The 60,948-nt window shown below is 38.2% G+C and overlaps 2 protein-coding genes across 2 annotated transcripts; one reads left to right on the top strand and one right to left on the bottom strand.

Moving 5' to 3' along the window:
* Nucleotides 1-2,095: 2,095 nt before the first annotated feature.
* dmbx1b (diencephalon/mesencephalon homeobox 1b) lies at nucleotides 2,096-14,026 on the top strand. The gene is made up of 4 exons (XM_066666542.1): nucleotides 2,096-2,249; nucleotides 9,095-9,273; nucleotides 9,570-9,948; nucleotides 12,975-14,026. The coding sequence occupies exons 1-4, from the start codon at nucleotides 2,096-2,098 to the stop codon at nucleotides 13,388-13,390; spliced, it is 1,128 nt and encodes a 375-aa protein (XP_066522639.1). The 3' UTR covers nucleotides 13,391-14,026.
* A 23,343-nt stretch (nucleotides 14,027-37,369) lies between these two features.
* Nucleotides 37,370-60,244, bottom strand: faah (fatty acid amide hydrolase). Its single transcript, XM_066665641.1, has 15 exons — nucleotides 59,981-60,244; nucleotides 54,336-54,449; nucleotides 52,437-52,577; nucleotides 49,018-49,151; nucleotides 48,465-48,671; nucleotides 46,517-46,557; nucleotides 45,985-46,109; nucleotides 44,858-44,983; nucleotides 43,885-43,982; nucleotides 43,703-43,802; nucleotides 43,462-43,505; nucleotides 42,316-42,355; nucleotides 41,868-41,976; nucleotides 39,504-39,649; nucleotides 37,370-37,956 (listed from the first exon to the last, which is right to left on the bottom strand). Exons 1-15 carry the CDS (start codon nucleotides 60,158-60,160, stop codon nucleotides 37,819-37,821), a joined length of 1,743 nt encoding a protein of 580 aa, XP_066521738.1. The 5' UTR covers nucleotides 60,161-60,244; the 3' UTR covers nucleotides 37,370-37,818.
* Between the last annotated feature and the right edge of the window lie 704 nt (nucleotides 60,245-60,948).

The raw sequence follows: 60,948 nt of genomic DNA on the forward strand, positions 1-60,948 counted from the left end.
CAAGTGAATGATTAAATCAGGTTTACCCAACTCAGATTGCAGTGTTCGGACGTCAACTAGCTAAAGTCATTATATTAAATTAACATATTAATATTATATTTTGTATTATTATTATAAAAATTTATATTATAATTATTTGTATTAGTAGTATTACTATTAACATAATGCTACTAATAATATTACCCTCAGAATAAAATCGCTATATTTGTACCCTCAAAATTACGTCTTCAGTACCTTATAGGGAAATTATTGCATCATATTCTACTTGTAGATTTAAGTGGCACTGAGTTTATATTTTCCATTTAAACTCCAGAGTTTGTAGTTAGTTTGTCTATTTAACATTTCTGTCATGCAGTGTTAAATGTTTAACTACTTTCATGAAAAGAGAATGTAATGTACCTGTTTGTACATTTAGGTATCCAGAAAAACCTCTACAGTACTGACTTACTGACTACGTTCTTTTTTTTTTTTTTTTTTGACAGGGTAGTAATCTCGTGTTTGATCCCATGCGCTGTGTGTGTTTGTGTTCTGATTTGATGATTGATGTTTTCGTAAAATGAGCAGTTTCTTATACGTCACGAATTAACGTTTTAGGAAAAAACATAATCAGCGAATGGGTTTTACGTGACATTTTAAAAGACAGATAAAATAATGACACGCTTGTTAACGGCTGTGAAATTTAAACAGATGAAACAAATCAGTTATCAGTAAGACTGCCGTCCTCGGTCTGCTTTTTCTTTACTCATCGCGCGATTTCTCTTACGTCTGGATTAAAATATAACAGCACTCACACACACTTACACACCTTACAATTACAGGTAAGAGTGGACACTTTAAAAACCGACAATTTAAAGGAGTCATAGCCCTCACTTATTCTTATTAACGGAAATATGAATAATTAATATTTTATCTAAAGATGTATTTTCCCATTCGTCGGGACAAAACCTTCATATACCCATTTTTGTTTATATTTCCCGTTTTCCTCTTTTCGGGCATAGAAACAGTCCAAATGATAGAAAGAACAATTCCTGCTCCAATAACTCGTTTATAAGCTTTTTTCCCCGTCTACTGTGACTTTATTTGCCTGATGGCAATGTTATTCAGTCACACTTTAAGAAATATGTGAAAATGAAGGAAAAACTATTATTTTCACGCAGTTTGCCATGCATTCAATTATGTTTTGTGAGGACTGTTATAAAATCTATAAGGGTAAAACAGTAAAAAAAATGCGCAAAACCAGTTAAAGACTGTGTTATTCCTACAATACAGTACAGGGATTCGTAAAGTAACTAATTACATTTACACGCACTAAACTAAAATAATGACGGAATTATTGTATTTTAAAATACCCATGTTTTAAAAAAAGTAAATTACTGAAATATACTTTTTTTTAAATGTAGTTATTAGTATTTAGGGTTTTTTGTTTGTTTGTTTTGCTTTGTTTTGTTTATGTTTTTTGTTTTTTTGTAAGTGACAGTACTTACAAAATCAACTAGACTGAGGTGATTCTATCCATCTCTGAACAAATTAAACACCTAAGGTGTTGACTTAATATTCTTTTAAATATATCCAAATAAAAATAAATATTTCTAAAATATTCTAAAAGCTAATGGCCAGGACTATTTGCTTTGTACCATAATGCTTACTGAACTAAAAAGCCAGGGTAAGAACCCTCTAATAGTTAATATAACAAAACAACATCAGTATTCCCTTTGAGAATTTCAGAATGATTCATTATTTAGTTGTTAAATATATTACTCAGAAAAACAGGACATATTCAGCAACAGGACATATTCACTATCAAATATTAGCACAAATGAACCTGTAATCATTCAAAAAAAATAAAAATATTAGCCACTATCAATTACTTAATAACTACTAAATTTTAAGTAAGTATCATGAATTATTTTAAAAGTACAAAGAAATGTTCAGCTGAGTGTTCAACTGTAGAAAAATTATTTGGGGAGTGGGATATTCATTTTCTGTGTTATATGTGTTCATGTTTGTCTTAGATCCCCAACACAAAATTACACTTTAACCTGGTTTGTTTACAGCTTTATAACTTTTCTCTCTCTGTCCTTAGCTGACATCCACCATGCAGCATTATGGAGTGAATGGTTACTCTCTTCATGCTATGAACTCTCTCAGTGCCATGTACAACCTTCACCAGCAGGCCGCCCAGCAGGCTCAGCAGGCTCCAGACTACAGGCCCTCTGTCCATGCACTCACCCTGGCTGAGAGACTGGCCGGTAAGAGTGCTTCTGCTTCAACAAGAAGCCTGAAGTTAGTTCAGAATATCTGCAGACAATAAAGTTATAGTTTGACAAGCTGTCACATATAAATCTTTTTTCTCTCTTACTCTACAAAGATCAGAAAAGTCTGAAATACGGTTCTTTAATTTTGCACTGGAGCAACTAACTCTGCCTTAGTTTTTAATATATCTTAGTAATGAGGTTTCTAACACTGTAAGACAAACTATATTTGAGATGATCAAATATGCAATATGGAATTTTACCATGAATATATCATAAAAAATATTTATGAAAAAAAAAACTTATCCATTTTTAAATAAAGGGCATCTGATTCAACTTGAATTCCTTGATTGTTTCTGTTGTGGACACCACCACACTAATTTATGTAAGAATATAACTGAAACTAGCTTAGTTCCCCTCGATTAAGCCTGAATTATATCATCATCAAATCAAAATCCAATCAAATCAAATTCATTTGTATAGCTCTTTTTATTGTCACAAAGCAGCTTCACGGAATTCCGCTAAGACAAAGTTTTGACATGAAATGTAAAAATGTAAAGAATACAAAAAATCGTCAGGTGAGCAAGCCAGGGGAGAAAAACTCCCTCAGCTGAGGAAGAAACCTTGGGAAGAACCAAGGCTCACAAGGGGTGACCTGTCCTCTGGTCAAATCTATCATATCTCTAGTGCAAAAATAAAGAAGCAAACTTTAGACACCAATCAGGGGTACGTTTCCCAAAAGCATAGTTTCTAAATTACATTAGTTTAATAATGCAGTTGTGATGCCAGTTTAACACTGTCGACATATATATATATATATATATATATATATATATATATATATATATATATATATATATATATAGATACAGATTTCCCACCTGCTCTAAACTGTTTAATTACTACAGGACTCACTCAGGGGTAAAAACTTTAAACAAAGCATGAAAAAACAGGGTATAACTGGCATTTTAATGTACCATTTGTGTGTGTGTGTGTGTGTGTATAAAAAGATGTAATCAAGTTGGTATATACTACTAATATATATTAGAAGAGGCCACATAGAATACTTTACAGTACTTTATTCATTCATTCATTCATTCATTGTCTGTAAACACCGATTCAGGGAGGGGTCGATGGGTCGGGATACAGTACTTTAGAGAATCAAATTTTTATCAATGAGAGCTTCAGTTGTGATTATAAAAATGATACAGTAAACACACATGGGTCTCGAACCCACCTGTGTGCGATACAGAAAGGTGGAGTTTCTAAGTTCTCAAATATATATATGTTTTTACAACGTTCATTGTTATTTATTTATTATATATATATATATATATATATATATATATATATATATATATATATATATATATATATATATATACACAAACCGGATTCCAAAAAAGTTGGGACACTAAACAAATGGTGAATAAAAACTGAATGCAATTATGTGGAGGTGTCTTTCAAAATTTCATGGCGTCAACAAATCCCAAAAAGTTGGGACAAGGCCATTTTTTAACACTGTGTGGCATCCCCCCTTCTTCTTACAACACTCAACAGACGTCTGGGGACAGAGGAGACCAGTTTCTCAAATTTAGAAATAGGAATGCTCTCGCATTGATGTCTAATACAGGCCTCTAACTGTTCAATCGTCTTGGGCCTTTTTGTCGCACCTTCCTCATATGATGTGCCAAATGTTCTCTATAGGTGAAAGATCTGGACTGCAGGCTGGCCATTTCAGTACCCGGATCCTACTCCTACGTAGCCATGATGTTGTGATTGCTGCAGAATCTGGCATTATCTTGTTGAAAAATGCAGGGTCTTCACTGAAAGAGATGACGTCTAGATGGGAGCATAAGTTGTTCTAGAACCTGAACATAGTTCTCTGCATTAATGGTGCTTTTCCAGACATGCAAGCTGCCCAAGCAACAAGCACTCATGCAACCCCATACCATCAGTGATGCAGGCTTCTGAACGGAGCGTTGATAACAACTTGGGTTATCCTTGTCCTCTCTGGTCCGGATGACATGGAGTCTCAGTGTTCCATAAAGAACTTCAAATCATGACTCATCTGACCACAGAACAGTCTTCCATTTTGCCACACTCCATTTTAAAAAACCCTGGCCCCGGGCAAACGTCTGAGCTTGTGGAGCTTGCTTAGAAATGGCTTCCTCTTTGCACTGTAGAGTTTCAGCTGGCAACGGCGGATGGTACGGTGGATTGTGTTCACTGACGATGTTTTCTGGAAGTATTCCTGAGCCCATTGTGTTATTTCCTTGACAGTGCCATTCCTGTTTGAGGTGCAGTGACGTTTAAGGGTCCGGAGATCACGAGCATCCAGTAGGGTTTTACGTCTTGACCCTTACGCACAGCAATTGTTCCAGATTCTCTGAATCTTTTGATGATGGTATGCACGGTTGGTGATGATAACTTAAAAGTCTTTGCTATTTTATGCTGGGTAACACCATTCTGGTATTGCTGCACTATCTTTCTGCGCAACAATGGTGGAATTGGTGATCCTCTTACAATCTTGGCTTCAGAGAAACACTGACACTCCGAGAAGCTCTTTTTATACCCAATCATGTTGTCAATTGACCTAATTAGTGTTAATTGGTCTTCCAGCTGCTCGTTATATGCTCAATTTCCTTTTTCCAGCCACTTATTGCTATCTGTCCCAACTTTTTGGGGATTTGTTGACACTGTGAAATTTTGAATCAACATATTTTTCCTTTAAAATGTTAAATGTACTCAGATTAAACTTTTGATCTGTCATCTATGTTCTATTACGAATAAAATATTGACATTTGCCATCTCCACATCATTGCATTCAGTTTTTATTCACAATTTGTTTAGTATCCCAACTTTTTTGGAATCCGGTTTGTATATATATATATATGATGAACATTGTAAAAACAATGAATTTTTTTGTTACAAAGTATTCTTTGCATATTGTTACTATCCATCTATCCATTATCTGTAAGCGCTTATCCAGTTCAGGGTCACTGTGGGTCCAGAGCCTACCTGGAATCATTGGGCACAAGGTGGGAAAACACCCTGGAGGTGGCGCCAGTCCTTCACAGGGCAACACACACACCGTGCCGCATTGTTACTACTATTAATTTATTTTTATTTTATTCTTACATATGCATTTATTTTTAATTCAAGTAACATTATTCGAGAGGCATTAATAACATGAAATGGCATTGCCATCTTACGTTCGGGGGACAGTGGCATCAATATCTTACGTACGGCTGACCAGGTGCATGATTAGGCCCTTGATACGGGGCTATAGCACCAGGTCTTTTCTCACAGCTTTGTATTATGAAGCGGAATCTGGCCTAATTATCGTTCTAATCCAGCCCACCAAAATATTCTAAAGAAAAATTTTGGTCAGGAGTCTGAGCCTTCCCAAGTTAGACCAGTCAGCCAGAGCAAATTCCCTGCAAGTGCGTGTTCACGTTCTCGGACACACTCTTCTTTCGGACTGTTTCGCACAAACTCACATCTCCGCGACTCAGATTCAGAGCTGGGCCGCAACGGAACATGATTAGGGGCCAACCGCCCGGTATATGAAGAATAAAAACCGTGTTCTGTTTGAAACCCATAGATATGGGAGGCGTTTCAATCTGTAATTCTGATATGAAACGGTTAAAACAAAGCTCCACAGCTCTTCTTCAACCAGAGGGAGTGGATAATACTCCATAGAACATGCTTCTCATTGGTCGTCACTTATTTAGCCAATCAGCAGCCAGAGTTAGCTGTCCATAATTTAGTGCTGCTTCCAATGGAGTCCAAGTCCCTCCTAGATAAACTGCACTGAAAAACAGTTTTAATCTTATTTTAGCCCATTTAATCCCAGATTTTTTCCAGGCATATACATATTCAATTCACATGTCATTATTAACCTTTTGAATTCATCAGTATTTTTTTTTACATTTTCAAGTAAGCACGGTGGCGCAGCAGGTAGTGTCGCAGTCACACAGCTCCAGGGGCCTGGAGGTTGTGGGTTCGATTCCCGTTCTGGGTGACTGTCTGTGAAGAGTTTGGTGTGTTCTCCCCGTGTCAGCGTGGGTTTCCTCCGGGTGCTCTGGTTCCTCCCACAGTCCAAACACCCGTTGGTAGGTGGATTGGCTACTCAAAAGTGTCCGTAGGTGTGAGTGAATGTCTGTGTTGCCCTGTGAAGGACTTGGCGCCCCCTCCAGGATGTATTCCCGCCTTGCGCCCAATGATTCCAGGTAGGCTCTGGACCCACCGCGACCCTGAATTGGATAAGCAGATAATGAATGAATGAATGAATTGTGACTGGTGGGACAATATGGTGCACATGCATTTAACATATTTGTCCTATGCAGTCATGTTCATTCTTGTATATCCTAGCCTAGTTCATATCCCATTTAAAAATTTGTGATGAGCAGACACCAGAATTTTTACAAGAATGCTCTATTATGATCTAGTATGACTATTTTAAACATCGAAAAAACCCTTATGAATACAGAAAGCAAAGATAATAGAACATCAAACATCAAAATTGTGTTATCCCACTGGTAACTATTGTTGCCATCAGCATGTTGACTCCTTCCATGACCACACTAAGCAAAGTTGAGTAAATGAAAATGCATATATCCACACTAGACACCTTAAAGATTTTATGTTTCAAAAATAATTGTCCCCTCTTTACGTTAACACACTTTATTAACATTTTCTTTGAGAGATTCGATGCAGCCATCCTCTTGTGGTGCAGCAAGGACATAAACAGTTCTGATCATGTGACAGTTCACTCTAAACATGTGACACTGCACATATTTCACTGAGACACTTTCTTTTTTATATATTTGCTCGAAAAACATTGATTTTCCACGAACATATTTAGAGCTACAAAATAAAATCAATTTTTACTGTCACTATTTTCACCGATGGGATTAACCGATGTTCTGTCAGAGATAGTCCGTTTGTTAAATATTAAACAATATTTGTTATAATGAATTGCACATGTTTATCTATTTTGTATGTTGAAATTGTTAAATCAGCATGCACCCTGTGGATAAATTGAAAAATTTAAGAGGAATTGCTGATATGTTACTGATTAAAGCTTTTGTGGTCCAGCCCACCTGACATTGAACTGAGTGTAATGTGGCCCTTTACCGACTGAGTTTGACACCCCTGGTTTAACTCAAAGTTAATTTACATGTGCAATCAACATATTCATTTATGCTGTTTTAGTAGAATTGTACTATTAAACCAAATCCCCTCATAGTAAGATCTAAATTCTTGCAGGGTTTGACCTTACAAACATCTGTTAAAGATTTCATAGAGCATTTATTCTTGGGGCTAAGCCATATATTCCATGCCACTTGTTTGGTTTTAAGGTTCGTTTTCTAGCACTTAAGACACCTAGGTTTCACAAGCACTTGGATGTTTATATAGGTACCTATCTAAAAGTAGGTGCCAATCATAAATGCTAGTAACGGACCTTAAAACTAAACAAGTGGCATGTTACAAAAATAGCTTACCATATTTGGACATAGCCCAATGTCACCGTATTCACAGTCCACTGAACTACACAGCAAATTCACCATTAGTGTAAAAATGTAACCTTGTCAACACTCTCTGTTAATTTAACACTAATAGTGTTGTGACATACATCACAGCCTTTACCTCTTCCCCAGGAGAAAATGGCAAATGTGCATTTGAATAGTTTTAAAATGCATGTTTTCTGTAAATAAAAGCCAAATATTATGATCAAATAAGTCAAAAACTGTTTAGATGTTATTTAATGATAAATCAATTTTTGAGGATATATATATACACAATAATATAACATTTACCTAAGACTTAACAAAAAAATAAGTGTAGTTTTAAATCAGATGAGGCAACATGGTATACTTTACAGTACTTTAGTGAATTAATTTTTCATCAATGAGAGTTTCAGTTGTCATTACAAAAACGATACAGTAAATACACTTGGGTCTCAAACCAACCACTGTGCAATACCGGGTTTTCACTTTTAACCCCACTGCGCCACCGAGGAATATATTTTATATTAATAATAAATGCGATGATTTTTTTTTGTTACAAAGTAATCTTTACCTATTATTACTGATATTTATTTTATTTCATTTTTAAATATGCATTTATTTTTAATTCAAGTATCGTTATTCTTTTTGCTGCTGGTTATATATTATTAAAATATGAATAATTAAAAAAAAAAATAAATTACCAACAAAAATCTAAATTATGTCATGTCATTAGGCCTAAATGTAAATTACTTGGTAACATAGGTACATTTATATTTGATTAGACAATATTTGTGTCATCATCTCTGTCTGTTATGTGATTTGCTTTCATACTGCATTGTCAAACCAGGAACAGGTAAATCTACTTAACAAAGTAAGCGACATTTTGGCCTAGCTATCAAAGCTGAAGTATTGTTCTTTAAATATATATTACAGAAAACTGACACTAACATCTAGTGTCCCAGATAAGAACATGTATGGGTTTCTTTTGCTTTACCAACAACCTTATGTGACTAACAAGATATTTTCAAATTTCTAATAGAAAGGATATAAGGCTAAAAGTTTTTGCATATATAAGAAAACTCTTGTCTCGAACCATTATGTCACAGAATTTCCCGCCATGAAAAACCCTTTGTGTGATGGGGCCAAGAATAAAACCAAATAAGATTTTTTAATAGACTTTTTCAGTTTAGCCTAAAGGGGTATACGTTTATAATTTAGTTAATTAAGTATTTTTAATTCTTAGTTAATGTTTTTATATTTACCCAGACAAATGTACAGTATATTTAGGAGTCTGTGTGTTCTGTCCTAACGGCTGGACATTTTCAGACATCATCCTGGAGGCTCGGTACGGTTCCCAGCACAGGAAACAGCGCCGCAGCCGCACAGCCTTCACAGCTCAGCAGCTGGAGGCTCTGGAGAAAACCTTCCAGAAAACACATTACCCTGATGTAGTGATGAGAGAGAGACTTGCTATGTGCACCAACCTGCCTGAGGCTCGAGTACAGGTATGCACACACACACACACACACACACACACACACACACACACACACACATACACACACACACACACACTATTACAGTTTCATCATCTTATATTTGTGATCTATCATTAAGAGTTTTGGCTTTAATCTTTGGCTTAAGTACTTTAACTCAGGCAGGAAATCAAACCTTACTCTTCTACCTGGAAAGGATCTATATTACCCTTTACACTACTCCAACAATATAACAGATGAGCAATGTTATTTTGATGACACAACCATGATGAAATATACAAATATATAATTTCTTCCTCTGCTAGGTGTGGTTTAAGAACAGAAGAGCAAAGTTCCGTAAGAAGCAGCGCAGTCTGCAAAAAGAACAGTTCCATAGACAGAAGGAGGCAGGGACTGATGCAAGCCAAGAGGCAGAGAAAGGAGAAGCTCCACCCACAACCACATCAGAAACCACATCTTCTTCCTTGGCAGAAGGAAGTCGATCCTCACTTCCTCCACCAGGTGACCTCATCGAGGAAGTGAATGTCACCTCACCTGAACAGTCAGGAGTAGAGTCAGGAGCAGAGGATCTAACTGACAGAGAGGATGAACCACCATGTTTTGGAGGGGGAGATGTCAAACCAGCAGGACCAGAGTTACCTGGAGAGATTTCACCTACTTGCAAGCCACTCAGTCCAAAATCAGGTATGTTTTTCAAAATTTCAACTGGTCTATATCACCAACATTTTAATACTTTTAAAACCAATATATTTTTACCAAAATGTATTATATATTAGGTGGCACAGTGGCACAACAGGTAGTGTTGCTGTCACACAGCTCCATGGTCCTGGAGATGTGGGTTCGAGCCCTGCTCCGGAAGACTGTCTGTGAGGAGATTGGCGTGTTCTTCCCTTGTCTGTGTGGGTTTCCCCAGGTGCTCGGGTTTCCTCCGGGTGCTCTGGTTTCCTGCAATGGTCCAAAACATACGTTGGTAGGTGGATCGGCTGCAAATTGGTCCAGCTTGATGAAGCCAACAAGACCACCTCATCCACAAAAAAGCAGCTATAGAAACCAGACTCCTGCTCTGTTTAGGGACTGGATAGCTTGTAGCAAAGAGCCCAGTACCCCATACTCCCAAGCCCTCTCTGGGGTCCCAAATTCTGCTTCCTTTGAGGATCTTCTCAATCCCACCAAAAAGTCTTCTACAAAGTATTCCTTCCACTGCCTAATGATGTCCCCAATCAAGATCAAAAACTCCCCACACCCACCATATACAGTGTTGGTGGAAAACTGCTTTCACCTCCTGAGTTGCCTGACAATTTGCCAGAATCTTCTCAGAGCTAACTGAAAGTTGCTTTCCATGTCCTCACTGAACCCGTGTTTTTGCCTCGGCAATAGCAGAAGCCACAATCCACTTGGTCCTTTGATTGGTGCCCATCAGCTGGCTCCGTAGTCCTTTGAGCCTGCCAGGCTCGATAGGACTCTTTCTTGAGCTTGACAGCCTCCCTCACCTGGGATTGCCACCACGACAGGCACCGACAACCATGCAGCCACAGGTCCATTTAAGCCCAATTTATACTTCTGCTCTGACTCGACACAGAGCCTACATTGTAGGCTACACAAGAGCCCTACACCGTTGCAAGCATTTATACTTCTGCATTGGTGTCTGCGACACTCTGCAATTACACAGCCACAAAAACAGTGCTGAATCTCAAACATCTTCCTTTACTCTATATGATTCACATGTTTTGGTGTAGTAGTATTAGTTTCATAAATCTGTAAAGTGCACTATTTAGGGAGTAGGTCATTCTTTGGGACAGAGCAGGGTTTACATGAGGTACCAGGAAAGAATCAAATACAATGCTGTCACGTTTTTCCCACATGATGCCGCTTTCTTATTGTGGTATTTTTTTTATCAGAGATGTCTGTATTTTTTCATACTTTTTATTCATCCCTGATGTCCAAGTCTGAGGAAATCTTTCGCTATGAATTTGCTGCTGCCAGTGTCTCTGTGCGTGGAGGAGACGAGTTCGTGCTTCTGTACTTTGGTTCAAACAATGTCAGTCTGACCACTGACTAATCACAGTCCTTGCAGTCTATGTCGACGTGACGTGTAGTTATATTTGTAGAGAGGTGTGCATTATGCTTTGCCATAGGCTACAGGGTAGGTTTCGTGTCGGCACGTTGCCTACAGTGTAGGGTAGATGCTGAAGTATAAATTGGGCTCAACCATGGAGGTCTGGAACATGGCTCATTCAGATTCAGATGTCACTAGACTCCCCCTGGATACAGTCAAAGCTCAGCCAGATGTGGCAGTTAAAGGTCTTTCTGACAGGTTGCTCTGCCAAACTTTACCAGTAAAGCCTCAGCACACATTTGGGCCTGCGAGGCCTGTCCGGGATTCTCCCCTGCCATCTGATCCAACTCACTACTTGGTGGTGATCAGTTGACAGCTCAGCACCACTCTTCACCAGAGTGCACAGAGCACTTTGCAGGTACAATGATACAAAGATATTAAGTCAATCATCGAAATGTGGCCTAGGGTATCCTGATGTACTTATGGACAACCTTGTGCTCGAACATGGATAAACTGTGACTGGCACAGAAATCCAATAACTGAACACCACTCGGGTTCAGATCAGGGGGGCCGTTTCTCCCAATCAAGCCCCCCAGGTCTCACTGTCATTACTCACGTGAACATTGAAGTCCCCCAGCAGGACAATAGACTACACAGCAGTTCAGAATACTTTCCAGCACCCCTCTAGGGTCCCCAAGAAAGCCATGTACTCTGAACTGCTGTTCAGTGCATTAGCACAAACAACAGTGAAAGCCTTTTCCCTCACCCGAAAATGCAGGGAAATTACCCTCTCTCCAACTGGGGTAAACCCCAATATACAGGCGTTGAGCCCGGGGGCTGTGTATAAGTCCACTCCAGAGTGAAATAGCATCCAGCCCCTCTCGCAGAGAATGGTTCCAGAGCCCATACTGTGTGTCAAGATGAGTCCAGCTACTTTCCCACAAGAGAGGTTACATTCCATGTTCCAAGAGCCAGTTTCAGTATCCGAGGATCAGAATGTCAGGGTCCTTCCCCTTGAACTGGGGCAAAAAATCAGCCCTGGCATTTTGGACCAGACCACCACATTCGATAAAGCACAACATTTCGGTCTCTTGAATGTGTATACCAACAGTGCAACTCTTTAAAACCACGTTGTTAAGTGGTGGCCTTACAAATACGCCTAGAATTGTTGGATTCTCTTGTAAAGAGGCACACAGTGGCATTGGCATAACATAAGCATAATGAAAACCTACATAAAAACTGCCTAACATTTTTCCAGCGCCAAAACATAGCTTAGACTTGGCCAAGCCTACTACTCACCCCACAAACAATAATTGTATAATAAGGCCTGCTGACTATTTAGTTCAGGATAGAAGACATATAAGTGTCACTGTCAGAACTATATACAGTATTTGCACATTATTGAAGTTTGAAGGATTTTTCAAATTTTGTCAAAATGCAAAACATATAAAAGAAGACATATATGAATTATTTGACATTTTTCCTCAGGTTTTAGATATGTAGCAGCTTTTCTGAGATTGTGATTATCTGAAATCACATGGCCATCAAGAATTGTCAGATTGAACTGAACTAATATGTAATAATGTTGAAAATCATTCCAAATGTGATTTTATACTGATTGTATCATTCCTTCTGTCTTCCCTCTTCCTTCTAGACTCCCCCATCAGCTCACCATCTCTGCCATCCTCCAGTGGGGTCACCAGCAGTGGTTTGAGTCAGAGTAACTCATATGCCTCGTCTCCACTCAGTCTGTTCCGTTTGCAGGAGCAGTTTCGACAGCATATGGCTGCCACCAACAACTTGGTCCACTACCCATCTTTTGACATGGCCTCACCCTCCTCCCTACCCTACCTGGGCATGAGTGTGAATATGACAGCTCCACTCGGGTCACTACAGTGTCAGTCCTATTATCAATCTTTGTCCCAGGCCCAGCAGATGTGGAGTGGCCCTTTACTCCAGGCCACAGGAACAATACCCAGCATCAACAGCAAAACCACCAGCATTGAAAACCTGCGCATGAGAGCCAAACAGCATGCAGCTTCACTGGGCCTGGACACTTTACCTAACTGACCACACAGTTTACAGACACTGAGACAACAGTGTACAGGAATCAAATGCTGCTTGACTGAAAGAAAGACTGGTTTCTGAGCTGCTGTGTTTTGAAACAAACCTCTAATCCTGGATATGCTCCTCCAGAGAATCTTTAAGATGCCAAACCTAGTAAATCATATCAGTACCAGAATTGAGTGAAGTACTGGCTTCTATAGTTGTTGCCACACTGGACGTTTGCTACTGGTTTCAGTCGGGTTGAGCAAAATTCAGGTGATTATGGGCAATCCTTATGTACTTTTGAAGAGAGCATGTAGTTCACTGAGCACAAAATGTTAGCTAGCTAGCTTGTTTTTTGTTTTTGTTTTTTTTGCCATTAGGAGCAACAGGCAACATTGTAGTCAGCAAGAACTCTTTCCACATAATGTTTTAAAATTAAAGTTCACTTAGCTGAATTCAGGACTAAGAAACATGGCTTCTGAAATTAGCATTTTTGTTTTTGTCAGTGTTAATGTTCTCTGTTTTTGTCCTCAAAGCAGTCTCACGCACTTTTGTAAACCAAATTGTTCTTTACCCTTTTTCATCTTGCAAGGACATTATAAAGTCACAATAAGTGAGAAAATATGATGCCTTGAACTTACTGGCTATCTCACAAATATATACCATGCAAACAAGCATGTTTTGTTAAATTTGTCAATTTAGTTTGAGTAGCTGTTTTATTAGTCATTTTGAAACTGTATTTATTAGACATACTTTCTTGAACATCATTTCAGTTAGCAAGTGTTAACTTACTTGTAGCATTACTTATATGTATGATAAATGGTGTAACAACCTTGTAATTCAGAGAATAAATTCAAACTTGGAAGACAACATATGCGGAACAATAGGTTTGGGAAAATTTAGTGTACCATTGGACACAATTTTTGCACAATATATTTTTCCCATAGACAACAGTCAGCATAGGCACACCATTGACTGTATGTTGCAGAACTTCAGAGGTCTGTTAAATGCTATCAGAAGCCTGTGTTTTGCATTTCAGGGTCATTTTTCTTTCAAGGCAAAGCAAATAATTTGTTGCATTAATATGTGTTTATTTTTGTTTGTTTGTTTGTTTGTTTGTTTTTATTTTTTATAATTTGCATTGTCTCACCTTAAATGCTCTAACTAACTGAGTCCGGAACAGCTAATAGATGCAAAAAGTTGGAAAGCCTCTTTTTAGCACTGAATCTGAATGCTTCTTAAGTGTAGGATTGCTTCCTGCAGCCTGAAATCAACTTGTCCTGACATTCTCAGTAAAATATGTTTAAAGCAGCCCAGCTAAATACATACATTAGTTCAGTGCTAATAAAAGGGATTTTTGAACAAAAACCAAGAAATGCACTTCCTCTTGGACTGAATAATACACTGATTATTTCATAACTGCATTTTCCCCATACAGATATGTTGAAGACTGTTAAAACGTCTGAAACACCACAATCTAAATAACTATTCAAGTTCCTGTGTAAATATGCCACAGTGTTATATAAGCCAAGGGTTTAGCGGGCGCATCACTTGTTCTTTAATTTTGTCACTTTGTAGATGTACATGATGTAAGTGACAAACAGAAACGTATCATTGACAGAGAAACCAAGATGTATCTTGGTGGTTGGTGTGGTACAGCGGTAACACCATTGGCTCCCAGGTGAGAGACCTGGGATTGATTCCAGGTTTGGGCAACCAGTCTGTGCTACACCAATAAGAGTCCTTGGGCAAGACTCCTAACACTGCATTGGCCTACCTGTAATACCAGTAACCTTGCAAGTCGCTCTGTAAGAGCGTCTGCCAAATGCCATAAATGTAAAATGTAAATGTAATGTATCTGAGTCTAAAGGAATAGACTCTGGACTAAAGGGACAGTGTATGATAAATCCAGTCATTCTTCTATCATGTTATGTACATATTGCCATTTCAAACGTTTCTCTGAATTATTTACTTAAATGTGAATAACTTATCTGTGAAATGCAAGGTAATAAACCACATATATAAAATGCAATGTTAAGAAGTTCAACTCTATATTTTAATTTGTTTCATGGGTCATCTAAAAAAAATATATATATATATATATATATATATATATATATATATATATATATATATATATATATATATATATATATATATATATATAAAATAATGGGATCTCCTGAGTGACAAAAACCGTCATCAGATCACATTTGATTGCTGTGGATGCCACAGCCATTCGTGGATTGGTGTCCAAGGATCATATGCAGAATCTCTCTGGGTGGGTAGGATGGTACTCCCCTCATCATTCAAATGAATGCCTCTGTTAAATGGAACATGCAAAAGGTTTTTCAAAGGTTCAATTACTTGTTCTTTATGTACATTTTATTTAATTATTTTTTTTTTTTTGCATTTATTTATTTATTTTACATTTTAAAATGTATTTTAAGTTTATTTAATTAATTTATTTCCTACATGGGGTGGCACGGTGGCGCAGCAGGTAGTGTTGCAGTCACACAGCTCCAGGGGCCTGGAGGTTGTGGGTTCGATTCCCGCTCCAGGTGACTGTCTGTGAGGAGTTGGTGTGTTCTCCCCGTGTCCGCGTGGGTTTCCTCCGGGTGCTCCGGTTTCCTCCCACGATCCAAAAACACACGTTGGAGTGGCGACTCAAAAGTGTCCGTGAGTGAATGTGTGTGTGTCTGTGTTGCCCTGTGAAGGACTGGCGCCCCCTTCAGGGTGTATTCACGCCTTGCGCCAACTGATTCCAGGTAGGCTCTGGACCCACCGCGCCTAAATTGGATAAGCATACTTAGATGCATTGTGTTATCCCACCAGATACTATCGTTGCCATGAACATGTTTACTCCTTCCATTACCATGACCACACTAAACAAAGTTGAGCAAATGAAAATGCATATATCCACACTAGACACTTTAAAGATTTTATGTTTCAAAAATAATTATTCCCTCTTTACGTTAATATACTTTATTCACTTTTCTTTGAGAGCTTTGATGCCTTCTTGTAGAACTTAGACAGTTCTGGTCATGTGACAGTTCACTCTAAACATGTGACACTGCATATATTTCACTGAGACACTTTCTTACTTATGTGTTTGCTGGAAATGCATTGATATATTTCCCAGAAAAATATTTAGAGCTACAAAAAAGAAAAAAAAATATGGTCACTACTGTTACAGATGGGATTAATTTGTTTAACTTATATTAACATATATCAATATTTCTGAATATTTTTCTTCACCTTTCCTGAAGTTATTATTTTGGAAATGTTAATTTTTGATCTGACATCTGACAATGACAATTCATCATTGTGGAAAATTCACAAGGCTATGGGTTTATGAGGATGCTCCAATGAAATCAAATAAACTCTATGCTTTATACATTACTGTAATAGCAAGACAGGTTACCTCAAAATACATTTTAAGCAGCTTTTACTGGTGTAAAATTGGTGTGAAGTGTACATTACAGTATTCCTATTTTCACCTAGGTTTGCTCAAGGACATTCTAGGATAACACAGTAATGAGACAAAAAGTATAGTAATTGAGATATTTTTCTTTACAAAGTGGTGAAATATATATATTTATTCAAAGGCTAATATAGCTCAGATACAGAGTTGCATATTTGGGCAGGTCATAAACGAGATAATAACTAGTGTCTTTCAGTGAGTATTTTATGTGATTTTTTATGTGTATTTTCAGTGAGTTTTTATCTTGCTTTACATGCTTTAACCATAGCATATTTTCCTACATATGGTCCTTGGCCACTCAACTTACAAACATTGCAATTTAAACATAGTACTAGAGATGCCATTACATTCCTTAAAAAGCAGCCTGAGACGGTGTGGTATTATATTCATGAGCATGCTGACTATAACACAGCTCGTTTGTACCATATGGTAAGGCTACTGAGTGATGTCCATTACAATATCCATACAAACATGATCATGCAGCACACACAATACTCCCTGTTCAGCCCTAATAACTGCTCTCTCTCTCTCTTTCTCTCACTTTCACTCACTCACTCTCTCTCTCTCACACACACACACAGAGAGAGAGCGAGAGAGAGAGAACCTGCCATCGCACAATAACTAATCCAGACTGAAGTGAATGAAGCACAATGACAGAAACATAGCAACCAAACACACCCTCACACCAAAACCACACACACACACACACCAGCTCTGCATGTCTAAGGTTTGGCAGCCCTGGGAGCGAAGGCTCTGGCATAAGGAGATTACTGTGGCTCCAGATACTGATGGATTAAGTAGAGAAGAAAGAGTGAATGGGGTTAGACACTGAAAAGGTCTTTGCAGTCACCAAAGTTCAGACACTTGTTACATCCCCCTAACTCCAATTCCGTCCTTCGTCCACTCTCTCATGCACACCACACCATTCGCTCTGACTTACTCCAATAATACTCCATGTATTAGAAAACTAGGTTCATTAATTCATTACAGTTCCAAATACTTTGGTATTAGTATTTAGAAACAAACATCAGTAACAATAAAAAAAGGAATGCACCATAATTCTGTTCAATCTGTTACATAATGGGCACATATCATATCCCCTTTTCCAAGTTAACATGGTCCTTTGGGGTCTTAATAAAACATCGGTAAAAACTTTGTTCAACATACCACTAGGATCATACATCACAGTTCACAACCCTGTTCAGAATGACCAGATTCAGCTCCTTTTGAAAATGAACCTATTGATCGGACTTCAAATGTTGGTTAGTTTAACGATGCATCGTACCATGTTAGTTCAATACTAGGCTTTGGCTATGGCTAACTGAGAAGTCATGCTTTGTTGAATACCCTTGGATTAGGATTTTGGACATAGAGATTGATAACTGCATTTTTCATCAAACCTTGTTTTCAGAAAAACATAAATCAGCAATTTGTTAATTCTGCTGAACCTTTAGTGAACAGGCAAAAGTAAAAACATTTGCAACTAGTGCTATGGGAGCCTAGCACTAAGGTACATGGAGTATTGTTCTCTATACTAATTTTCTGTAAAATCAAACTGTATATGCATTTCTCTGCAGGCATTGTGTTTGTTTTTGCTATATTTAACCTCTTCAATTGTGTTCTCAAATCAACACAGGTCCAGTGTTGTGACTGCAGAGACTCAGACCACGAGACCAGAAAACTCTGAGGTGACAATCACAAAATCAAAATGACCCTAATAGCATAATGAGTCTGGAATGCACACAAAAAATGAAAATATATAAAACATTGAGTCACCAAATGGTTTCTGATGAGTTATCTGTATCCAGATAAGCTCAAGCTCTTGCTTTTCTAACAGGAAAATAACCAAGGGGCTTTTGGCAAATTTGGGCTCAAGCTATCTGGGATGTGTTTCCCAATAATATAGTTGCTAACTACATTAACAGCTTTCATAGTTTGAACAATGAAGATACGATTCAAGCATTTCTCAAAACTGTCATTGGAACTATTGAGGTAAGTATGTTGGTAACTTGCATAGTCAGAACCATCGTTAAACGACACAGGTGTTTCGCAAACAGACCTGTGGTATGAAGCTTAGTTCCTGGTGACTATGTCATCAATGGGTAGTTAAATATATATATATATATATATAAACAATGAATAACACCCAAAATTTAAAATGAAATATTGCAAACCACATGTAGCCTATATAAAAATCAAATGTTAATATTATTGATGTTTATCTTTAAATTTATTTACATTGCAATCATACAAATTTTTGAATAAAATTTTTACATTGCAATCATACAAATTTTTGGTAAAAAGTCCAAACAAAGCATGAAAGAATACTGGCACTTTATATGTACCATTTATGTGTGTGTGTGTGTGTGTGTGTGTGTAAAAACATGTAATCAATTTGGTATATACTACAAATATATATCAGAAGAGGCAACATAGAATACTTTACAGTTCTTCAGTGAATCAGTGTTTCATCACTGAGAGCTTCAGTTGCCATTATAAATACAATATAGTGAACATACACAAGTCTTGAACCCTCCTCTGTGCAATACAAGTTTTTCAAACACTGCGCCACTGAAGAACACTACTGGAACTCCGTGGCCATCATATTTATAAACTTTTCAAATATATTTAATATACATTATTTATAATAAAATATGCACTGATTTTTTTTTTTTTACAAAATAATCTTTGCCTTTTATTGCTATTATTTAATTTCTTTTTAAATAGGCATTTATTTTTAATTCAAGTAACATTATTCTTTTTGCTGCTGATTATATTACAATATGAATAAATTTAGTCACAACTCTCATATTTTCGCATAATTTTACAAAATGTGTGACTTTTTGCAAGTTTCCCGCTGTGAAAGTCAGACCAAACACACCTAGAACTATTGTAGTTGTATGATGGTTGTGGGAAATGATCGGACTTCAGATGTTGGTTAGTTTAACGTTGCATCATACCATGTTAGTTCAATACTAGGCTCTGTCGTTGCACCCCTGGCTAACGGAGAAGTGCTAACATGCTTTGTTGAATACCCTTGGATTAGGATTTTGGACATAGAGATTGATAACTGCATTTTTCATCAAACCATGTTTTCAGAAAAACCAAAATCAGCAATTTGTTAATTCTACTGAATCTTTAGTGAACAGGCAAACGTAAAAACATTTTTGCCACTTACCAAACTGCCTGTATGTTGTAAACTGAAAAAAATTTGAATTTTCTTGCCTGAAACACACTAAAATTTGGGACAGAGACACCAATTTCTATTTGAATTACACTTTTTACATTTTGGGAACTGATTTCAGTTGAATACGATTGGAAATTGCATTCTACATTTACATTTTGTCTCATTATCTTGTTATAATGTATAATGTTTCATATGTATATGTGCACTTAAGTATCTGAATTCAATAATGTGTGTGTGTGTGTGTGTGTAGTGTTAAGCTGCTGAGGTCTTGAGGCGCTCTTTGATGTGTATCAGGCTTGTGTGTTTTTAAAGGGATTTTGCCAGTTGACAGCTGGGTGAATATGTGGAGGAATTGTGATGGCAGCGAGGATGAAGAATGCTGGGAACAGGATTAGGATCATATTCTGCCACTGGCTGCTGTCACTTCATCAATGGGCTCAGGTTCCTCAGAGACAGCTCCCCTTTACTGCACAGCTAAAACCTTCAGTGGCTCCATAAAAATGGGGAAGAAGGGTTTGTGTGTGTTTGTGTGTGTGTGTGTGTGTGTCTGAGGGGAGTGGGGCAGAGGCTATGATTATTGTTCTAGATTTGCAGGGAAATTGTTATTTGAGGGAGGAGGTCAGAACATGCTGAAAAGATCTGGCACTCTGAATTTTGATCAGGAACATATATGATGTCTCAGAGAGCTTAATTCATACTGTAAACACAAGTCTTATAAGTGTATGACATGGGACCAAAGGCATGATTGGACCTGGAAATGACAAAAACGTCACGTGGCCTCACAGTTAGCAAGCAAATATCATCACATCACTTTTTATAAAACTCTGGGGAGAATTCCTCAACATTTGCAAACTCTCCCATGTGTTTGGATGGTCAAAACTGGTCTAATGAGTTTATGTAGCCCTAGTGTCTTTAAATGGGTTTTAAAAAAACAAAACAAGACAAAGAGTCTCGGTCCAGTATGCTCTGCTGACAGCAGAGAAACAGCATCTGGAGGTTTTTAGATAACGAATAGAACTCCTCCAAATATTGAAAAGCATGAACTGAGATGAGGATACTGCTCTGTTGCTGCTCCATAGGTGGGTAATACTGACTTATATTTACTGAAGAAACAATGATACCTGGCAACCAATTTGTCCATCGCTGTACCTGTTGGATGAGTTTGTTTGGAAGAAGCTGTTTTTGCTTGCCCTGGTATTTCTCTTCACCTGTTATTTTTGTTCTTACCACATATTACTGTCCACAGATGTCTTCACAGGATTATTTATGACAAAGGCACTACAGCTGCTGCCTACTTCTGCAGAGGTTTCTGGTGTTCCAAAATTATCCAAAAGCGGTAAGTACCTGCAATATCATGTACTGGGAGCCAGAACACTTGACATTAGTGGCAACCTTAGACTGTTAGCTAATAGGAGATATGTAGTGGCCAATGATAGTCATGGTTTCGGAAAATCAAGTGGACTTTATAGATATTGGTTACATTTTGAGGGCAAACCTGGTCTTATAGGTAGGGATGGTGTCCACCCCACGCGGGAGGGTGCTGCCTTACTTTCTTGCAGCATAGCACATAGTCTTTTAGTTAGTCAGCAGAGTAGTGTAAACAGCTGCTGACAATCCAGAGCTGGGACCAGGCTGCAGAGTGACAGGCAAAACTGACTGTCTGCAAACTGCCTTGAGGTGTCACCTAGGTTCAACTGTATTAAGTGTCTATGAACTGAATTAAATCTAAATGTAGAAAACCTCAATCAGCCGATTTCAATCAATAATCAATAATTAAATCATATTCAGATGATAGCAGCAACACCTCAGATCTAATGTTTGGGTTATTCAGTGAGGATCACTAGCAGGTAGTATTGCAGTCACATAGCTCCAGGGACCTGGAGGTTGTGGGTTCTAGTACCACTCCTGGTGAGTTCTTTTGAAGAGTTTGGTGTGTTCTCCCTGTGTCCATGTGGGTTTCCGCCCATGGTCCAAAAGCACACATTGCTCTCCGGTTTCCTCCCATAGTTCAAAAACAGACATTAGTAGCATTAGCATTTGCAACTCAAAAAGTGTCCATAAGTGTGAGTGTGTGTGTGTGCGTGTGTGTTTGTGTGTGTCACCCTGTGAAGGATTGGCTCCCCCTCCAAGGTGTGTTCCTGCCTTGTGCCCAGTGATTCTGGGTAAGCTCTGGACCCACTGCAACCCTGAACTGTATAAGCAGTTACAGACAATAAATAAATTAATATTAGATTACTAAACTCAAAAGCAGTCACCATAATTTAAATTATAAGTGATCATAAATTTGAAGTTTTCTGTCTCATGGAAACATGGGTTAGACCAGATGAATATTCAGCACTAAATGAAGCCACCCTTGTAGGCTATAATAATGTACACAGCCCAAGAACAGGCAAAGGAGGTGGAGTATTTGTAATCTACCAAAATACCCTAGATATCACCCAGAAGCAATATGACACCTTCACTGCTTTCAAGGTTCTTTCCATCATCATTAAAACATAGACACGCTTAATATCTTACCATAAACCTCAGTAAATTCTGACCATTACCTAATTTCATATGAGCAACATCCCTTACTATTCTACAAAGTGTACAATAAAACCATCTACCGCCCTACAATTTATAGAAAACCTGCCAGAACTATCAACCCCAGTTCCCATTCCATGGTACCTAATTGACCTAGATGTACTAACAGACTATTTAGAAAATACCTGTCTATCTATTTTAGATAATGTGGTGCCACTTAAAAGAAAAAGAATTAGACTCACTCCATGGTATATTGATAAAACCCATACCTTAAAACAATCAGTGCAGAAACTAGCAATCAAACACTCTGCCTGGAAGGACAGTCTTATAGTGTATAGAAATGCCCTTACTGAAGCTCACTCAGCATATCTGGCTTTGCTGATCTATAATAATCTATAATAATATAATCCTAGAGTACTGTTAACTGTGATTTGCAGAATTACAAAAAAATCAGGCAGGTACTAAAACACAAATTCTCACTCTGAAAGATTTATGGACTTTTTAAATAATAAAATTGAAAATATTAGACAACAATTTCAACCCACAGTATTAAATCCAACTTGGCTGTCATCTGATATGACTGAAAGACTGGAAACTTTTTACCTGCTCCCACAGCTAGAACTAGTGAAGATTATCTCCTCTGCAAATTATACTTGCACACTTGATGCAATTCCCTCAAAACTACTCAAAGTTGTACTACCATTTATTATCAATCCTCTTAACTATAGTAAACTTTTTCCTTAGCCTGGGCCACGTACCCAAAGCCTTTAAACTAGCAGTTTTTAAACCTCTGATCAAGAAACCAAATCTTGATGCTAAAATATTTTCTAATGGTGCTATTCCACTCCATAGAACCTACACGACTCTATTCGACTCGGCAAGGCTCTTTTGCTTTTCTACTGACCAAATTTGGTACCTGGTCCCTGGAAGGTAGGTTTTCTGTCCCAGCTCCCCCGGGATTCCAACCGTGCCGAGTAGGTGCTAAATCCTGAGGTGTAAACTGGAGCTGACTGGACAGAGCCATGTCAAACATCATGAAATGCAGGGCTCATTCAAATCCAGCACAAACTTGATGCCTTAAAAATCTCTTAAATTACAGCAGCTTTCACATTTATTTTTATCTGATTCACAACGGCAGCTCGTAACTTTACCTAGAGGTGTTTTGAAGAGGTTTATATGCTCCTTGGGTCAGTGGCTGATGAATATTTTCAGTGAAAGTCAAACATGCAACAAGTAAAACTGATCTGTGAGAACTGGGGCGCAGACCTGTGTTCACTCCAAAAAACAACAAAAATAACACATGAATACGTGACGAGTAAAAAGCACCTAACTTTTCCGCTGCCGTTGTTGTGGTTTTTGAAAAGCCAATGATTCCTGTTTGAGACCCATGCGGTGGAAAACTGAAATAATTTACAAGCCATTCTAACCTGCCATTTACATCCAAGACCTTAGAAAAAGCTGTACCCCAACAACTTGGTTCTTAACTACATAAGTATTATATATATGAATATTTCCAGTCTGTATTCAGGCCACATCATAGCACTGAGATAGCACTAGTCAAGAAAACAAATTATCTCCTTGCCTCAGATCAAGGCATCCCTGTTGGTGGTACTTGACCTCTGTTTATCTATTGATACTATAGACCACAGTTTTCTTCTAGAAAGGTTAGAAAACATGGTTGGAATCACAGGGAGAGCCTTATCATGATTCAAATCTTACTTAACAGAACATTATCAGTTCATAAACATAAACGATTTGCCTTCCAATTATTCTAAAGTAAGATTTGGAATTCCACAAGGCTCTATTTTAGGACCATTACTATTTACATTATACATGTTAAAGTTAGGCACAGATATAAGAAACCATAACATTAACTTCCATTGTTATGCAGATGACACGCAATTGTACAATCAGTCAAGCCCGAAAACAAAGACAGATTAAAGAAAATAGAGGACTGTGTAAAAGAGTGAAAGGCTGGATGTTGCGTAGCTTTCTACTAAACAGTAACAAAACAGAGGTTCTGCTTTTCTTCCAAAAGTGGCAAGAAATATATTATCAGATTTAATTTTAAATCTTGCTGACTTTCCAGTTATACCTGGTCCAGCAGCAAAAAAAAATCTTGCTGTCATAATTGATTCAGATTTATCATTTGATCAACACATAGGGATTGCCTTTAATACTTCAAGTTTAGACTATTGTAAACGCACTACCGTCAGGATGCACTAGCAGAAAATTAAGTAAACTTCAACTAGTTCGAAATGCTGCAGACAGGTTCCTGAATAAAACTAGAAAACATATAATCCCAGTTCTATCATCATTTCATTGGCTGCTTATTAAACGTTATCTTATTACGCTGAAAGATGTCTCTTCGCTCAGAGACATCCCCTAGCCAAACCAAGCCAGATCGGAATTTGAGATAACACCCAGAGACAAGTCATAAAAACCTCACTCCAGGACGGTTTATGACCCAAGGCCACACAGGATCAAGAGAAGAATCTTTCAGAATGCAGAGACACACAGACCCACCTTTATTAAATGTCCTCTCACACGTCTTGAGAGATTGTTAAAACCAAAAGAAACACATATTCCTTAATTCCTAAGTTTACCTGGTGAACAAGTTGTATATGGATACAACTGGGTGAAATTAATTCCATTTGGACAATCAAAATGGGTGGAATTAATTTACATGTGTTTAAAATCACTTTTTATATGAACTTATGTAGAACCAAGGTAGCCACATACTCTGTGTGTTATCTGGTTAGGAATTATGTAAAACATGGTTTGTCTGAATGATATTACTTTGTGTTAACATATAATCAAACTAATGCAAAAATATGATTCAAAATCTTGGGGTAGTCATTCAACAGGGATCGTCTTCAAGTCTTTGTCTTGTCAAGCATCATAAATTTTATGTGATGTCACTACTAAGGTACAGGAAACAGCCAATCAGGAGCAAGAGATGCTTCCAGCATGCAATGCTTCTCAGTTAGGGTAGTCAGAATGGGAGAGCCCTGGCTCTCTCTAGAGGTCTCCAGCTCTCTGTAGGCATCTCTCAGGCATCATACTCTCTTATGGCTATCTCTTAAATAGTCTTGGGCCCCTCAAGCAGGGTCCAGATAGAACAAACCCAGAACTTCCAACCAGAAGTTTTATTTTAATTTTACTTCTAGTAGAAAACTATAGTTAAAAGAACTGTAGCTTATTCCAGCAAAGCTCAATGCCACACCCAAAGCATTGAAGGAGACCTCAGACCTCTGACCCTCAAAATGATGACAAGTTTCAGGATCAACAACGGAGAAGGCCACACACAACCTCAGAATGACCTTCTGAGAAAAAGGCTCAGGAGAGACCTGCATGGACATGTCTCTCACAAGGAGGCAGATCAGCGATTATGGAGAATTCCCACAGAGACCTTCAGAACGTCACCAGCGCCGACAGAGTGATCGCCAGATCTGCAGTGCTACAAGGTCCCGTGCCGGAAAGCACCGTGCATCACTGACATATTCCCAGCTATTTCCAGGGATACGTAAGGTCACAGGGTTTCATTTCTTTCATAACTCAGGAGTGGTGCTGAACTCTTGCTGGGATAAGCTATAGTGCTTTTAGAATTTAGGGTAATTATTATAGAGAAATTCCCTCATATATTAATATCCCTGTTCCCTCATGTATCACTGTAATCCATTATATTATATGAATGTATAACCAATATTCATTATTTTATATTATAATTAATAAACCAGTTGTGTGATAAAACCAGTCCTTGGTTATTTGTTTGTGTGTGTGTACCTTTCTTGTACGTAATTATTACTTTTAGTTCAAATTCAATTTCGGAGCCAAGAACCTACAGCGGGTCAATGAACATAATTCATTAATAATAATTAATTCTAGCTAATTCTGCTATATAATATGTAAAGTCATCCTGCATGATGACCTACATGTCCAAGCTAAAATTGGACAGGTAAAGAAACTACATATTATTTAATGGCTCCCAAACATGGAGCTTAACAATATGAATTAAATATTTAATTATTAATAAAATAATAATTAATTATCATTGACGTCTGTAACATTTATGTAGCATTTATGCCGCCACAACATGGGGCATAATTATTCCACTACACCTTCAAGATATTATTTCTTTTTAATTGTTCCCGGAATTCAGAAGGCCTCAGCTGGGGGATGAGCTTTTCCTTACAAAGCTCCCCAACTCTGGAATGATCTTCAAAATGTTTGGGACTCAGACACAGTCGCAATCTTCAAACCTAGGCTGAAAATTCATTTGTTCAATTTAGTATTTGGTAGTTAATGTTCCCCCTTAGATTTTCCTTGCAACTGCCGCACCTGGCTTCCTCAACTTCCTAACTTTTTTTTACATTTCATGTTAAAACTTCTAGGGTGGCACGGTGGCGCAGCAGGTAGTGTTGCAGTCACACAGCTCCAGGGGTCTGGAGGTTGTGGGTTCGATTCCCGCTCCGGGTGACTGTCTGTGAGGAGTTGGTGTGTTCTCCCTGTGTCCGCATGGGTTTCCTCCGGGTGCTCCGGTTTCCTCCCACAGTCCAAAAACACACGTTGCAGGTGGATTGGCGACTCGAAAGTGTCCGTAGGTGTGAGTGAATGTGTGTGTGTCTGTGTTGCCCTGTGAAGGACTGGCGTCCCCTCCAGGGTGTATTCCCGCCCAATGATTCCAGGTAGGCTCTGGACCCCCCGCGACCCTAAATTGGATAAGCGGTTACAGATAATGGATGGATGGATGTTAAAACTTCTGTCTTTACTGTAATTCTGTGAAGTTGCTTTGTAGCATAATCAGTTAAATGAATAGTAAATGTGAATGCATAACTTTTTCTCTAGAGTTGTCCATCCACAAATCTGCCAGGTTTAAAGCTTTGGAAAAAAGTTTAAAGATGAATCTTCATCTCAGTTCATGCTTTTCACCGGTCTCTCTTTGCTGTTTACACCTCCAGAAGCCATGAACAGAGAGAGAGAGAGAGATAGAGAGAGAGAGAGAGAGAGAGAGCTATATTGTATAGTATCAGACTGAGACCCTTTTTTTACCCATTTAAAGACACTTGTGCTTCATAAAATATTAGACAGGTTTCCAGCTCGCAAGCAGATTGGAGAGCAGCAGATGGTAAGGAAACATCCTCAGTATTTTTTTTTAATTATTAAAATTGTGAATGTCACCTTTAAATATTGATAATATGTCTAATACTTATCATTGTGAAGTTGTGGCGAATATATTACTAGTTATTTATGTTTAACCCATAACAATTCTCTGGCTTTCCTTGTTTTATGTCATTTTATCTGGTCTTAATTCATCAGTAATTTGTTTAGCTTGTTTCAAGCATTATTTCATGAAACATGTCAGTTCAACTGCCAGTGGACCCAGGTTGCCCTATACCAAGGGTCGGCAACCTTTACCACTCAAAGACCCATTTGGACACATTTCACACAGTAAAGAAAACACTGGGAGCCACAAAACCCTTTTGAAATTTTAAATGAAATAACACTGCGCATAACAGGGTTTATTGCCTTTGTGCTATGTATAAACAAACTATACTGTGTTACATTTATGAAATCAATGAACGACTGCAGAGAAAATTAAATAACATTTCTGCATGCAACAAAACATTTTTAACTCCGAAAAAAGACGTTGTGTTGACGGTTAAGTAAAATACTCAATGTCTATTTGAGTCCTTGTAGTAATGGAAAAAAAACGGCTAACTTAAATTATCCACTGGCAGCAAACAAAAACGCTGTGCTCTCTCTGCGTGCCGTCATTATTTTACTGGCGCCGTGCAGTCAGCGGTCAAATAGTTCAAGAAACCGCACACTGACGGGTGTCCTACATTGGAAGTTGTGACGTATATTAAGAGCGACAAAAATATTATAAATATTAAAATATTTTAAATGTTACAAGATCGCCTTAATCTTCATAGAATTACATTTCGAAAATGAACGAACCAAAATAAAATACATTTTAATTAAGTACTAATTATTTTTAATTAATTATTTTCAAAAGCTGAGCCGCATCAGGGAGGTCGCGGGTTGCCGACCCATGCCCTATAAGGTCATACATAGTTCATTTCTCCAGTGTCAACATGTCCGATGTTTGATTATGCAAACTGGGCCATTGTGGAAACTTATTTTCTCTTTTTGACTGATTGAGTGACTGACCAAAAACAGACATTCGCTGAAATATCATCTGAATATTTGTTTAACATTTTTTTTATTATACACTCGTGATGAAGTCCCAGTTATGGCCGCTAAGGAGCACCGCTATAAAAATATAATGAGAATTTGGGACATACTAAAGCCACATGGTCCTAAAGGCAGAATAATGGACTTTAGGAGCACCTGTGAAAAATTTTGAACGGGACTACGGAAAATCTCTCGACCAATCACACTGACAGGATAGAACTGACTTTGATGACCCAAAACTATTCTAACTGTAAACTAATAAGGAGTATTGGATATATTTAGTACATTCGAAGTGATCTCTTTTGCCGAAAATTCCCTGTGTGTGTGCCCTCAACTCCTGCAAAACAATACTTCCACCAGGCTCTGACTGTTTGGCATGGAGTTACATAATTCCAGGAATTAGTGACAGCCACTTGGAGGCTAAATCCTTCCTCACTTCTTCCTGAGGAGTGGATGAAACGGCCTCTATCTGAGTACTTCCTCTCAGTGAAATCGGTGCTAATCCTGACACGCACTGTCTGCGTTTTCTCTTTTTTTCTTCCTCCCTTCTCCCTACTCTCTTTACTGTACGTGTTTAAGCGCATTTGCAGAGCATTTATCTCCCCAGTGTAAACCAATTTGGCTATAAGGGCCACAGGGCTGGAGAACGGCGAGAAAGGAGAGAAAGGAAAAAGCTCAACGTAGCAAAAGCTCAGTGAGGGAAGACATGCAGCCGCTACCGAAAAAGAGCGGAACAGCGACGGGCAGAAAGGAGTAAACATGTCCGAGGGGCTCTGATTTTGCTTTGGGGGTGTTTTCTTTCTTTCCTCCTTCATTCCGCTGAGGATCAGGAGTGTGAAAGCGCCCCACTGAATTGTCGAGTCACAGAATCTTCCACAATCATCATTATCGCCTAATCCTGCTGTAGAGGCCTAGCAGATGTTCTTTTCCACTCGGTGTAGTGTAATAGAGGACGTGTGTGCGCGCGCATGTGTGTAAGAATGAAAGCCAGACTGCATTCACACACTTCTAAACACTTCACAGACTTGCCTAAAACTCGCGGCTAATCTCTGAACTCCACTTTTGCTTCACCTTTTCCCCATTAAAGAGGCCAAGCCGCGTGGAAGGTACACAGATGATGTAGCCCACTAAAGACAGTGTGTGTATGTTTTTATCTCCGCGGATGCAGAAGCCTTACTGTGACGAATGTTATTACCCCCCACAGGCTCGCGGACACACCAGGACCTCGCCGCTCACGAGGCATTTTCAATGGCACATTAGAACGGAAAGATCCTAGTTTAGGTGAAGGGATATCGCATTTAAAGTGTGTGCATTCTCATCCTGCCACTAAATGGCTCTGGGACTGTGTTATAAGGTTGTTTCTCGCCTCCCGGCAAGCTCTGAATGAGGTGTTCCCAACGCCAATGAGTCGTGAAATGCTGTTTTTGTCTGAGCTATAAGTGAGTCTTTTTTTCCGCCTTTTTTTGGATTTTTTTTTGGCTGATGCAGCAGGTGCTGGCTCTGATGTCAGGTGGACTGGAGAACCTCTCTCTCTCTCTCTCTCTCTCTCTCTCTCTCTCTCTCTCTCTCACACACACACACACACACACACACACACACAGAGAGAGAGAGAGAGAGAGAATGCTGGCCAACAAATGTCTGAGAATTTTAGGGATTATTAAGTATTTGCTTTAGACATGCAAATTTTAATATGATTCTATACATATTCCCGCAACACTGAGTGACCCAATTTTTGTTCCTCTATAGGTCTCGAAAAAACATACATTTGCCACAGGTGTATAAAATATAGCACCCAGTCATGCAGTACATATAATTGTGAAACAATGGGTCATTAAAACGAGTTCACTGAATTTGAGTGTGGTGCTATTAGGATGCCATTGTTCATAAACAAATCAGTTCATGAAATGTTTTTCCTCAGATATTCTACAATCAAATATGAGTGGAATTATTGAGAATTGGAAGTGTTTAGGAACCACAGCAACTCAGACAATTTCACAGGGTGCGTTAAAGTCACCAGCGTTCTGCTGAGATTCACACGTGTTCTGACAAATGAAATTAAGTTCATCTGAAATAAAATGGAAAAGGAGGGGGCAATGTGCATTTATTTTCCTATTTTCCTTTTATAATGTAACATGACATATTTGTTCTGCATTTAACCCATCCAGGGCAGTGAACACACACACACTCTAGCGCATTAAGGGCAGTGAATACACACCTGGGGCCTCATTTATAAAGGGTGCAATACTTTGTGGAAAAATGAGCGCATATTTAGGCAAGGTTTGACCCATGCATATCCATAAATCTTTGCGGAGAGAGCGCGAATTGGTGACATCGTGTGGTTAAATAGAACATTGCAATTAAATGTGCAAACGTCATCACACGTTTCAGTCTAAAATACATAATGATTAATAAACGAAGATTAAAGGACTAAGGAAGATTAACAACCACTTCAGTTAAAATAACTTTAAAGATGCAGAATATTAAACAATAAAGTTACATAGCTTGCTGTATCTGATACATTATTTGAAGTATTGATTTACTCGAGCTTGTTTTATTTCACTCTATTTTATTCAGATTTTTTCATGTTAAACATTTTAGTCTATTTTGTTTTATCTCACTGTAATAAATTAATCTGCAAAGCACTTCTTAAATTCTTTTTTTGAAAAGTGCTATATAAGTTCATTATTATTGTAATTATTGTTATGAGAATTTAAACTCCATAATAAATAGACAGTAAATTGTTATTGGCTGGTTGCAGATAATAGTTAATAATATAATAGTTGCAGATATTTACAAGCCTAAACAGCTGTAACTTATATAATAACATGTCTATAAATAGGCAAGAGGCAGTGTCTGTGATAATGGCACTACTAAAACCTAACTAACTCACAAATAATGGTAGGTGTTTTCAGAGATCATGATTTTTTTCTTCTTTTGCTAAAATGAAGATTGCTTAATGAGCTGATTTAACACCGTTTACTGCTGCAGCCACATGCTGCCACTTGTGTTTGTTAGTAATGACACTATATTCTGGCCTTTGTGCACATGCACACTTTCACTCCAGAATTCACACAAAGTTTTATAAATGAGGCCCCATGGAGTGGTGGGCAGCCGTCCACAACATCCAGGGAGAAATTGGAGGTTGGGTGCCTTGCTCGAGGGCACCTCAGTTGTGGATTGAGTAAAAAACAGCTCCATTCCTTCAATCCCCTACCCCCGATTTTCCTGCTGGTTGTGGGGATCAAACCGGCAACCTTCTAGTCCCAAGCCTGCTTCTCTAAACAATACACCGCTGACCCAAATTTCTAAAAGGTAGAACCACACTCATAAACACAAGGTATTTTTTGCCTGGAGCTTCATGATGTGGGTTTCCATTGCTGAGAAGCTAAATGCAAGCCTTACATCACCAAATACAATGTCAAGCACTGGATGGAGTGATAAAAAGCAGTGCATAAATTATGTGGAATCAGGTTTCTCTTTGTAGCAGTCTGATGGATGATTCTGGATTTGGCATATGCCAGGGGAATGGTACTTGCCTGACTGCATTTTGTCAACTGTAAATTTTGGTGGTGGAGGAGGGCTAATGCTTGTTTTTCAGTGGTCGCATGTTTCTGCGAATGAAGATATTTTGAACAATTGTAAGCATCGAAATTTGTGGGAAGACTTTGGTGAGGCCTGTTTCTGTTTCAGCATCACTGTGATCCAGTGCACAAAAAAAGATCCATAAAGACATGGTTGAGTGAATTAGACATGAAAGAACTTGACTGGCCTTCACAGAGCCCTGACCTCAAACCCACAGACAGCCTGTCTGATTAACTAGAACAGAAATTGCAAGCCAGGCTTTCTTGTCCAAAACAGTGTCTAACCTCACAAATTCTTATGAATGCATGGTAAAAAGTGCCACAAACACACACTAAAATCTTAAAGGAAGCCTTCCCAGAAGAGTGAAAACTCTTATATCTGCCAGCAGAGACGCTGTATTAATGCACATGGATTTGGAATGGGTTCTTGTATAAAGTTCTGTAGGTGTAATGTGCAGGTGTCCCTATAATTTTGTCCATATAATGTATGTGTGATTTGTTTATCTGCTATAAAGTTAAAAAGTTGGGTGGAAGTATCCTTAAGTGTTGCGATTTCATGATTTATGACACGGGTATTGTATTTTTGTTGCTGGTCAAAAATAAGTATATTCCAAATGACCAGATAAAGCAGCACCATCTGGCTGGAATGAACTTTAAATTTTGCCACGTCTGTTTTATTCAAGAGTTATATATTTAATAAGTAATGAAAGCTGGGTGAAAATGGAAACAACATACAATATTCAGAATTCATGATGTCATTCTTTTGTCCATTTTGTGTTATACAGTGCCAGAAAAAAACATAATCGTGTCTGTTTGAAATTATTTAATTTTCAGTATATTGAGGCAAATGTGGGATTATTTATGTGTGCAGTTCACAAGATGCTAATTGTTGTATAATTGTATAGTTTCCTTTATTCACTAGCAATATTTGCCTCATATTTCGAGTTCAGACAGAAGAAGCAATCCACATATGGGGTAAAGAGAAGTTACTGTGTATATCAAATATTTTCATATTTCGTATGGTATACCTCACACTTTCAAAATGTAGATGATCTCCAACCCATTTTCAAAATAGAATGCAGAGAGAATGAGATGGAAGCAGGTAAAGATGAAAAAAATTAAATGTATGTAAAGACCAACACAAACACGTATTTTCATTATGAGCAACATTTCAAATGAAAATTCCATGTGTCATTAAGTTCATCTTCACAGCCTCTAAATGTTCTTCTGAAGTAAATGATCTATATCCACACGTCTGAAATAATAGCAGAAGAGGTAGAGAGAAAAAAACATGAATATATGAGTGTTTGCCTCTTCCTCTTACAACGACAATTTTCCAGTGAACTGGTAAAGTGGAGGCTTGGTGTCATTGGGTTTAATGACATATTTTGAATGCTACTGCATATTTTAACATTACTGCACTGCAAATATTCATGCAACATTAGACTACCATAGCAAATGACAGATTCCATAGAATATAACATTCATACTCTGCTTTCTCACTATTTGTGATAGTGAGCTATAATAAGCAATAATGACTACTGAATTTTCATTCATTCATTATCTGTAACCGCTTATCCAGTTCAGGGTCGCGGTGGGTCCAGAGCCCACCTGGAATCACTGGGCGCAAGGCGGGAACACACCCTGGAGTGGGTGCCAGTCCTTCACAGGGCAACACAGACACACACATACATTCACTCACACACTCACACCTATGGACACCTTTGAGTGGCCAATCCACCTACAAACATGTGTTTTTGGACTGTGGGAGGAAACCGGAGCACCCGGAGGAAACCCACACGGACACGGGGAGAACACACCAACTCCTCACAGACAGTCACCCGGAGCGGGAATCGAGCCCACAACCTCTAGGTCCCTTAGCTGTGTGACTGCGACACTACCTGCTGTGCCGCCCTCTACTGAATTTTATTGGAATTAATTCTCTATCAGTGCTTACTGCAGAAATTTTACTGCTTACTGAGAAATTTTGTTTAAATGGAGATTCTACACTCTCAAAACTATGCCAGATTTGTGTTTGTAAGTAGAATGAGCTATTTTATTATTAATTTAAAAATGTTAAGTTATGTACAATCCTGTTTGTATTAAGTAATATTATACAGTTTGGTCATACAAATGAACAGAAGCGTGTTAAAATCTTCACTGTTGGAACTAAATTTTGTATCTTCAAATTCTTTATATTATTGAACATGTTCTCATACATTGAACGTGCTTTTCTTCTTCATAAATGGTTTATTGGTTCTTGAAAGTTTCTGGATCCTTTAGAATTTTCCATGTCTGTGTATAAATACAACCTAAAAACATCCAGTTGTCACACATTTTAAAAGTAGATAAATAGAAACCTGAATAAGCAAATGCTATATCATTTTGCTTTTCTCCAAACCTTCCATGCACATAAAAGTTGCTCAATGCTCTTCTGATGACAAACTCTCTTAATCACTGTGACAGAAGTCTTCACTACTTACTTTGTTTTCCTTTGTGATGTTCTGGACTATTATACATGTTCCTCTTGGAGAGACCTTAGCTGATATTTTGGACTGTGGATTGATGGATTTCAAACATTTTGGAGATGTTTTCAACCTTATGTGCAACTTTTCTTCTGGTGTCTTCAAAAATATTAATTTTGTGCCATGGTACATTTTAAAATGTGTCTTCAGAGGATCAGACTTTAATATATCCTTCTTCCTTAAATAAATTAATTAATTTATTCATTCATTGTCTTTAACCACAGTTTAAGATCCCGGTGGGCCCGGAGCCTACCCGGAATCACTGGGCGCAAGGCAACACACACATTCACTCACGCACTCACACCTATGGACACTTTTTTGAGTCGCAAATCCACCTACCAACGTGTGTTTTTGAAAACCAGAGCACCCAGTGAAAACCAGAGCACCCAGAGGAAACCCACATGGACACATGCCAAAAAATGTAAAAGTCAAAATACAAAATTATTGTCACACAGTCATAAACATGTCCCTACTTTTTGGACAATGTTACAGACATCCAGTTCTAAATGTTTTTATATGTACAAAATACAAAATTATGTTGGTGAAAAAATAAAAAAATCAATTGTTTGCACTTGATTTGCTAGCAACCACCTAGCAACACCTTAGTAACCAACACCTATACCATAGCAGCATATTTTAGTGAGCAGAGTTGCGAACACTCACAGTTTCTGCAGTAACTGTTCTCTAGTTTTTTACTATTAATAATAAAAACAATATTGTCATTCTTAAGTTTGTAATATTGGTGTGTTGCAGTGAGAATTTAAATGTATTAGTAAATTTATTCCACCTGATTTTTGGAAGTGGTTTTCCCCATGTTTAAAAATTTTATCACCATTCCAGCAACACATCCTGGTCTAAAATATTGTACTTGTATATCGCTTTTTGGAAATTCATTCCATCCATTCTCCTGCTAGACCCTACTTTTCTCCTGTTTTCCCTATACATTTTGTATTTCAACTTTCAGTTTTCAAGATGCACCCACCAAAATTCACTTTATCAGACCTGGGTGCAGCATTTCATGTGTATGGTTTTCATGCAACATTCTGTCAAATCTGATATGGTTTCCCACAGGAAAAGCCTCATTTAAATGTATCTCTCATACAGTCACACACAGACTGACACACATACAAATTTACCATCATGATATAGATGCCTTAGAAACCACTGTGAATACAGAATTGTCTATTCCACACTAAAGGCTGCGGTATCTGTGTCAGTCTGTTTTTGAAGAGTGTCTCTGCCACAATTCTTTTAGCTACAGCAAGACAGTCATACTTTCTAGCACTTATTTCTAGTCTTACTTTTAGCACTTGAGTAAAATTTGGATACATTTTTTTACATCAAATTCATGTAGAAAATAGTTCACAAACTTTAAAGTAACAATTAATAAGCTTTTTCTTTGTACTTTTCATTGATGTCAATGAAAAGTAAAATTTGTACATGTAAAATTTGTAAGTAATTATGTTTTAATTGTAGAAATGCATAGTAAATTGCAAATTCCACTATGTCATGGAAGACAAGAAATTAGAATAATCAGAATCATTTGATAAAAATAAATCTAAAATGTTTCATGGATTAAAAATAATTGCATAATAGAATAAATATACAGAATGTCACCTTTCTGTTTTGGACTATTTCTAAATGGAGAGGCTTTATCATTTTGGTAAAAAATGAAAAAAAATTGTGACAAAGTCATTTTAATTTAAGAATTAAAGAATGCATACAATGTATTTCCTCTAATCACAATGAAAAAACTTTAATTTCTGAAATATATATACTTTGATTTTCATGTCAGCTAAGTTAAAGCTAACTAAACAAAACTTATTTGTTTAACCAGAAAGAATTTGCCAGAAAGTGATACATAAGGTATGGTAAGCTATCATAAGGTACCTACAAAATTACCATTGTTGATAAAGTAGTTCATTGGTTAATGGACTGCATTTGCAGATATCTGCAATAAGTTTGATAATAGAATAAAAAATTTACAACAGTTTTGTTAAAAGTTAGTAAAATATTTAATTATCTACAAATTACAACAGAATATGTAAAATGTTGAAAAATAATTTCAGCAACTATAATATTCAATTACATGAGTTCTTATTCATTCATTCATTCATTCTTTATCTGTAACCGCTTATCCAGTTCAGGGTCGCGGTGGGTCCAGAGCCTACCCGGAATAATTGGGCGCAAGGTGGGAATACACCCTGGAGGGGGCGCCAGTCCTTCACAGGGCAACACACACACCTACAGACACTTTTGAGTCGCCAATCCACCTACCAACGTGTGTTTTTGGACCGTGGGAGGAAACCGGAGCACCCGGAGGAAACCCACATGGCCACGGGGAGAACACACCAACTCCTCACAGACAGTCACCCGAAGCGGGAATCGATCCCACAACCTCCATGTCCCTTAGCTATGTGACTGCGACACTACCTGCTGTGCCACCGTGCCGCCTCATGAGTTTTTAGCTTTAGTGGAAAAAAAAAAATACACATTTTATTCTAACAATTTTTCTACTAACAGAAATACTCCAAAATTACTCTGAAGCCTATTTAAACTATATTTGATATACATATTTTTTTTCCTGGTAATTTGCCATCATGAAGATCCTATAAGGTCCTATAATTTGAAAAAATAATCACTAAAATATGAATCATATATATGAAGGCTTGTTTTCGTCATAAAAAAAACGTTGTTACTAATATTTAAGTATCTCAACATTTTTATTTTTCTCAATAATTTGAGATACTATCTCTGTATATTGACTTGGTATCTCAAAATGAAGATTAAAATGTGTCTCTAAGGAATGAAACACTATTCTATTCTTCCAAAAAAAAAAAAAAAAAAAAAAAAAGAATCCTTAGTACTTTATAACATCTTAAAGAGCATAGCAGGATCAATAGATTACATCATATTGTACGTATCAGCAAGTGTATTTGTTCAAACATATGTTAGTGTGTGTTGTTAGAGAGTTTGTTGTTGGCACAAACTCTCTCCACTTCTCTCATGAAGCGCAGGCACAACTCCTCCTGCCATGGTAGAGCCACACATTGCACCGCAACAGGCAAACCCACACTGCCTTGAATGGCCTGTAACAATAAAACACACACAATCAGAATTTTGTCAGTCTGCTTAATAGCCCAAGTTCAAAACTGTGAAGTAAAACTATTCAGAACAAACACATTTATCTGTATACTTACAACTAGTATCAGATTCATCCAACACTAACCTATGCAAGCACTTCATTTACTTTAAGGGGCTTGTGTAAATGAGAAATGCTGCCCCCATGTGGCAAATTAAACGTTTTATTTTACTGACCGTAAAATTGCTGCAATGCCACTGTTCACAATACATCAGACTACAGAACATTAGATAAAGGCCCCATCTTCAGTAAAGTCAATAATTATATATAGAATCATAGGCCTTAAAACACTATAACAATTCACGTTTATTACAACCTTGGACATGAACATAAACAAAATATAAACCCCATTCGTAACAAAGGTGGTATACTGTGTAAAATGCAATCAAAACAAACATTAGTAATTTGTTAAATCTCCTGAACAATGATCTAGCAGACAAAAGTACAAAGGAAAAACGTTTAGTGTTTTTACAGATGAATATGACTGTATTTTTTTCTGCCACGGAAATTACAACCTGAAATTCTATTATGCAAGAAGAAAACATACATCAATTTTATGCAGAAACACTACTGATTTCTCTGAGCCTGACCTCATCCTATATGGTCTGAATAACACAAAATGTGTGCAGAGGTCAAAGGAGATTCAGCATGTTTTCAGATCGGAAAAAAAAACACACACATTAAATTTTCAAAGTGACAGAACTTGGTTGACAGCACATGTGCTTGTCTACAAATTCACACAGCTGTTGCACATGCAGAACTGCATTTTCTGCATATCATGGAGAGAAGAATCAGACAAGAGCAACCATGGACTGCTGAGCTGCTGGATCCTTGTTTTAGTAAGAGTGGGCAAAAATAATTTTTTCCTAAATGACTAAAACGTGTAATTAAATGGAAAAGTCACAAATAACACAGGGAGTTGTAAAAATGTCTCTGGCCCTAAAAAACACAATTAAGTTGGCCTGCAAAAACATTAGCCATCTTTTCTTCGTTCTTTTGTCATTTAAATAAAAAATACAAAAGAAACAAAAAAGGCACTGTATACGATTCTGGAGAATGAATATGGAGGTTTGAACACAGCAGCAGAACAAACTTTTTTTTTGTTTGCCCTTCCTTGTTTTGTGCTGTTTCTCTGTCACTTTATTTGTTTCACATTTGCAAAGCAAGGGCTTTTTTTTTTTTTTACCAAATTTTACCAAAAAGTATAGATATATTGGATTGAAAATGATTCCAACACTTTCACAGATTCTTGTTTTTACTGGATGTTATATGTCACTACCTTTTAAAAGCAAATCTCTCTCTTATCAGTTTTCATCAAAACAGGTACAACTGAATATTAATGCCTAATCCATCAAAACGCTGATCTGAATCCCAGCGCACAAAGGAGTATATCAAAACTGAAAATCATTTACTCTGTCACCTAAAATCACATCACTGCTGCTTGCTCTGTTTAACTTGTGGAATATAAGACAAACTCAGCATTGTTGTATTAACCTTAACAAACAGCTTGTCCCAGATATCTCCAAAATTCCCTTTGTAATCTTTCAGCTGAGCTTCATCTTCCGCTGTTACTGTTGTTACAGGCACGACCCCCACTGGGAAGTTGAGCAGGTTGTATATTATTGTGTAACTCAAGGCACCTAAAACAAGTCACATACACATGCATTTTTTTAGTCAGTCTGATTATTTGTTCAAATGTATATCATATCTCATGTAAATTCAAGAGGGGAATGGGGGAGGGGGGGTGACAATTTTATACTTTACTGAATAATTACTGCAACTGATTGCAAACAAGTAAAAAAAAAATCCAATTTCAGCCCAACATAGAACACTGGTAATATTTGGATTCTGTATAGCCATTTGTGTTATATATACACATCATCATATCAGATTATGACCACCTCGTTTCGACACTTAATGCCAATTCTCTCAGCCACTGCCAATCCTCCTTTTCAAATGGTCAAGACCCCTACAGAACATAGAGCAGGAATGATGGTTGGTGGGTCATTCCCAGAGCTGCAGTGACACTGACATGGTGGTGCTGTGTGTGTTGTGTGCTGTTGATCCAGTTTTACCAATACAGAGACACCACCACATCACTGTCACTGCAGCAATAAGAAAGATCCACCACCCAAATGATAACTATGCTCTGGTGCTCCTAACCATTGACAAACCGTTTGAAAGGGGGAGTGGGTGCAAAGTATGCAGAGTAACAGCTATAGACTTTAATTGTAGAACTACAAAGTGCTCCCGTGTAGTCAGTGTTGCTGACAGATATTGTTTGTAGAAACAAGGTGGTGGTCATAAATTATATATATATACAGGGGTTGGACCATGAAACTGAAACACCTGGTTTTAGACCACAATAATTTATTAGTATGGTGTAGGGCATCCTTTTGCGGCCAATACAGCGTCAATTCGACTTGGGAATGACATATTCAAGTCCTGCACAGTAGTCAGAGGGATTTTAAGCCATTCTTCTTGCAGGATAGTGGCCAGGTCACTACGTGATGCTGGTGGAGGAAAACATTTCCTGACTCGCTCCTCCAAAACACCCCAAAGTGGCTCAATAATATATGGATCTGATAACTGTGCAGGCCCATGGGAGATGTTCAACTTCACTTTCATGTTCATCAAACCAATCTTTCACCAGTCTTGCTGTGTGTATTGATGCATTGTCGTCCTGATACACGGCACCGCCTTCAGGATACAATGTTTGAACCATTGGATGCACATGGTCCTCCAGAATGGTTCGGTAGGCCTTGGCAGTGATGCGCACATTTAATTCTGCCGTGATTTGGGCAGCCGTGGTTTTATGTTTTTTGGATACAATCCGGGTTAGCACCCGAACATCCCTTTCAGACAGCTTCCTCTTGCGTCCACAGTTAATCCTGTTGGATGTGTTTTGTCCTTCTTGGTGGTATGCTGACATTACCCTGGATACCGTGGCTCTTGATACATCACAAAGACTTGCTGTCTTGGTCACAGAGGCACCAGCAAGACATGCACCAAGAATTTGTCCTCTTTTGAACTCTGTTATGTCACCCATAATGTTGTGTGCATTGCAATATTTTGAGCAAAACTGTGCACTCACCCTGCTAAGTGAACCTTCACACTCTGCTCTTACTGGTGCAATGTATATATTTAGCATTAAAAATACAAAATACAATAATTAGAGGCTGGAACTGAAGGAAACTAAATTGTACCAATTAACCTAATGCCTCATTTGCAGAATTATTTACTTTTGTGTTGGAGATGTTTGGAGGTTTCATGTACAGAGATTAAAGCTGTCTTGAAGCACAACAAAACTAGTTAGGAAACTAGCCACATACACCACATTTGCTGATTTGCTAATGTTAAGGTTTCTTAATCCTGCTACTGGCAACTGAGAACTCTTTAGTTTCAGCTACTCCCTAAACATTATACACAACAGTGATCCAGCGATTTCAAGGCTCCATAATCCAGCAATAAGCTGAAGGCTCATAAATAGCACGAGTTTTGCCAAAAGTTTGAGTCCTCATGATACCAGGAGATGATCTGCTGATCTTCATGTGGTGTTGCTTAACTGAATACAAAATTGCATAACTGGACCTGCTGCTTTTTAACTAGTGCTATTTATACAAAGACGTCCTGCATATTATGTGAACGTTTTATTTATAATGTGTAAACTTTAATGTGTAAATCTATAAAACATGTAAATTAAAACATTATCTGAGTATTCTAAAAATATTGGGACAATATCAAGACCATGAATTGAAGATATTATATTATATTTGACCCTACCCATTCTCATTGTGAAGTAACTGAAATTGCTTTGAAATATAAAAGTTAAAAAGAAGACAGAAAGGGGCACAATACTGGTGAGTTTCCCGCAGTAACTGAAGTTGTAGGCAGGACCCAGCATTGGACACAGCAGCACATCCATTTCCAGCTCATTCCACTGGTTTATCACCTCATGGATATAATTCTACAAACAGAAAATTACATTAATCAACAACTTCACCAATATTCTAGCGCTGTACACCCTGCTGGTGCAGACTGCCCTTCTGTTGATGCATAGTACATATTCAATCTTAAAAAGAGTCCTTCCCCAATGATCAGTTTCTGATTATAGTGCCATTCCTACCATTATAATACAGGTTACTGTATTAGTGTCATTGTTAAAAATAGTCCTCCAAACCAGCCTGTAATTTTACTCTTACATATTGGAAGTATAATCTAGACAAATATCAATGGGAGAGGTTCCTAATAAAGTGAACAAGTAAAGCATCTGTGTTTCAACAGACATAAGAACTAAATACAATACCTCTGTATTTGTGTGCTGTTTCCACAGGTCGGCAATAGACCTGTATCAACAAAGAAAACACATAACAGTTGATGTTCATTTTTTGATGAAGGTAGATAACAAAGAAGGAAGAAGATGATAAAGATAGAGCTCTTTTTAAATCCAGTAGTACAAATAGAACTGAACTCTGAACTACTCACAGAAAAGTATGGTATCATAACTGTTGCAGTCTTTCTACATTCCACACTTACCCATCTCAACTGAGCTTGTAGCTAAAATATTCCAGCACTAAATACATCTCAGGCCCCCTCTAAGGTGGAGATTTCTGAAAACGCTGTTGTCATTGTTCTCATGTGGATGAGGAATACTGAGATTTTCAGAAACACAGCGTGTCTGTCTTTTCCAATGTGTCAAATTCAAATAGCTTTTCACTTCATTATAAATTACATAATCATAATACTACAATGTATACATTCAGATATGACTAGATTTCAGATTCCCACATATAAATAAATATAAATATTGTTGTAACAGAAATATATAATGCACTCTATTAAGATCTAGTCTGAGTAATTTCACAGTCTCATATTTTGTACCAGAGTCTGACCAGTATCAGAGTTGGTACAAAACAATACACAGAAGTGCATATACACAGATAAACAGACAGCCAATCAGAATGCAATTGGCAGAATACTGACTGTGAGGCCAGATTAGCACACTGAAGGTATCAGACTCTTGGTTTGCTTGTGGGCCAGTGTCTGTGGCTGAGACAAGTAATTTAATGACTTGCATAGTCAAATTGAATTGAATGATAGGGAGTACGGAGTGATTTGGGATTAAAACTTTTTCCTCATGCTTTGTGGTGTTTTGATGTCTCTCTTAAACAGATACTATGACCCCCTACTGTTACGGGATGATAATGCAACTGTTTTTTTATTCGTGTGGACGGGGCCATTTTGAAAATATGAGGTAGAAAATATCCCAATATTCCAAATATCCCAATCTGTGTGGGCTGAGCCTCAGTAAGAGGTACTGACCATAAATGCACTCATTTGAATCTGGTATAGCATAAAAAAATAATCTGGTCAAAAGTTCAGCAGAGTTTCACACTGAGAAGAATGGACTGAGAATGGACTGAAACTCAATGTTTATATGTATAAGTCTTACTTGATTCCACAAAGAGCATCCATAGCTCCGGCAATACGTGGATACTGAGAAGAAACAAAATGTAAATGTAGGTGACACCAACCAACACATGTCTATATTGCCTGAAATGAGCTAGTTAAAAAGTTACAGTGCAACAATTCTTCCCCAGTGTATAAAACATGCCTCGTTGTTCATCATATTAATTGTATATGAAAAATGGCTGTAATATTCTGTGTGAATAATAAAAGTTGACTGAACTTACAATAGGTTTAAGTATGACAGATAGAATCTTTTTTAAAAAGCCTGGAAAACGATAAGGAGTGATCTGGGCTTGCAGGCATGGGTCAATGGGGCCGTCATTTCTGAAATCAAAAGCATAGACACACACAGGAATAAAGTATATACAGATGCATAACCCGCATACAGTGCTTGTATGGGACTCACAGGTTACTGAGAAGGGTGGCAGCTCCATCAGCGAAAGTACTTCTAACAATATATTCATGCATGACTTTGATGTTAGCTGGAGGCTTAAATGGAACTAACTAGAGCAGAAAGAGAGAAAGAAACATGTAAAACCTGTAAAGAAAGAAGCTGTATTCTAATCAATAACAGATGCTACTGTAGATCCAAACTTGTTATGGGAAAAAACAAGCATTTACAGTTATTGTTAAATGTTGGAACACTTCTGGTCAAATGAGCATTGTAGGAAGTTACTTAATATAAACTATTATAAAATTACATTACATAGGAATCACTCGTTCTTTCAAAATATTTTTTTAATCTCTCACCTATCTATATAAAATCTCAATTTACTACCAAATATTTTCTACAGATATTTAAAGCAATAAAACATAAACAAAAAAAAAACAAACAAATTTTTTGCAGAGACACTTTGTATAATATCCATATAAAAGCATAAAAATTGGACTCTGGAGCAGCTGCCTATGGGCCTAAATTCACCTTGTTCAGTGGTAAGCATTGACTAGTAAGGCACTAGCAATTGACTATGGAGCAGTTAAACTGTTCTTTGGAGTGGTGGACTAAAACCAACCTGTTTGTAAAGAGGTAGAATAGTGTTTGTGATCCAGAATGAATCATCCAACATCAGTGAGCTAATTATGTTGAAACCTGATTATGTTGTCTTGATCTAATGGCATTTAATCCTCACAGCAACATTCTACCATCTAATGTGAAACTTTCATTTAAGATACTGTTATTGCAAAACAGAGACAAAATTTCCTGTTTTACTTGGTTTCAGAAGAAATGATGGAGGAGAAAGACCGTTATTAAAGATGTAGTCAATAACTATATACTACACACAATAAATATAATATGTTTTCCACTATTTTAAAGGATCATTGTTATTCATATTATGCAGCTGTTTCGTTCATTTTTATTAAGAGGGTTATGAGAATACTGTGTGTCCTGCTTCTTCCAGAAGTTTCTTGGTCTCTCGTAGAGCTCTGGCCATGCTCGGAGATGGCTGTAAGTACCCATCATTCTCAAAGTAACCAATCCTCAAGCGATCAGAACACTCGTACACCTGTTCAAAGTGTGTGAAAGAATATTAAAGATCTTTTGGTTGAAAGACTTTATGGATAAAAAAAACAAATATCCTAAAAATACAACATGCCTAGACAACTGTTTCAGCAGAGGGAATCAGGGATACAACACTCAAGAACTTGCCCATTTCCAATTTGCTACAACTTTAAACCCTCACATACTGCTTGATACAAAAACAGCAGAAAAGCATGAATAAAAAATTTCCATTAGTATGTGTGCTGTACAACAATAAGAAAAAACTACATAGTATTTAAACTATATAGTATTTATAGTGGGCGGCACGGTGGCGCAGCAGGTAGTGTCGCAGTCACACAGCTCCAGGGACCTGGAGGTTGTGGGTTCGATTCCCGCTCCGGGTGACTGTCTGTGAGGAGTTGGTGTGTTCTCCCCGTGTCCGCGTGGGTTTCCTCCGGGTGCTCCGGTTTCCTCCCACAGTCCAAAAACACACGTTGGTAGGTGGATTGGCGACTCGAAAGTGTCCGTAGGTGTGAGTGAATGTGTGTGTGTCTGTGTTGCCCTGTGAAGGACTGGCGTCCCCTCCAGGGTGTATTCCCGCCTTGCGCCCGATGATTCCAGGTAGGCTCTGGACCCCCTGCGACCCTAAATTGGATAAGCGGTTACAGATAATGGATGGAGTATTTATAGTCTGTATATTCTCCACAATATTATTTATTTAAATTTCCCATGCCATATTAAATATGTGCACTATTTACATTCCTTGGGTGGCCTGTAGTAGCTAAATGCATGTTTTTATAGTGCAATAAAAATCTGGGGGAAGAAAAACTAAGCACAAACTCTGCTGTAGCATTTAAGGTAGAAAGGCAATTTCTGTTAAGAAGCTAATGTGATAATATTTTTAACTTTTTTTAATTATTAGTAGAATTTAGTAGAATTTGCTTTTCTGTTATCACTAATTTTCATTTCTCTGCTGCACTGCTGAGTATTGTTAGCTATCAACAAATCTGTACTACTGTTGTGTACCTTTTGGTTGAATGGTAAAGGTGGAACTGTTGGGTCCAGCATAAACATCTTCTCACAGAGTAAAGCTCTCATACAGAGCGCCAAACTCTCCACATCCCGGGCCATGGGACCAATGGCAGACAAGACTGTAATCAAGCACAGATTTTTAGTTTCCAAAAACTTTTTTTTTAACTGAAAAAGCACAAAGAATAGTTTTCCAGTGTTTTTTAACACTCCAAGGAAAATTGGGACAGGGGCAAAATGAATGCACATAAAATCCACTTGCAGAACTTTAGCAATTGTTTTGCTCAGTTCCCAAATAATTAAATAAAAGGAAAGGTGATGTAAACTTGCCTCTGTTCCAACTTCACATTGCTCAGTGATAACTAGCAACCCAGATGCTATATTTTCTTTCTGCTTTTAAATTCTTTAACATAATTATCACATCACAGATTGTGGGCTTTATTGCATTTTACAAAATGTCCCAAATTTTCTGGATATGGGGCTTTCTAGATAAAATAGAAACTTGTGTAAATATGTTTAAATGAGTTACCTGTTTTTACACCTTTAAGACAAGAATTTAGTCCACGTAAACTATGTGTAAAGAGAAAATGCTCAAATTAACATTGCAGCTAAGCAGTGCATCTTATCAAGATAATCTTACCATAACACATTAAATTACAATTCTGAACAAATATTATGAACTTATAAAAGATTTCCTCCTTACAGTAAGTATACATTTGCACTTTTTTCTTGCTGTATTCTGGCACACTGCAGGGATCTACTTGTCAGATGTGTATTCTACAATGTTATATATAGGGTCACCAGACATTCCAATTTTCCTGGAACAATCCTGTTTTTTAGTCCATGTCCCAGTGTCCTGACTTATTTTTGAAATATGTACAAGTGTCCTGTAATTGAATAGCAAACCAATCAACCCATACTGATGATACCACACAAGCATTACTAATCACATGACATAATGCAGATGCTCAATTCTCTACGGCATATTTGGCCCATAGACTCCTCTGACCATACAGTAGCACTATGTAGTTGTAAAATTACAGACTGTAGTCCATTTTATTTCTCTGCATACACTGTTTGTTCCTTTTAACCCTATTCCTTAAATGGTCAGGACCCCCACAGAGAAGGTATGATTTGGGTTGGGGATGATTCTCAGTGCTGCAGTGACACTTAAATAGTGGTAGTGTGTTGTGCTGGTACAAGTCGATCCGAGCAGTGTCCTGTGTGCAGTGTCCAGTGACCACTAATGAAAGACTAGAGACTGACCCACACAAACTGCGCAGCATTAGACGAGCTACTGCCACTGACTTTACATTTACAAATGGACCAACAAGGTAGTTGTGTCTAACAGAGTGGACAGTGAGTGGAAAGATTGTTTAAAACTCCAGCAGCACTGCTGTGTCTAATCCATAACACACTGTAACACACGCCCACATCAGTGTCACTGGAGCACTGAGAATGATCCACCACCCAAATCATACCTGCACTAGGTGGTTTTGTGGGATTCCTGACCAGTGAGTGTGAAGAAGATGGTCATAAAATTATGGTTGGTTGGTGTATTTCAAGACATGGCTAACTTGTGCTTTAAATACCCAGCTTCAAAAGGATCATAAATCCTTGACCAAAGATTCAAGCAAAGAGCAGTGACAAATGTGTGCAGCCGACTGCAAGTAGAACATTAGCTAATGTATTTCAATAGCAAATATATAATATTTGCTGCTGCACAAAGTATATACAATGAGATTGGAATTTACACTTTCTGTAATTTTCAGAATGCATCCACATAAGCTTGAAAGTCTGTTCACTCATTCAGAAGCTTAATTTGATTTTTATTGCCTTCTAATTCTAAACATTAAAACTATTTGCGAACAATTGCTTTTAAATAACTTGTTCATGATTTTAATATTGGAACTCTTGGGGAGGACAAGTGAAAGATACTGTTTTCCCTTTAGAAAAGGATATGTTTACCCTTTGTTACAAAGTCCAGTCTGCTCTCCCCGATCAGCTAAATGCATTGCAGTGGCTGTACACATTTGTAAAGTTTAATCTTTTTGCTCATGATGTGGCAATGTTCTCCACTGAGCTGTAGAGGATGCAGTGAGTGGTAGTTGCAAATTGATGTATATTGTTAAACCAAGCTGTCACAACATGTTGAATGTTGGATTCATTGCCATAGATGGGTTAATCATTGAAAAACCTTTTAGCTGTATGTTTTGAAATTATGAGTATATATTCGTATGTTGTCATATAACTTGCATTTGTCCATGTAATGGAGAAACATACAAAATTCAGACTTCAACATGCTTGCCACTTGTCTTTTTAGCTTCTGCCATAATTTTGATATATGTTCAAACCGAACACCAAGCATGTCTTGACAATTTGGTCTTTATATGGAGTGAGGAAAAAAATTATGTAAATTTAAATATTTTCTGAATTATTAGTGTAAACCTTTGCTATGAATAGTATGCGCATAAAACCTTATCCTGTTAGAAGTTGGCTTGAGGCCACAAATGCCACAGAAGGAGGCTGGGATGCGAATACTTCCGCCAATGTCTGTCCCCAAACCCAGGATAGAGCCACCACCACTAATCAGAGCAGCCTCCCCTCCTGAAGATCCACCACTTGTCTTCTGAAGGTTGCAGGGGTTAACAGTCTTCCCGTAGATTGGGTTGCTACATTCATAACTACAGAGCATAAAACAAAAAGTCTACATCACGATTCACAAGTGCACACACACTGACCACAAAATGTTTGATTTCCAGAGGACTAAAATACATTATATCAACACAATTACAGTTTCTGTTTACAGTTTTGGCATTGTACTGTATAAGGTACATCATATGGCTAAATGTTTGTGTGCACCTGATCATTCAACACTTGTAAAATTATGTATTGACAGATGTCTAATGTATAAAGTCTTATCAGACAATCAAGCCAGTAAAATGAATGGATATGTTTTTTACTGCATGTGGTTTTCTATACCTGACTGAGCTTAGTGTATTAAGTGATGTCATTGGTGGACACTCTTACCTGAGCAGGCCTTGTGGGACATTGGTTTTAATGAAGGGAATGGCTCCCTGACTCTTCAGTACAGTGACCACCACACTGTCTTTTACTGCAGGGTCATCCAGCTTACAAAGTACCCCACACGTACTGTCAGAGTCCTAATTACACACAAATATAGAGGAACAAACATTTTTATATCAATTTTTATACATTTTAAATTTAAATGGACCACAGTTAACTGGAAATTTGTCTGCCAGGATTTTTTTTGGCTTGCTCTGTGTGAATATTCAAACTTGAACAAAAAAATGTCTCAAGGTGAGGACCAATTTAATCATTGCTCATATGTTTCACATAGAAAAAATGGTGGCCTTATAGAAGAAAGGGAAAAAATGTTCTTGTATACAACCTGGAATTTCACACAGTGTAAAGCTTTAATGGGTTTAATATCCCATTTGTGCAACTACTCTACATGATTTTGGGGAAGACTCTACGCAACTCTTTAACATAGCTATAACCACAAATAAATCTAAATGTAAATCATCAGCTCATTCTAGATAATGTTCTTTTTCTGCTGAGATGATGATTTCATGATGAACATCAGCCACAGGTCCACCTTATATGTGCCAGGTGTCAGGTGTGTTGCAGACCAAATCAACATTTGCCTCATGCAGCCCTGCCAGGAAAAACGAGTTACAACACCCAGTCCTTTAAATGAGAATGAGCCACAGCACCATTAAATGCAATTGTTCCACAGAATAATAAAAAATTAGCAGAAAATCTGGATTTTAGACAATGCTGTGTGGTCATATTTCCTGAATTGGTGACAGCAGTGTCGCAAGCAAAACAAGGCCAGAGGCTTTGTTGGGAGAATCTATAGAAGTGGAAGAACATTTAGCAAAAGTTGTGGGTGATAAAGGCAAGTCATTTTAAGTTTTTTTTGCTGGCAGCAACTTATGGCATCCTTTTAATGCGGCAACATCTTGGAAAGTGAGTAGGTGAAGACCCTAGTTGTAGATTATGTAGAGGGGTTGGCACGTTGAACAATATCTGTCAACTTGTAAGGTTAGTTTGTCCCACAAGTTAGTTTACTTCACAGAATTAACAATTCCATTTGAGGATACAGTAGATGAAGCATTCAAAAGGAAGAAAATAGCTGTTAGGGGATATGTAGCCAAGTCTGCCACAACCCTGCTTGGGCAGTTTGGCATCAGAGGCCAGAAACTAAGGGCAAAATAGTAGGAGGAATAGACTGTAGAAATGTTATTGTAATTGCTGGTGATGTAGCACATAAAAATCTGGGACTGGTAGCACTGAGCATGCATTAACAGTGCCAGTGGGGCTAGGTACAGCCTTAGTAACCGGGCAGGCCAGTATGGATTTATGGTTTTTGATGGTTAAGGGAGTGGTAAGACTTTAAAACTTGCTTGGAGGTGGGTGGGTCTGTAACACCAGACTCAACAGCTGAGCATTCAGGAGGTGCTGTGGGATTAACCCTCTGGAGTCAGTGCTCCTGATCAGAACTTGTGCAAAAACATTTATGCAACTTAGCGAGTTTTTATCCTAGAAACATAATAAACAGAACCTTAAAGGGTCTAATTTTTATATGGAGGTAGAAATGTATTTTTACCTGGTTGTTATAGAAAGATAAGTAACTAGAGGCACATTTCTCTCTAAGACTCAAATGTGACCCTTGATGGCCGAACCATAATATTCATATGATAATAGCATGCTAATTTACGAGAGAAAGCGCTCATATTAGTCATATAAACAAAAGCACATGGCTGTGTTTCCACACTGACTGCCGAACTCCAAGACGGCACAGTCACAGTTTTCAGCTGCCTGAGGAGGTACAGCTTCATTTTGTGATAAGTAAGTGAAATATATTTGACTTGTTTTTCTGCAGCAGTTTGGTGCTGGTTAGGTTTGATGCTAAATTAGTTCAGTATATATTCCAGCAACGGAATTCATGATGGTAAATGTTCTATAATTGCGCAGAGGCACAGAGCTCAGCTGCTTGTAATAAAGTTTGGATGCTCTCTGTTGCTTTCAAGCAGTCATCTGAAGCTCATATTTATGGCTTAGTTGCTCTATGTGTCTTTGCTTAATAACTAAAATACCACAGTTTACAACCAAGTGATTCAGTTGGTCTCACTGATGGGGTGGGGGCTAATGGGCCATTATCTTTGACTGGTATAGTCAATGTGTGAGCCACAGGTATTGAGAAAAACAGTGTTTTTTGTAACAATGTGACAGTGTTAGAGTTGTAACAATATAGAAGAAAAACTCATTAAAATATCAAAGCTGTAAACACGTGTTTTTTCACTATATATCAGCATCTTTGAAAATAGGTTTTAGGGAAGTCCATGTTTAGAGTTAATTTAAACAAAAAACAGATAAACAACGCACATACTTCTCTCACATTATTGTTGCTGGGTTTGTGCTGAATATTACCATGTGCAGCGTTTTGGGAAAAAAACTTTTAGGTAGGTGAAAGTTATTAAAATATTAACACGTCAGATCACCTCAGACATGGCTGAAAGGCCTTAGATTCCAGGGGTTAATTCAATGAAACACTGAGAAACAGAGGTGCCTACCTGATGACCCCTGGGAAAGCTAGTGATGCAATGGGTGGTTTGGGTACTCATGAGTAGGGCTCCATGAGTTACCTTAGTTGTTAAGGGTAATTGGTTGCCTATTGGGACATAAATGGCTACAGCAAGCTTAGTGGGTAGGTGTAGGATACTATTTCATTTTAATGTTTTTAGATGTATCTGGTTGCTGATCGGATCATAAACAGCCACAGCAAACTTAGTGGTCAGATGTAGGATTTGAACAAAAGATGATAACAGAAGCTTTCTAGCTGCAAGTAAGAAGATACAGACAGGAAACAGCCATGAACCAAGATGATCATGTGTAAACTAAGAGACACAGAGCCATCAAACAAACACACACACACACACACACACACACACACACACACACACACACACACACACACACACACACACACACACACACACACACACACACACACACACACACACACACACACACACACACACACACACACACACAAGGGAACACTGCAAACAAAGGGGTATAAATACACAGAACAAACAAGGATCACCTGGAAACACTAATGGGCTTGAAACAGGACTAAGGTGGGGCTTGGGCAGAGATAAGAACAAAACAAACAGAGCAATGTGCTAAATGAGCACATGGTGGCGAAAACAAAAACAGGACAGGAAGAGAATGGGGTGGGCCCTATGTGAAGCTTTAACGTATATGCAAAGGATATTTTGCATCTTATCCTGTGTATGACTAATTACAATATTTTTATAAATTATGAACCTAGTGCACATTCATAATCTATGCAGTTGAATGGTTAGTTTCATGACATTTGTCCACCTGTATCACAACAAACACATGCACTGTTTTAGTACCTTGAATCCAATGTTCTCTTTGATACTAATGGGGACTCCATAGAGAAGGCCATCTTTGTAGGATTCAATTTCTTCCAGATGCTTTGCACTCTCCATCAGAACACCAGTGCTGCAGTTCAGTTTACTGTTCACCTGCAGAGCCTGCAGACTCAAACAGAGACACAACTTCAGTACTGGACAAATAGGTCCACTAATAGCTACTGACATATAAAGCTATACATATATAGCCCATTTTTCAGTAATACATTTTGCTCTGCAGAATTTACCTGTATAAGAAGAGAAACTATAAATGTCCCTGCCAAGGTAATTATAAACATGAACATTAACATGAGATTAACAAGCTATCAGCCACATGAATAGCTGTAGGCATGTTTTTGAGTGTTGATTTGCACATTTTCCAGTGCAACACATTATGTACTTTTAAAATATTATAAATTAAAGCACTTGGTTAATTATTAATTTACATCCATTCCTGCATTTCAGGAACATCCAAGATTGTGAGGAAATGTTGCTCTAAGCTCAGTGTCTTTTAAGGTGGAACAGTATGTTTGAGAGAAAATAACAGTTGTTTGTATGTGGATGAAATTTATTACTAAAAAAATAATTTGTAACTCAAGTTGTTTATATAAGCAGAACTTTGGTAATGCAGTTATAAAAGTGCAAACTATAATTGTGCTGTCAATAAAATTTTAACTATATCTGTCTCTTAATTTCATCGGTTAATTTAGATTAATACAGTTCAGTCTATTGTTTACTGCTGTTGCCACCAAACACCACTGCATTTGCTAGTGTAACAAATCTGTCATTGAGGAATTTGGTGTGTTTTCCCTGTGTCTGTGTGGGTTTTTTCAGGGTGCTCCGGTTTCCTCCCATGGTCCAAAAACACACGTTGGTAGGTGGATTGACAACTGTCCATACAAGTGTCCATACGTGTGAGTGTGTGAATGAATGTGTGTGTGTTGACCTGTGAAGGACTGGTGCCCCCCTCCAGGGTGTGTTCCTGCCTTACGCCCAATGACCCTGTTCTCATTCAGTTAATAGTTTTCAGAGAAAATATTCCATAAGTGAGGTCATTCAGAGTTTATATAACTATACTGTTTATATAACTATACTGTAGAGTGCAAAGGTGACTGGTATAGATCTGGTGTGTAAATAAATCATGTTTCCATAGTTTTAAAATCCAAACATTTCACATAATACAAAGGGCATGTATAAGTTCATATTCTTCTCAGGGATTTAAATTTGTAATCTTTCTGCAAACCTTTTTTAAAAGTGTTAGTGGAAGAGTTAGTGGGAAAAAAACATAAAAATACAATTTTGAATATACTGGTAAAAACAAAACTTAAGAACAATATGTGATTTTTAAAATATGAACAGAAACTGTGCATAAAACTGTGTGTGATCTGTATCAGTGTACTTATTTTTTTTTATTGATAACACATAAAAGCATTCTTGGCCAGAGGTGTCAAACCTGCGTATGGATGTAAATCAGTACAGCACCACACACAAACCTAACACATCCTATGGGCTAGTATGTCTAATAAAACAGAAAGTGAGAAACAAATCTGAATGTGAGAATTAATTTTAAGCAGCAGTAGACAATAATTCCTATAAACCAGTCTTATACGGATAGCTGAGTCTGGCAGGGTTTAAGCCACTCTAACTGTTACTTAGCACCAACCATGTTAACTTTAGGCTCAAATGTGGTTGTTCCAGGGTGACATATTCAACTCACTCTCTTAGCAAGGATGGTGCAGTAAGGAAGCTGAAATTACTATTTTTTGCATAAAGTGTAAATCACATGTTTTTAAAGACAATATGAGCTGCTGATAACAAATCCATATATAATAACATGAACAACCCAACAGTTAAAGATTGTGAGTTTTGATTGGACTGAACCTTCTCCATGTAGGCGTGGAGCACAGTTTCAGGCTGCAAAATTCCAGCTCTTATCTGGTCGATGAGCTCAGACAAAGGAAGGTCCAAAATGGGACTCATGTCAAGGCCAGGATTCTACAAACACAGAAAAGAAATTTGTATTAATTGTTTCCCGGTTCAACATCACATTACTGCAGTTACAACAGGCTTAATCAACTAATATACGCATAGGTACATTTACTCACATGTTTTGCATTTGAATGGAATTCACTACTAAACTGAAGTGTCTGATGTCTGAGTGGCATTAAAATAAAATGTTGCGTCTTTATCTGCACAATTTCAGTTTGGACAAGGAGGCCATAATGTTGGGCATCATTACATATAATATAGTGGAATTTGTTATAATTAATTATTAAATAAATATAATGCTTATTGATCCACTGAAAGATTCTTGGCTCTAAAATTGAATCAAAGAAGAAGAAGAAGAAGTTAAATGTATATAAGGAGAATCAGGTTAGAATTTAAAGCCATGTAAAGCTTTAAAGATTAAAAGAAGAATTTTATATTTTATCAGAGAAATGACATGAAGCCAATGGAGGACAGGTGTAATATGTGAAATGTGCTTGGTAGATGGGAGAACTTTAGCTGCTGAATTTTGGATGTACTGGAGACGGTTAATTAATTTGACAGGAAGGCCATGGAAAAGGGACTTACTGTAATTGATCTGAGAGAAAATAAAGGCATTTATCAACATTCAATGAGTCAGTATCACTAAGCATGTGGTGTAATCGTGCAATGTTTAGCAAATGGAAAAATGCAGTTTTAGTGACAGACTTGAATTGAGCCTCAAAGGTGTCCCCACAATTACTCACAGTGCGTTGTCCTCATGCCGTTAAATCTCTATTGTCTTCGGCTCGTGTAATTACAGATACTACTCAGAGATGGGGTAACTGGCTCTCTGCACTCACAGCTCCTAACATTTGCCTGCAAAGTGCACAGATCACTAATCCCTCATCATTAATGATGACTGCATTGTCTGATACTTGTAATGAGGGTGAAGATGATCATGACTGTGTTGTTTTGTCACACCGTCCACATATGGATATTTCTGAAATTCCATTGGAAAATACTGATTTGATTTTGTTTACTGATGGTTCAGCACAATTCTGAATGGCTGTAAACATGTTGGATGGGCTGTCTGTTCACCACATGCAGTAACAGCGCAGGGTCATCTTCCTGATCATTTTTCTACCCAAGCTGCTGAATTGGTGGCCTTAGCTAATGCTTGTATGCTAGTTTGAGGTTTAACTGCAACAATGTATATTGTGTCAATTGAACAATACAGTAGCGGGTGTCTCCACACTTTCTGTGATCACATAGGCACCCCCAGGACCATTCACACATCTGCAAGTTGATTACATCACACTACCTCCCTGTCAGGGAAACAAGATGTGTTGATTGTGGTTGATACATGTTCACGTTGGATAGAAGCTTATCCAACAAAAAAGGGAACTGCTTTGCACACAGCCAAAGTTCTGGTCCAAGGCTATATTCCACGTTGGGATTTGCCTGACATCATAGAGTCTGACCAGGGAACACACTTCACAGGAAAAGCAGTGCAGGAAGTGATGAAAATGTTGCAGGTTAAATGGAAGGTCCACTGTCCGTACAGACCTCAAACATCTGGTCAGGTGGAACGACAGAAACAAAATATAAAGCAGCGTTTGTTAAAACTTTGAGTCCATCTGAAATCATTACAGGAGGTGCCATGTCTCTACCAGGAAGCATTGGTCTTAGACAGGCAAATGTGCATCTTACGTCAGATGCCTTATTAATGTACTGTAAGCAGCTCACCAATTCTGTACATTTGGCTCAACAACGTGTTAAAGATGCTTGAATTGAGCCTTCCAGGGAGGACATCCAATTGTTCCAGGACAATTTGTGATGATTAAAAATCACACAGCTGGTCCACTTGATGCAAAATGGAAAGGCCCATTCCAAGTGCTTTTAGTAACAGATGCAACAGTATTGTGTCAAGGAAGGAAAGCTTGGACACACGTGTCACATTGCAAAGTAGTGTTACCACCTAACTAGGGACAGATGGGTGAACTAGTTGGGAGAGCTATTGGAAGAACTGTAAGCATGTAGGCTACAGGGGCCACACCCAAAGTGAAGACAACTTCTTTTCACGATACGATTAGCATTCCACACTTCCAGACAGTATCTTAGGAGCCCAGTGTTAGGTAGGGTAAGACGTGGTAATACTCAATGCAGTAGTTATTCATTCATTCATTATCTGTAACCGCTTATCCAGTTCAGGGTCACGGTGGGTCCAGAGCCCACCTGGAATCATTGGGTGCAAGGCGGGAATACACCCTGGAGGGGGCGCCAGTCCTTCACAGGGCAACACAGACACACACACATTCACTCACACCTACGAACACTTTTGAGTCGCCAATCCACCTACCAATGTGTGTTTTTGGACTGTGGGAGGAAACCGGAGCACCCGGAGGAAACCCACGCAGACACAGGGAGAACACACCACACTCCTCACAGACAGTCATCCAGAGAAAACCCACACAGACACAGGGAGAACACACCACACTCCTCACAGACAGTCACCCGGAGAAAACCCACAGAGACACGGGGAGAACACACCACACTCCTCACAGACAGTCACCCGGAGAAAACCCACAGAGACACGGGGAGAACACACCACACTCCTCACAGACAGTCACCCGGAGAAAACCCACAGAGACACGGGGAGAACACACCACACTCCTCACAGACAGTCACCCGGAGGAAACCCACACAGACACAGGGAGAACACACCATACTCCTCAGACAGTCAACCAGAGAAAACCCACAGAGACACAAGGAGAACACACCACACACCACAGACAGCCACCCGGAGGTAACCCACGTGGACATGGGCAGAACACACCAACTCCTCACAGCGCAATAGTGATGTTCTTCCAAATGTTAAAATTTTATATAAAGCCAACATGATACTGCCTAGTCTTTTTGTTTTTGTACCTTCTAGGTAAAGTCAAGAACAACAGTGGATGAAATGAAACTCCCTTGAAGATTTCTGCATGGAAATGTTCATCTCACTGTTCCTGATAATCCAGCATAGCTCATCAAAGAAGTTGACAGGACTGAAAATGTAATTGTTGTTTCTTCTACTGACTCTATGGACTACATGTGCAGCTGTTCACATTCAGATGTGAGCAGTGACAATGTCTTTCAACTACACTACGCTACACTAACAATTACATCTAATGTAAGATACATTAGGAAAGAAATAAGGCCTATTCCACTTAGGAATATGAAACGGTTTTTTGTTTTATTTTTCTTTAGTTTATCGTGTGTATGTTTCTTTTACGTACAAGAGGGAGAAATGTTGTATTGTTTTTTTCTTCTATCTGAATTGTACCATTTCTCCTGTAACATTTGGACATTTTAGAGATCACACATTATCTGGCTTTAACACCTCTGATAAGAACAGCTGTTAACTTTACGACAGTGCACCAAGAACTCAGATGATGTTTATGGCCTAGGTTGTTTATGGCTTGTTTACGACAGTGATGTGTTACGACAGTTCCTGGTGCTTTCAGATCCTGTTTAGGTAATGATCAGTCCATGTGTAAGGTGGTAAAATGGGTATAAAGATGTGTGCCTCTTACAAACTTTTAGATCAGTCTGAGATCAGTCTGAGGTTCAACCAGAGCGCTCAATAAACAGCATTATATCCAGACTGAAACCACCAGAAGACAAGTTTACAACAAGTACATTTCATTTTCTGGGGCGTATGAAATCAACATAACTTTTAAATTTTCATTTAATATATGGTACAATTATGTTCCCTATGTAAATGTACCCTTGAGGGTACCACAACAGTGCCATTTCTTCCGACAGTATAGGACCCTGCAAGTTCAGAAAGATTTGTATTGTCTCATTGCCATAATCAGTAACTACATTGCTTTTTCAAACTTTTGATGCAGTAGCTTTGTTACATGACAGAATGTGGTTTCACTGCTCTATATTGTGATGGAAATGATTTATAATAATCTAAAGGGATTGTTAATTTCATCTATATCAGCAAAAGCCATATATGCTTGTGTGACTAACGCTGTTTTCCTTTCTTGAACACTCTGTGAAGGCAGCAGGCTTATGTGTGTATGTGTGTCAGATAACAGTGTGCTGGCACATCTTGACCTTCAGTCAGAATATCATAGATAGTTAGAAACAGAGTGAGCACCTGTATAATGTAACTTTGTTCATGGTCATATGAGACAATAGAATGATAGTTGTTGTATAATTAGGGGAGGGGGGGGGGGGGCTAGGGTTATAAAGGCGAGAGAAACTGTTCCAGGGGAGAAGGAGATTAGAAGGGTCCATGCAGGGTCCATGCATCCTTACTCCAATAAATTTGTTACTCACTATGACACCGACTCAGAGACTCAGTTTTTAATTTCTGTCACAATTTTCCACCACAATATTCCAATGCTGGGAGATTTGCTACCATTAAATCCACAAACAGGTGCTACTTAAAGTATATGATGCCGACATAAATTGTACATTTAATGTAGCCCGTTTTGATGATGTAGCTCACAAAGAAACAAAGCTGCAGTAACCTAGCACTGCCTAAACATGCTGCTCCACTGGGGAACAATATGTCATCAAAAATTGTTTTGAAATATCATTCAGATTGAATTGTGTCGAATGCCAACTTGTTTTAGCAAATTGATTGACAGTTATGATTCAGATATAATCATACATCCATGTTTATTATTAGTAATGCCAATCTCTTTGCCAATCCCCCCTTTTTGCCAATCAAAAGTATGTCTTTAAATTCCTAGTGTTGGTGTATTGTACATATATTACATTATATATAGGGCGGCACTGTGGCGCAGCAGGTCGTGTCGCAGTCACAACCTCCTGGGGGCCTGGAGGTTGTGGGTTCGATTCCCGCTCCGGGTGACTGTCTGTGAGGAGTTGGTGTGTTCTCCCCGTGTCCGCATGGGTTTCCTCCCACAGTCCAAAAACACTGTGTGTGTGTGTGTTGCCCTGTGAAGGACTGGCGCCCCCTCCAGGGTGTATGCCCAATGATTCCAGGTAGGCTCTGGCCCCACCACGACCCTGAATTGGATAAGCGGTTACAGATAATGAATGTATGTATATATACATATATGGCACAGAAGGTAGTGTCACACAACCCCAGGACATTCTTGATCTCCAATGCTGAGGAGAAAGTGAACCAAGTGAAAATGGATGAACAGAATAAAAACTGCTGTTTTGATTAATTCTTGCATTTTGATGAAAGCATTTCACAACTATTTCATTAAGCATTTCATTCATCCCAAGGGAACTGTTAATCTGTGTAACAATGACAGATGCCCTATTCTCACGATTACATTTCAATAAAGCAACACAATGACTCTGAAGGTGTCATTTTAAAGAAAAAATACTACCTAGAGTTTCTTTAAGTGAAGAGACTCGAGGGGGGATTAAGTAACTCTAGCCTTCTTCATTTTGTCTCCTTTAACAATTACCGTTGTAACATTTTGCATCATATGCAACATATTGCATCGTTCCACCTCGTCTTTTTATGGAACACGGTTGTTCCCCGTTTCCATCACCAGTCAGTTGAACGAGTGCTTTACCTTTTCTTTGAACTGCTGCACCGCTTGCTGTGCTGTTTTGAATGATGTTTCTCTCCTATTCCTGGCGCTCTGGATCTTCTGCTGGACTCTGTGATTTCTAGTCCATTTCAGCAGTATCAGAGCAGTTGCACAGGAGCCAAAAACCACAGCAACCACCACAGGAGTCCACTCACGATCCATGTTCTCTTCACTGTGCTGCACAAAACTAAAAACAGTCTGGCAATCTCGAAGTTTATAAGAGTATTGCTCGTTGAGGAAATATGTAGCGCATTGACTAAGCCCCGCCTTTTAAAGTAACACGGGTCGCCAGTCGGAGCTGTATTAGTTGTGGAAAGGGTGTGGTGCTGTCCCGTTTTGTCCCGTCACACTAATACCGAAAGTATGTCACGGCGGCTACTGTGCCGGTACACCCAGCACCACAGCGGGTCCTGTGCCGGTACTCACTGCAGCAAAGCGGATCCTGTGCCGGTGTTACACCGAATTCTGTGACCGTCGAGTCCTGTGACCCTAGAGGGCGCTAATTCATGTCCAGCATAGGGGGCACAGTTTCTGACAGCTGCCGTCAGAATTTGTGACCCCACTGAATATTAATTACATAAATGTACTTAAATCGGAATGTTTGTAAGGTTTTTAGTCACAAATATAGCTATTCCAAAGCTATGAAGTAGCGCCCACTAGGGTCACAGAATTCGACGGCCACAGAATTTGGTGTAACACCGGTACACACAGCAGAACAGCGGCTCTTGTGCGTATAGCGTCTTATGTTCATTCATTCATTCATTTATGGTCTGTAACCGCTGGTCCAGTCAATATTACACAAATAATGTTATTTTTTATGCAACGTAATGGTACTTAAAGTAATAATTAATTATTAAATAATTTCAGGTCAGCCATGAAAAATGTGTTTTATAATTCCTACCATGAGAATTTAAATGAACTTGAAAATGTACACGTTTAATAATAATTTT

This window comes from Hoplias malabaricus, chromosome 3 (assembly GCF_029633855.1).
Source record: "Hoplias malabaricus isolate fHopMal1 chromosome 3, fHopMal1.hap1, whole genome shotgun sequence".
Taxonomy (NCBI): domain Eukaryota; kingdom Metazoa; phylum Chordata; class Actinopteri; order Characiformes; family Erythrinidae; genus Hoplias; species Hoplias malabaricus.

What these genes read in the sequence shown, in the direction of transcription:
- dmbx1b (XM_066666542.1), top strand. Translation starts at nt 2,096, where the DNA reads ATGCAGCATTATGGAGTGAATGGTTACTCTCTTCATGCTATGAACTCT. An exon ending in CCTGGCTGAGAGACTGGCCG is followed by an intron (nt 2,250 to 9,094) that starts GTAAGAGTGCTT and finishes GGACATTTTCAG; the next exon opens with ACATCATCCTGGAGGCTCGG. An exon ending in TGCCTGAGGCTCGAGTACAG is followed by an intron (nt 9,274 to 9,569) that starts GTATGCACACAC and finishes TTCCTCTGCTAG; the next exon opens with GTGTGGTTTAAGAACAGAAG.
- faah (XM_066665641.1), bottom strand. Translation starts at nt 60,160, where the DNA reads ATGGATCGTGAGTGGACTCCTGTGGTGGTTGCTGTGGTTTTTGGCTCC. An exon ending in AAGAGAACATTGGATTCAAG is followed by an intron (nt 49,152 to 52,436) that starts GTACTAAAACAG and finishes GTGTGTAATTAG; the next exon opens with GACTCTGACAGTACGTGTGG. An exon ending in CCAACTTCTAACAGGATAAG is followed by an intron (nt 46,558 to 48,464) that starts GTTTTATGCGCA and finishes CTTTACACATAG; the next exon opens with TTTACGTGGACTAAATTCTT.